Consider the following 72,089-nt stretch of genomic DNA (forward strand, 5'->3'; position numbering starts at 1 on the left):
CTGCGCGGTCTGGACATTTAAAAGGCTTTCGCCCTGAGTGATGTGAGCCCTCCGAGGTAGGCACTGAGACCCTTCACTCCTTATCTGAACAACGCGACCTCTTCTCTTCCACAGCGAACATAACCCGATGGCTATCCTCTTTGACAGCCATTGAGCTTATGAGGTCAGCAGGACGACAATGCCCTTTGGGGTCAAAGGCCACTAAGCTCCCCGCTTGTCAGTTTCAATCGCATCTGCTCTTTCATTTGAAGTAGCGAATGCTCGGATTTTCGCAGCGCTTTGAACCTGTCTTGTATAACTCCCCAAGGGAACATGCCTCGAAGACCTGCACTCCCAACATTTATATAGTCTTGACCTGCTCTGACTGTATCTAGAAAAGCTCTCCAGACTGGATCTTACTGTTATGTTTTTCAAATGAATGTAAACTGCGTGTTCTGCCGGCACATCACTCGACAATTGTATGGCCGGCTTTCATTGTTGGGGTAATCAGGATGTGAGTTACACAATCACTAAACGTACTTTCACTTGACGTTAATTAAATCTAGGCTGCCTTTTCGTGTATTTAAAATATCCTATTTAATTTGTGTCTGTGGCAGTGATGTTTTATTTCAAATTGCCCATACCCGAGCATCATACCAATTTAGCGAACTCTTGGACTGATTTACAAAGTATTTTACAATCCCTCCCTCCCTTCTTTCACTCTCTCTCTCATTCTCACTCTGTCTCGGTATGTGCCTCTTTCTCATTCTATGGAGGTGGCCGCCACATTGTCAGTTTGCACATTCGCTAGAGCCACCCCAGCCGTTGCTGACCTCTATCCAGCCAGAGGATAAACACAGATATCTTGCGGAGACACGGAGCGGATGGGGTGACGGGGAATTGTGTTTTTATGCAACTCGGCTGTTACAAAAGTTCATTGTTTGTGGTAGAACTGTCAACTGACCTTTTAAAATTGGACAATGTTAATTTCTAATGATCATTCTAGTACATATTGTAATCATAATATAAACTATTTAATTGTCTTACTGAACAAAGCACATTATCAAACCTAGAGTAAACATATACATAGTTTTCTGATAGGTTATCATTGCAAGGTGCATATTTTGGCATGCTGTTCTTGTACTCTTTGAGTAAGGCAAAGGTGACAAATGCCACCAGTGGGGGTTCCTGACTGCTTTGCATAACATCGAAGAACATGTTGGGAACATAAGATTCATCACAGATCTTTATATTCAACAAATATGTTTTAGATATGGATTACATGCTTGACTCTCCAAGTACGTAATGCGCACCAGGCTTAGTGCTCATTTCATTATGCACAACATTAAAGCGTTTGAAACCATACAGTATATAGTCTCATTTGAACATGTCTGTAAAATCTGAACTTAATTTGGGGTCTGAGGGAGCTGGGAGCAGGACAGATGGCCCAATTGAGGGGCTGATTCATGGAATTATTTGCGCCGAAAAACAGAGTTTTGTGCGCCATTTGGCCCGCAAATCCCTGTTTAACAAATAGGGATTTGCCGCAGAATGGCTCACAAATTGCTGTTTTTCGGTGCAAAAATTCCATGAATCAGCCCAAGTATCTGAATTTAAGAAGAGTAAGGGCTGAGAGGGGAAGCTGTGCAGAATTATGAATAAAGGCTAGTTATATGTGTAACATGGATTGTTTATGTAAGATTTTAATTTAAAACTATGCACACACTAAAAAACAAAAAAAATAAAAACAATAAAGGAAAGTTATTGCATGCAACCTCGTTTATTAAAAAAAAATTCATGTTTTATATTTCACAAGAAGGAAAGAAATTCATATGTCGAGACACACACAATGATCCTTTAGCTTAGATTGTGCCAAAGAGTAATGTCACAACCAATGCATAAGTCATCTGGACGAATACTAAGGACAGAAAGACGGTGATCTGTTCATGTTAAAGAAAGCATCAACTGAAATCACGCTCATTGCAAGGATTTCCTGATGCTTCTATGCACTGACCTCATTTTGAAAAACGTTAGCCATAGTGGAACTATCATCAGATACCCATTGATCCCTGATGGCATTACGCAAATTGACATCTCATGACCTTTGATCACAATTACCTCACAAAAGGTACATCACACACTATTGGGCCAAGTCATTGCAGATCTGTTACCGTGTGTGACACATTGACTTCTGCCTTGCAGGAGTACAAGGATGAGTGGAGGCTACAACTCTCACACCTCTACAAACCAAGAGCCAACACACTCATGAAGGTAAAACAGGCACAGTCAAGAGATATACCTTCTTCACCTTTTGTGGTAACGTGGGCTGAGGGAAGGCTATGCTCTTACGATGGGTGTGAATGTGGTTCAGAAGCAACCCAAACAGTGAAGTATGACAGTCAAAAATAAAGGAATGTTCAATCAAGGTTCTATACAAATATATACACTTTAATTAAACACACCATGTACAATAATAACTAATTAGAAAAACACTACTCAACCCCTGATGAAAGAACACAGAATGAGCAAAGGTAGTAGATGTACCACTCTGGATAATGAATCAGAAGTGAAAGACAAGCAAAAGCAACAATGTTCTTGAAAAGAGATAGGTACGTTTGAGCCAGAAGGGTTCAAAGTGACCTAACCAGTCTCTAGGGCCCAAAAGATGCACCAAGGGGGCAGTTAGCAGTCAGAAGTACCTTCTTTGCAGTTCTTGGTGGTTCTGCAGCACAAAACCAGACTTCCTGGCGCTGTGCGAACATCTGGAGAGAGCAAATGGCAGGTTCAAATGTGTTGAACAGTTCTTGAAACACACTCCAAGCAGTTCAATGGTGAAAAACACTAGGATCCCTGCTATCTTAGCTCTCAGGGTGCTGAAAGTCTCAGTCCAGGGGTTCAGGGACAGGATGAGTAATTTACTCGTGCTCCCAGACACAGGGGAGGCTGGCACACAACTGCAGGGGTCCTTCAACACAGTGAGGCCCTGGTTACTGCTATGGCTGACAGAGAGACAGGCTCTGTTCCAGTAGATTTCACCCACAATGGTCTCTGGGTATGGTCCCTGGGTATGGTCCCTGGGTATGGTTGGGGGACACAGGCAGTCTCTGCCTTGGAACACCTGCTTTCACCTCACAACTGGAAGACTTTAAAAAGGACTGCTTTCTCAGTAGGGTCCAGTGAAATCTTCTCAAGTGTTGATCCAAAAATGAATCAAAGAAGTGGTGCAAGAACCCTTCTTTTATAGGCAAAGGTTCCCAGGTGATTGGACTTATGGTGTCACGCCCAAAGTGCTTTGCTCCAGAGGAAGTGGTGGGGACAGGAACGAGAAAGAGAGGCAGAGAGAATCAAGATGGCTGAACCCTCCCAAAACGGTACTTAATAGGATCAAATTCCTTTAGGAACATAGCCCTCTGGTGTGAGTCCTGGCTCTCTGTGAATTGGTGTGCCTCTTGGATTTTATTTTCAGGCTAGCGTCCTGTGGAGTGGCTGTTCTCGGGGAAAGGGTGTTACCTGCCCTTACGAAAGAACAAAGAGAAGCAATCCCCCCCAAGGCTAACGCCCTGTCAGTGGACAGTACTGGGCCTTGTCTGAGAGGAATGCACATACTCTTCCACAACTGAACTGGGCTCACAGGGCTAACACATGCAGTTTTTGGAACAGGGGTGCATATTCTAAAGGCAGCCCCTACAGTGTAGAGAGTTGGATGTCACTGTAGCTTGTGCCCTCTGAACCTGCTCTATGCCACTGGTAGAGCAGGTGCTGCTAATCAGGATTCTGATGTAGCAGGGCACAAGTACATACTATGATTTTGTCATGGAGCTTAAGACAGGGGAATCTGATTAGCAGATTTCCCTTTCAGAGATGGAATTATCTGCATAATGTTATTACTTAATACAAATCAAAAAAGTCAGGGCTTTCACACTTTTGCCAGGTCGCAATTAATCACACACCCTGCCGCCCCCAATTCATAACGGCTTGGACTCACCCTTCTCAGGGCCTGGCTCATCCTCAAGGCAAGAAATAACTGAATGCCGTCTGCACTAGCATATTGAGGTCCAGACCCAAGCAGCATGTTCATTTTAACTCTCAGTAGAGAGGTGTCCCAATGCCCAAACTCTGGATTCTTCTCAACCATGGTACAGTTTTCCCTTTAGCCAATCAGCCACATGTGAAGACAGGTACACCTGAGTCCACCCCAATTCCAGTTTTACAGGTGCCTGTCTGGATTTTATTTCCCTGACCATAGTCTGAGAGTTCCTGAATTGTGGGCCTGCTTAAACTAGCTTTCCAAGGTTGGAAAGTGTTTTGGCAAGCAGAAGCCTGATGAGGTTTCTTTTGTGCCTGTGTGAAAACAAGGAAATAATATGAGGCAGGGTAACCAAAAAGGAAACACACCAAACACAGGTTACAAAGGAACATACAAAGTACTTTATTTTATGCTGAATCCAGTTACAAAAGAACAGAACAAAATTCAGATAGCTATCGACCCTCAGTACAACACAGCGAACTCCGGCGTGGTTCGGTGTGCTCAGTGAGTGCAAATATTCATTGAAACAGTCAGGCTTTTATACATTTCTCCAGCCAGTTGTCCAGCCTTTCTGCAGGTTAACCATTCCATAAATAAATTACTGCTCTAGGGTCCCTTGCCAGGTCAAATCTAGTTCATCTTAGGTTTATACATTAACAAGAAGAAATGGTAATAATGTATGCTCTAGGCCTAACATTACAATGCGGGACTTAATTTATACAATATAGTTAAGCAGGTGTTCTCATTCAATTATAGATCAGTTTCGGTGATACAGGTAATCCATTGCGCACAGGTCAGCAGAAGGACAAGGTCTCAGCTCATGACCCTAACAAGTGGCCTGCAGGCAAGTTATACATTAGCTGTACAGAGGTCATGACAATCGAGTTCTGTTCTGAATAACATAGGCTACCATTTTAGCTCACATGGTGACTTTATAGAGCACGAAAACCTAAAATGGTGGCTTGACCCAAAATGACAGTTTACATGGTTTCTAAGGTCAGGACCTTGCAATGCGAGTTTTTTCACATGTAGTTTATAAGCAGCTTATTAGCAGCTTGGCGTAGGCCAAGATACATATATTCATAGCAATAGGAGGCACGATATAATTTCTAGTTTGACACCTGCACATCCAAAGAGATGACATGGGTCTGGGGGGCCTGTCAGTTATGACATCTTGGGGGATCCCACCAGAGAGAAGTTAATTTTACTCTCATTAACCACCCAACCACAGGTAGTGGATTTAAAGGAGTCTGGTGTGGCTCTCCTGTCTTGGCAGTACTTATGCAGGACTGGACTAAGGGCACAGTTCCCATCTCCGAATCCACACAGGAATTATAATTAGTTAATAACCACTGAACAGGTTAAAATGCTGTGTTCTTTCGAGAGGGGCACCTGCTACCTTTTTTGTATTTTTGGAAGGGACTTGGGGTTGGTCACCCTAAGTTACCTGGGGGCAACCAGACGTGGACTCCCTGCTCACTGTGCTCAGAGAGGCACAGCTTCACCTCACTGATGAGGCCCAACAAGGCTGAAACACGTGTATGGGGTTGCTGTTGGTACTCTTGTTTAGAGAGGAATTGCCATAGCATTTGTGTGCTGGACTGCCCATGTGGGCGGGACAAAGACTGATATGCAAATGGATATTTCCCATCTGTGAAAGGTACAGTGAGCAAAAAGCAGATGGCTGCAAACTCTCAAAGTGGTTAATAACCACTGAACAGGTGTCATGATGCCTACTCCCGGGGACCCAGACCACGTCCAGCAACCCCGGAAGCAGGCATCAAGTTATACTAAGCAAGCCCAACAACCCCTGCTAGGGGCTATTTGGGTCCAGTCCTGGCGCCTATGGCGCCAGGCTCATATGGAGAGTCAGTCCTGGCGCCATAGGCCATAGGCGCCAAGCTCATAGATTAAAACTTACCTGATGCAGACCATGCTGCAAACTTACCTGATGCAGACCATGCTGCAAGAGCTCCAAGCCAAAAGAGGCTTGGAAGGGACTACTTTACTTAGGGACTATTTTTTACTCGGGTGGGGCTGGAGAGGAATACTTACCTGGGACTACTTTGGTGGCTATTTAAACCACAGCCGAAGAGCCGCATACGCTTCGCGTTATTCTGCATCCAGCAGCGTAACGCTCACCGTGCCTGCAAGTCTGCATCCAGCCTTCTGCCACGCCCGCCTCGAGTTTGGAGCTCCTAGAAAAAGGGAGAAAGAAGGAGAAAAGGTTAGAACAAGAGCAATACCTTTAATCCTTACCTGAATTCCCGATCCATCGCGCCTTCGAGCTGGAAGAAAGAAGTTATTTTATGCGCGTCGCCTCGCCTGCTGCATTGAACTCACGGCCTTCGCAGCATCTTCACATTCCACCGCATCCTCCTGCATGTTCCCGCCGCACTCCGGCACCTAAGGAGAAGACAAGAACAGCAAGGTGAGCCAAGGGAATACACAGAGGAATATTAGTTACCCCCCCATAGACTTACCTGATTTTACCACCGGGGGTACCATTCCTCTTCACGGGTCGGCGCAGCTTCCACTGCATCTTCGCCGAACCCCAGCCCCTAAGGGGAAACAAAAGGACAGCAAGGTGAAACAAAGGGACTAACAAGGGGAACCCTCCTCACCACAATAGACATACCTGATTTTACCGCCGGAGGTATTATTCCCCAAGACTTCATACTTTCTCTCAGCGCCTGAATAAGGGAGAAAGCAATAGGTTACACATTGACATTATTTTATCGAACTGTGTTGGAAAATACAAATCCTTACCAGAATACTACCGGTTGCCACGAGGAACTCTTCATTAGGGTGAAGCTGCAACCTGCAAGGAATCGGACAAGAGTGAAAGTCATGCATTTGAACTCTTACGAACGTTATACTTATGGCGTCTTGCCGGGAATCGCGGAGTCAATATTGTTCTGGAACTCACCAATTCCTTCGATCCAGTGATGCAACTGGTTATCAATGTGCCCCTGCGCTCAATGAAGGATGGATAGCTCATCTTTTCAAACCATCAGGTGAGACTATAAGAGGGGACATCAAAGGCGATCTGTGGGGAGAACAGCAGGGGTGACAGATTTACGCTCAACTCCACGGGTGGATAATTCCCTTTCTCCATTTGCAGAAGAATATTCCTACGGGCCAAGCAAACGAAGCTAGGTGGAACAGTCCAGTCCGTCATCTGGGCCCTACGCGTCACATTGGTGGAAACTGCAGCTGTCCAGTTCCGATCGACGCCTCTGTGGGAGCCAGGTGAGCGTAACAACAGGTTATCATGCCATGTTCTTTCGAGAGAGGGGCGCCTACTACCTTTTTTGTATTAGTGGATTTAAAGGAGTCAGGTGTGGCCCTCCTGTCTTGGCGGTACTTATGCAGGACTGGACTGAGGGCACAGTTCCCGTCTCTCAATCCACACAGGAATTATAGAAATGATCTGACAGGTTGTCAGATGTCCTAGCCACATCTCAGTGCCCAGCAGGTTTGTCAGGAACCACGTTTGGTAGGAAGCCCCTGGGCATAAAGGCAACTTCTGGCGTGAACTGCCCCAAAATTCTTGGGATCCTCGTCTGTGAACTGGCCAGGGAATCCACCTTACATAGTTTCCTGGTTTTAGAATAGGTTAGGGCCTTCGCTCTGTACATGTTCCAATTTTAGGAGTGGTTCCGGACCTCTGCCCTGCATCTGCTCCCCTGTCTGCCTCCACAGACTCGCTAAAGTGGGACAGTCCCTCTGTTCCTGGCAAAAGTCAACCTGACCTGGGCCTCCAGCTGAAGACAATTCCTCTGGCTCTGGCAGGCCTACAGGTCTGAAACGTTCCTGTCCGCCATTCCAGGTATCCCCTCTATGCCCATAGGCAACCCTGAGATCCCTGAATCTGGTGCTAACTCCGTACTCACCTCACTGACCGCTGAGTTCTCTCTCACAAGAGTAGGAGCCTCAGGGGACTTCAGGCCTGGACTAGAAGGTACCATTCAGTCCAGTCTTGCACACTCTCCACCTGAGGAGGCCCCAGAGCCTTGGCCCTGAAGTGCTTCCTCCTGTGCTGCTCCTTGAACTCAAGCTCTATGTACTGTCGAAACTATGTCTGAGTCAGAGAGGTCATTTCATAACAAACACCCTACTGGAATGGGTTTCTTGACTGCATTACAATGCAGGAGGTGTTTTGACTACAACTAAACTCCACTATTGTTGCGGGACAGTAAGTCAAACCACCAACCCCTCTTACCAGTTGTTTTGGTCCTGGAATGTACTGCTCTTCCTTCATCCCTTGTTGCCTGACAGCAGTGATACTTGCAGCAGTATCACACAAAGCGGGAGACTTTTCCTCCTTTATGGACACACTCATGGGTGTACTTTTAGGGGGGCAGGGGTGTTTGTCCCCCCCCCCAACTTTCATGGCACACCATTTTGTCCCCATTCATTTGGCTGGGGCACCTTTTCATCAGATGTCATGTCCCCCCCAACATTTTCAGCAAAGCTACTCCACTGGACACACTGTTCAGAAATACCTGAGTATTGGCAGGAACTTGAGCCCCTCAAATGACCCGGTCCCACTCAGAATGAGGGAATTTTCCGCCATTCCTTGGTGTAGTAGGACATCATCTGCCAAAATGGCCACATTAACGATGGCCTCCTTTTCTATGAGTCCAACAGTTACCATTGCTTGCTTAGGTCTACACTTGCAAGCTGGATCTCCCTTTCTATGTGTCATATCCCCACACAGAAAACCTGTGGGTGTTGAGGGTGCAGGCACCTCAGTGCTAGAGTGGCCCTCGCTCTTCTTTTCTTTGGGGACGGACAGAGCTTGTCACTGGGATTTCCCTTCATGTTTTGAGGGGCCATTCCTATAGGAAGGGTCAGAACCTCTGTCCTTTCCCTTCTTGTGTTTGTTATCATTTCCTTTGTCATCTGACTTGGATGAATTAGGGCCATTTTCTGGACTTGAGTACTCACATACATGCCAGCAGCCTTCACAAGCTCCCTAGGGTCTTTCATATTCTTGTCCACTAAATGCTGGTGTTACTCCGTCTCCCATTTTTCAAGGATACTCTCACATGCAATCAAATTGAACATGCCCTGGAATGTGTCAACTTTGTTACCTGTAACCCATCCGTTCAGATATTTTAGAGATTGATGTGCAAACTCCTCATAAGTTTGTCCTCCTTTCACGACAAGCTCTCTAAAGCTCCCGAGGTACTGCTCGGGTGTCTAGTATAACTTCCTGAGGATGGCAGCCTTCAATTTGTCTTATAAATGGATGTCTCCTCAGGAGCCAACTAAAAATTATTAGTACTAGCCGTCTGTAGACGGCTCATACGGACTGCACCCCACAACTCCACTTCCTGCATGCAGATGCGAGCTGCATTCCCTCAAACCAATCAACAATGTCCTTCCCCATCTCATAAGGAGGGACTAAGTCCTTGGGGATGTGATTCATAGTGTCCCTTGGGTGTCACCACTGGAGGTACTCCCTTCCCCATTGGAAGACCTCCTTTATTCCCTTTACTGCTCTATCTCCATCTTGCGCAGGAGCACACTGTTCTGCTGCGTCTGCTCTTTGAGTGCCACAGCAGCTCTATGCTTTTTCTCCTCTAGAACAGCAGCAGCCTCTGTTTCTGTCTCTTCAGAGCAGCAGCATCCCTCTGCTTCCGGACCTCTAAGGCCCACTTTTTCCTCAAGGAGACGAGTTCCCTATATGTTAGATCTGCTCCAGGTTGGTTACCTTACAGATGTTTGGGATCTGGCTGAGGCATGGGACATGTGGGATCTCTGGGACCTCTGGGAGACTATGCCACCTGCTCTTTGGGGGGAATGGTGGGGATGGAATCACTGTAACCCTCCACATTCACTTCTTCGCCCTCCACAAAAATGGGAACTTGAGCTGGAGGCTCAGCACTGCTGCTAGCCTCTTGGGAAACTCCCAGACCCCTAGCTTCCTTAATTTTGCCATGAAGTGTGCGACAGGGAATCTGAATAGCAGATTTCCCTTTCAAAGATGGAATTACCTGCATCATTTTATTACTTATAAAAATAAAAAAGCCAGGGGTTTTACACCACTTGTCATATGGCAATTCACACTGTAAAATACCTACTTGCTTGTATGCAAGCATTGCAGTATGTGTAAGGCAGGCGGGCAGGGGTAAAGGCAGGCAGGCAGGGGGAGAGGTACTTGGAAACACCAATAGTAGGGAAGGTCTCCCAAAAATCAGTGATCATGGGGATGTCTTTGTCCCAGGTTGGTGTCCCTTGTGGGAAGAATTGTGGAATAAGTGTCCCAACTGAGAGAGAGGACCCCCTTCCCCACATGCACAGACACACATAGTAAGACACAGTGGGTGCTTCCAGCGGCAGTCTGGAAGTTTGGAGCAGGAGCAAACAAAAACAGTGGTTGAAGTGTAAATAGAAAAGTAGTGGAACTACATTCCCCTTGCTGCACCACATGCTGCCCGCTCCCACCCACCACCCCGTACTCACCTGACCCATTCAAACCCCATACATTGATTCATCCTTTCCTCCACTCCACATGGCTGTGCTTTACAAAAATACTATCAAGACTGATGAAAACACAATGAAAAAAATGCATTAAATGGCCCTCATTAGTTTGTCATTGGCCCCCTCAGCACGCAGCGATAAGCAGTCGTCCCGCTTCCAAACACCCTCTATTCGCACCTCCTTTGTATATACCCAGGAATATAGCCCCCCCCCCCCACCGCCCACTGCGTCTGCAGCAATCCATTCTTTTTTGCAGAAGACACATAGGGCCTCATTCCGAGTCCGGCGCTAATGGAAAAACGATGGCGGTAAAGTAATTCCGCCATCCTTTTCCGCCGTGGACTATTCCGACCCTTCACACCGTAATTACCGCCGCCGTAAAGTACGACGGCGTTAATAGCGGACCAGTGTCGCGCGCCCGAGACACCACGTCGGAAATAACGCCAAGGCGTAAACCAGTGCTGATCCCAAGTAAAGCGGACACGGTAAAAACGGCCTCCACAAGGGCGCAAAGTACCTTAACGCCATGGCGTAATTACCGGCATCGCAGAGAAGGTGTTAACAACCCTGAACAGTGCCAGAAAGAGGAACAGGTGCACCCAATCAGCACAGGTGGAGTCCATAGAGTCAGGCACAGCACAAAAGGAGCACACCCACACACCACACCCCCTCCCACACCAAGATGATACCAATTCTCGCAGCATTCATGGAGCTGGAGGCCCTGCTTGCAAGGCAGCAACGACGACAACATCAACAACAGCAACCACAGCAACCACAGCCCCCACCACAGAGGATACACAGGAGGAGAAGGAGGCAGAGACAGGCCCAGCATGCCCTACCGGTGCAGCCACCATTACCACACCGTCAGCCCCCAATTCCACGCATCAGACCCACCCCCTTCAACCTCACATCAGAGCAGATACACACCCTGTACCGGCTTGACCGGGACACGATAACCACCATAGTGGCCCTGATACATAACGACATAGTGAGCCTAATAGAAATCAGCACTGCCATCCCCCCTCTACTAAAGGTAGTGTCCGTGCTCCACTTCCTTGCCACAGGGACCTACCAGCATACAGTGGGGCACATGCATGGCATTTCACAGCCCATATTTTCCCGGATACTCAACCAAGTGCTCGATGCCCTCCTCAAGCACAGAAGGGACTACATATGCCTCCCCCGGACTCCCCAGGAGACATATGATACCAAAGCTGCCTTCCATGCACTTGCAGGCATGCCAAATTGTATAGGTGCCATCGACTGCACCCAGGTAGAATTGGTGGTTCCCCATGCCATGGAGGTGCCGTATCGCAACCGCAAGCAATATCACTCCATCAACGTCCAGATGGTGTGTAATGCCAGTAAAGCCATCACACAATGCAATGCTCGATACCCCGGATCAACTCATGACTCCTTGGTCCTGCGCAACTCTACACTACCACGCTACATGGAGCGACATGCTGAACGACGTACCTGGCTGCTTGGTGAGTAACCGGAATGGGCCATGGCAGTCCATTGGGGCTGTGAGTAGGCTGTCAGCATACTCCACCCGGGTGGTAAAGGGGGGGGTAGAGAGATGCATAAGGGTGGGACAGTCAACGCCATTGTACGATGTAATGGGGTGACTGTATCCTGGGACATGTGTGCATGGCCAGTGAACACCTGCTGCAATGTCAGATTAGCCCAATTCTCCACCATGATTGCACGAACACTTACCTTCATTCCACTCTCATGCAGGTGATGCTGGCTACCCATTGAAGCCGTGGCTCATGACCCCGGTCCGCAACCCACAAAACAGGCACCAGGAGGACTACAATAGATCTCATACCCGTACACGGGTGGTGATAGAGCAGACCTTCGGCCTTTTGAAGGCACGATTTCGTTGCCTCAGCCGGTCAGGTGGGGCCCTCATCTACAGCCACGAGAAGGTGGCCAAGATCACCATGGCATGTGCAATGCTGCACAACATGTGCATCCATCGGAACGTGCCACTGCCCCCTGACGTGGGTCTGCTACCACCAGAGGAGGAGGAGGAGGAGGAGGAGGAAGGAATGGCAGGACAGCATCACGGGGCCGATGCACAGGAGGGACGTCACGTGCGACAAGCATTGATTGACCAATATTTCTGAGTCACAAGTCAGCTGAGGGGGTGAGGATGACAGGACATTGGGCACTGGGTGTGGGGATACATGTACTACATGCACTGTGAGACATTAAAAGACACATGCACAATGATCAATGTCCACTCTGTTTTCCAGGATACACCAAACTGTGTATTGTATAATCATGTGAAAACATGTACAAATAATCCTCCACCCTCACCCCCCTCCCCCCCAACTCCCACGCACACCCTCACCCCCCTCCCCCCCAACTCCCACGCACACCCTCACCCCCCTCCCCCCCAACTCCCACGCACACCCTCACCCCCCTCACCCTCCCCCCACAACAGCCCCACAATGGTCCCATCAATACTACATAGGCCACATGTGTGTGGCTTCATAGTCAATGGGCACGCCCCGAGCATGAGGAATCATTTTCGCATTGTGCGTTGTGACCTGCGGACCGGGCTGGTCTGCGTGGAGGAGCACTGGGAGGGTGGTTCCTCCTGCTGGGGCTGAGGTCTGGGGGTTGCTGCCTCCAGGGCATCAGCAATCCTGCCGAGCACCTCACAGAGCCGGTTTGTGGATGTAGTGATGACCTCGCCCAGAGCCTGCAGGTCATTGTGATGCACCAACCCTGATTCCCGGTTGTCCCGGAGAAACTCCTCAATCATGGCCGTGAGGTTCTGGGAGTGCACAGCTTCTGCGGCCGATGTGGGGGATGTGGTTGGCAGGCTCGGTATTGGGCCTGCAGGCCTCTCAGGTGTTTCGGCAGGGGAAGTGGGCTGATGTGAGACAGGTGTTACCCCTTCGCCTGTGAGACCTGGGCCATCACTCGACCCGGAGTCGCTGTGTGCAACCTGGCTGTATGATGGTGACTCAGGGCTGTAGACGTTGGTCTCCTCCACGTTGACCACGGAATAGGATGTGGGGCTGTCTGGCACACTAAGGAGGCACATGGCAGCATTCTCCCCTGACATGCTGGATTCCTCAGGGTGCAGCGTGGGGCATGTTTCCGGCGGAACTGCAGCCATGTCCAGGTGCTCGGGTGGGGGTTGTGTACCCTCCATGGGGGTTGCTGGAGCAGGTGGTGTAGTATGGGCCTTATGTCTGCCAGCAGGTATGCGCTGTACCCTGCCCCTGTCCCGGGAGGTACTTGGCCGGGAGCCTTCCTGCTCCTCACTTTCATGACCGCTACCTGTGGGGGCAAGAGAGAGACAGCATGATCAATGATCTGGGGGTCATCATGACTTCAAGCCTATGGTAACACATTGGGAGAGCAGCGTCTTGGTGATATTTTGGTCGGTGAGTGAACTTGGCTTGGATGGTAAAAGCATACTGTTGGCGGGGTCAATCATGTTGGCGGAGTACTGTGGTGAGTGACATTGACCAGCTTTCTGTGTGGCATGGCCAATATGGGTGTCGGCCTTGCACCTGACATCATCCTGGGTCCCACTTGTTACGACATGGTTGCAGGGGGGGGGGCTACGAAGCAAACATGATGTGACTCTTTGGCCGGCCCTTTGCGGTGAATTACATTAGGGATGCATGTACTGTTTGGACTCATGACACTCACCTGCATCAGCGGATGAGGGATCACCGCAATCCATTTCGCCCACACCTTCGATGGCTTCTGTGCCCATCATCTCCGCACATGTTTCCTCCCAGGGCATCATTTTAATGGGTGAGCCTGGGCCTCCTCCTGTCTCCAGGGCCTGCTGACGGTTTGCTGACATGATGGCCCGCACCCTGAGACGGAGGTCATCCCAGCGTTTGCGGCAATGCGTTGTGCTGCGGGGGGTGTTCCCAACGGCGCTCACCCTCTGTGCGACCAACTCCCATATCTCCTTCTTTCTGAGGATGGTGGGCCTACGCATGTCGCTGCAGAATACGATATCTGCATGTTCATGCAGAGTGTCGACCAGGACCTGTAACTCATCCTGGGTGAATTTTTCTTTTCGGATGCGCGCAGCGCCCTTTTTCAGAACTTTAGGCATGATGATCTTCTCTGTTGTATTTTTGGTCGATCTGAGTCCTGTATGGAGTCCTGTATGTCCTGTATGGAGAGGATTGCAATGGATTGTGATTTTAAATATGGCCGCCGTGATGCTTCCCGTTCCTGTGCGATGACGTTATTTCCGTTTCCGGTATTTAACGGTGACCGTAATTTACGGTTAGCGTAAATTACGGTCTCCGCTAATTACACATTCCATCGAAGGCGATGGTGTTAATTACGTCTAGGTTAATGGCGGTAAGGGGTTTGCCGGGACCTTTTGCGCTATGCCGCAAGGGAGTTTACCGCCATGGCGGAATACTCGTGCACGCGAAGTCGGAATATGGTGGAAATAGCGCCTTCCGACCACATCGTACATGGTATTTACGCCATGGCGGTAATTACTGTTACTTACCACCGGACTCGGAATGAGGCCCATACAGTTCACTGCTGAGTGAAGCTTTGTGGTGGCTTGGCAATGAGTGTTAAGCCCCAAGAAGCCTATGCAAATAAACGAAAACAGTCTAGCACTTGCGAGATAGCGCAACAAGGTGAGTGTTACCATCAGGTTCCTGGTTTGAATCCCCTGTAGTTGAGAAGTAAAAAATAAATCAAGCAGTAATTAGAACAAATGTGCCCTGCCATCCTCGAACAGTGCTCCTGGGTTACATAAAGTAAGGGAAGGGTGGTGGATTTCCCCGAAAATTAAGGGAGCATTGTACCCTTTAGATCCCGCCCACTCTGACCTCTGAACAAAAAAAGGGGGCAGCGAGACTGGTAGTTTCAGAGAGTATGTGGCGGGGTGAAGGCTGAATATTTCCAGAACAGCAGCTGCAGCACAGACAGACACCCAAGTTAATATGCTATGCATTTCGATGACCCTGAAAAAAAAACACAGCCTTTGACCCTGGCAGATGAAACAAAACTGTAAAATAGGTTCATAATTAATGATTAACTTCAAAATCCTGCAAAAGCGTGTATAGGGTAGCATAGGAGTCCTAAATGAGAGCATAGGGGCACATTGAGATCTAAATGAAATGCATACCATGAGTTTCCACGGAATTCCTTTCCATGAGTTCGACGCTTGGTTCCGCAGGGTAGGAGTGGTGCATAGAAGTGCCCTACGTGCTCCATTCGATGCTAGACATAAATGCTACAGTTCAGTCGTAAGCTAAGTGCCTTGGTGCATGGCAGGTGGAAGGGCAACCCTAGGAATCTAACCTCTGGCCATGGTGGCTCAATCCTTTGTAATGTCAAGGTTAGAGGAACGGAAAGCCGGTGTTTAGTGGGGTCCTAGTTCTGCCTATATCTGCATTACTGCAATATTGGCATATTAATGTCACTTACCGTTCTTTTGGAGGGAAAGAGTTTTATGTTATTTAAGTGCTTGATATATTTTGTTGTGATATAACTAAGTTGATATTCTTCAACCCCACACAACAAAAAACAATGATATAACTATATATTCTGTTTTTTCTTTCTACAGTAATTATATAGGAAATGTGGCATATGCAACTAGCAGTCGACCTTCATATCCAGATCATGCCTGACCTAATCATTTTCAAAGCAGCACATTCTTTTCTTCTCTTATGAAATTGACTCCATAGACACATATAGTCTAAGCAGCCATTATCTACAGTCCAAAACATATTTTCGAAAGTGGGCGTGGCTCGCCTCACTTGGGCCTACCATGGCTCGAACTGGCAGGCTGTTAAAGGCCATGTCTGCCCCCCACAGCAGGCATGAAAGCCATATTAGCACCCATGGTGGGGTGAGCAATCAATCAGGGTTCCTCGGAATGAGGGCTGAATCTGCCGATACAAGCCCGCGTTCTGAGCCACCTGCTGGCTGCTTCCCCTGCCCCGTACCACCATCATCTGCCAACTCTCCCATACCTAAATATGCCCCTGTCCCTCCCACCCCTAGCCTCACGTACCTGCTTCCTTTTGGCTACTATCTTCTGCTCCGAGAAGCTTGGGGTGTTGACAAATGGGATCATCATTTCCTCCCCCCATGCTGACCTGATCACTTTCCAGGCGTTTGTTGAGGGAGGAGCCTGTTATTTTCGTTTGAGCAAGTGCAGGGAAGGCATTTTTTGTAGAATAGGGGGATGGATCAAGGTTAAGAAGGAGAGTGGTTCGGGTAGAATTAAAATAAGAAGTGGGCTCTCGATTAGAGAATTAAAATTTATGTTTTAGCTTGAGGGGACACAATTGCAGATAAGGACGCAGAAACACACACAATCGGTGTTGTTTGAGCTCATAAGCATCACAATCACACACATGAATGTAATTTTCTTTTAGTACGAGAGAGGAGCAATTACACACATTGACACATGATAGATTTTTGCTTTTCATGTTGCAATCAAATAACACTCACTGAGCTGTCATTTTCTTTATTACATTATCTAACACACAATCATGCCAGGAGCACTCCAACCATCAAGTGGTAGGTGCAGGTGGAGGGGTATATCTTTTGGGCGTTTTTATCTCAAGCAAGGGCTGTAACTATTTGAGATGTCAGACTTGTGTGTGGTACTGTGTGGCCACATTGGCCATTCAGACGGTGTAGATATTCACATTTCACAAGACCGTCCTCCACATGTGACTTGTATGTGGTATGAGACTCATTACACAACATGCAGAGGTGTCACACCCAAGTCAGGTAGGAGAGCAGAAGCTTCAGGCAGGGGAGGACCATCCAACTCCAACGGGTGCACAAGAGGAGATCAAGTACATGTTATCAAGTCATGCGTAGGGAGGAGAAACAACACAGGATATAGAGGAGAGTGCCATTAACAATTCCCCATCTTCAGGGTCCGGTGAATAACAGCACAATCATGGCCACGTCAGAGATGATGCCATCTTCCCCAGAGCAAGGCTGTGAGATAACGTAGTCGAGGAGACCATGAATAATGTGGACAATGTCCCCAACTAAGAGCACGCAGTAAAATGACACAACAATAAAAGCTGGCCAAATACTTGTCAACCGCCTCTGTGTGCAGCCTTTTGGAAAAACACCATTAAATACCTCACAACAATAGTGCAAGCCTTCACGATGTGCTTGTAACATCCCCACCATACCAGTCTATGTACAGTACACTGAGAGGACCAGCACCACGTACTCCACCTGCACTGCAGTCACCAGCCACAATACCGGCAGTATCCCATGCCATTACCACAGAGCCTCCTGTTGCCCCAATAGCAAGCCCGATAACTACCCTAATGTTGCAACTCACAGTGGTCCCAGGCATTTGAATGAGATTTAATTATTTATTTTTTCATTTATAAAGCAGACAGCAGCCCAAAGGCATCGCAGCGTTGTTACAGTGATCAGTTACATGCAATTTATGCAGGTAGAGTCGGTATAGATGTTATGCATTCTACTGGTGCCTGAGATGCCGAATGTTCCAGACCTGGTCTAGTTAAAGAGCCAGGTTTTTAGGACTTTGAAGAATGACCAGTAGGATTGTTCGGCTTTCAGGGTGGGTGGCAAGGAGTTCCAATGTTTGGCTGCAATGTAATGAAAGCTTGCGCCTCTGGCTTTAGCCAGCCTAACTTTAGGTTGTATGAGACGATGGGCATCGGGGGTTCGTGTGGGTCTGGAGGAGCAGGCTCTCGTGATCTTTTGGGATAGATATGGGAGCGCTGAATTGGAGAGGCATTTATGGGTAATGGCCATGGTTTTGATTAAGATGCGCTATTTGATGGGCAACCAATGGGATGCTCTCCTGGCTGTGAAAATATGTTCTCTTTTAGGGATGTTGAGGGTGGCTCATAGCGCATTATTTTGAATGAATTGTAGCTTCAGAATGTTTTTTGCAGAGTTCATGGCAAAGAGGACATTGCAATAATCCAGCCTCAAGCCTATGACAGCCGTGGCGATGGTGAGGCAACTATCAGTGGATAAGAAGGGTTTGGCTGCGTTCCGTAATTTGGTTGCGTAAACTGCCTATGATGCTATGGAGTTGACCTGGCAAGACAGTGAGAGAGTGGCATCTAGGTAAACCCCAAGGTTCGTGACTGAGGAAGAGACGAGGATCCGGTTGCTATCTATGTCAAAGGCTGAGTATTGGTCATTACGTTCGGGGTCCAGTGATTTTTTTTTTAAGAGGGGATGTATGCGAGCTTCCTTGAGGCTGGAAGGTACCACTCCTGAGGTGAAGGAGGCGTTCATGAAGTCGGTGATGAACAAAAGTAGGACTTCCAAGCAGTCTTTGATGAGTGAGGTGGGCAGATGTCCCCTTTGCATTTTGAGGGTTCGGGTTTTTCATGATAGAGAGTACTTCTAGTTCTGTGATGTCTTCGAAATAGAACTGAGGGATCTTTGGGGGCTGAGGGATTACCATAGGGGCTGTGGCTGTAGTCAGGAAGGGTGTGAGCGACTCATTTTGAATGCAGGTGATTTTTTATTTAGGGCGTCAATCACCATTTAGGGGATGTGCTCTGAGCTTACGGTGCCCAGATTTAGTGCACACAGCAGCCATTGCTACATCAAACAAGTATTGGCAATGCAAACAATTTTCTCTTTTGCACTTACTAGGCACTGCCAGAGTGGTATTAACTGCCCATCAATGGAAGCAGATGCAAAATGGAGCAAGTGCCTGGACATAAAATAGCAGAGCCTGTCAATTGCCCAATACTTATACACAACTTAAAACGGTTGACTTTGCCAATGCTTGTTTTTAACAGGATTTAAGTGAAGGACACACATAGTGCTTATAAATCAAGTTGCTGAAGGCAGACTTGTTAAGACAGTAGTGTGTTTATAGCTCTAGTTAAGTCATTAACTCCCAGAAGACTGAATTGAAAAAACCACTGGCAGGCACTTCAAGCACTAAGTTTGATGGTAAGGCTTGGTAAAGCTAGCACAAAGAGATCCTGAGAGGATGCAATTTTGGCAGGGAGGGGCAGGAAGTGGGTGGGGGTGGCAATAGGGATTAGCATGGCCATGGGCAATCAATGGGTGGGTAAATAACCAAGCAACACACCAAGCTGCTCTGCACCTTCTGAATTACAAAGCATAGTAGGTTCGACCCCTACCCACTCCCCCTTCTGCTCTTAAACATTATAATGTAATGCTTAATGTATTTTCCTCTCTCCTACCTGCCCTGTGGGCGCTTTGAAAGAGTATGTTCTTATTGTATAGGCACCTAACAAGCAAACAATAAATAAATAAATAAGCTTTGTGTCCCTCCTCATATGCCAGGTCTCTCTAGTTGTACTCTAATGCAATAGTTTTGGCTTATAGTTAGTGCCACCTAAAAGCCAAAATTAAAAAGGAATCTTCTTTCCTGTGGGCTTATCTCTCTCACTGGCTTCCTCTTCTCTCTCACTTGTCCTCTTCTCCCACCCCCCTTTGCTCCCCTTTTGCTCAATCACAAGTTTCCCACCTTTCACATTCATAGACCATGTTTTTCTCTCTATTGCACTTAGGGACGGTGCCTGCCAACTCCTGTCTTGGAAGGATTTAAGCTCTCCCACTTTGAGGAGTTTGCAGGTAGAAGGCAACACCCTTCCTTGATTAGCAGTCCGTGCCTCCGATGGTGAATGGGCATCAACAGCTTGTCAAATGTATCACCTGTGATCTTTAACATGGCAACATCAGAAACCATGCAGAGGAAGAGGACGAGCTCCTGCCCAATATACCCCTATGCTAAGTCAAAGGCTTAATTGCTGGGCTCATCTTTTAAACAACACCTGCCTCCCCTGTCCCCCCAGCCCGCACACACTCACACACATTCAATGATTAGCATCACTTTGTGAAAGTAAATAGCATCTGAATTGGCGTCAAAGATGCAGCTGATGAGGCAAAGGAAGACCTAGTAGCTGTACAGCCTCTTGGGCTCAGAGAGGCTTCTTCAGACCAATGGGTCAATGGCCCTGTAGCATCTTCTTCCATTGTTGCTTTGTGTTAATGAGGACATCGTCCTCTGTCCATGGGGACCGCGTAGGCTCGGCATGGGGTAGGTAGGGCTAATATTAAAAGAGTTGACACGTAACCCCTGCGGCTTCTTGTCTTCATTGTTACGCATGTCCTTTGTTTCATTATTCTGAATCACCATAACACTGGTGGCGAGGATTGAACAAGCACGTGCTGAGCATAGAAACACGCGTGCCCTGCTCCATCCTCCCAAGGTGCACAACACCCCGGCTGGAGCCCCCCTGCTGAAATCCCACCTCAGTGCGAACTATGCCAGTGGCCCGGAAGACTCATCCACGCCGACAATAAAGAAAGTGAGTGATTAACACCTCACACCTGAAATAAACCACCCGGACCGCAATTGCGGCATGAATCCCTACAACGAGAGATCACCTCTGTGAACACTCACACGCACGTGGCAAGGGACTGCCTGCATCCACCTGGAACAGCCTCAGTGGCACAGGCTACACATGCCTCAAAGCCCCACACTCAGTGTACACAGTGGTGAAAACACTGCAACATGTCAGGGGACGAGGCAGTTTGTAGCTCCTCCTCACAAGCCTCCCCACCACATATATCCCAGCCCTGTGAAAGGGCAGAACGGGGAAATGAATCACTCCAGCTACAGGTGGTTCCCCACTTCGATAACACTGATACCTGCAGCCCAGCACCACAGTGGAACCGATGGCTTCAGGAACTGCAAATATACATTGATGCAACAGGTGTGAGGGAAGAGCGCCGCCTCAGGGGAATTCTGCTGCATTCATTAGGACCAGTAGTCTGCGACATCGTCCTTGAAATGCCACAAAGCTACACCACTACGTTTCAGGGTATTATTGACGCCCTCAACAACTACTTCGCCCCACTGCGAAACGTAGACTATGAACGCCACATTTTTCAGACATCCATGCAAGAAAAAGGTGAAAACCTCAACATCTTTGTCATGAGACTCAGGAAAAGGGTAAAACATTACTCTATGGAGGAAGCTCTAAAATCGCAAACAATTGCTGGGTGCGAGTCAGCAAAATTTTGGAAAAAGCTACTGCAGAGGACCAGATCACTAGAGGAAATAATACAATTAGCCAGACCAGACATGGCTCTCTCGATGTATACTGAATCTCTAGGAAACATAAAAATTACGCAGATGTCATCCACTGTGCCACTATGTCAGATCCGAGCATCAGAACAAGAAAACAGAAAAGAGCAAAAGAAATGCTACAGATGTGGCTACAATTTTCCTCATGTAGGGCTCTACCCAGCAATCGGTCACACGAGCGACAAGTGTGGCCGTGAACACCATTTCCAGTCCATCTGTAAAAAGGTAGAGACTACCAGAGGCCTACGAACTACAGTGGGAAAAGCAGGAGATGAGACAGCTCCCGCTCCAGACAGTTGACATCGCCGACAAGCAGAAGTCAATGGTCTCTCCGAAAGAAGGAGAGAGTCCCCGCGCAGTTCCCAAGAAACAAGGGACAGGAGGGATGAACCTCGAAGAAGACACTGACCTGAAACCAAGGAGGAAAAAAGATCTGCAAGACACAAAGTGAGATACATTGAAGCTTCACCAAGACAACGAAATGATTGAACTCATCGTCGTCTAGCGGTGACCACAAACAAGGCTATGTGCATGCCCTTGGTAACAAAACAGCAACAGAATATAGCCCGACATCATTATTGCAACTAAATGGCATCCCCAGAGAATTTCTGATCGACACTGGGTCGACCGTAAATGTGATCAATGAAGCAACATACCAAGGCCTTAGATGCAAAAAGATGCTACAGCCAGCTGATATTGACATTTACCCATATGGAGCAAACACGCCACTCAAATGCAAAGGCATGTTTAAAGCCACTTGCACGTACAAGGACAAAATAGCAAACATTTTGCTATACGTAATAGAGGGAGAGGGACCAGGTGGCAGCATCCTCAGCTTTAAGTCTGCCATACAGATGGTCTAGTACATATCATTTACCAAATCATGACAGCATGTACCATGAACCCAAAAGATGTGATGCAAAAGCTTTTCCCAGCCTTATTCAAAGGACTTGGCCAGATCAAAGGGAAACAAGTCAAACTACATATCAATCGAGACATCAAGCCGGTGGCACAACATTACAGTGGATTACAGCTGAACATTCAGAAGCAAGTAGAGGCAAAATACCAGTCCTCCTGGATCAAAATATCATAGAGCATGCAACCGGATCCACGCCTTGGGTGTCTCCCATTGTCCCAGTCCCAAAGAAAGAAAACGGGAAAAGCATCCGCATCTGCGTGGACATGAAGGCCCCTAACACAGCCATTGAAAGAGAGAGACATACATCACTGAGAATGACCGATATGATGCACCTGCTCCATGGAGCCAAAGTCTTCTCGAAGCTAGATCTTAATAAGGGCTATCACCAGCTCGAGCTACATCCCGACTCCCGATACATAACCACGTTCTCCACGCATGTGGAATTATTTTGCTACAACCGACTCAGATTTGGGGTGTCCTCGGCTGTGGAAATTTTCCAGAATGAGATGCACCAGGTAATCAAACACGTCCCACAGTGTCTCAATTATAGTGATGACATTCTAGTATTTGGCGTTACCAAAGAATCTCATGACGATGCATTGAGGCGCATGTGCATGGCGCTGGAAGAAGCTAACTTAACCCTGAACGTTGATACATGCAAACTCAATAAGACAATGCTAAAATTGATGAAGGTAGCCTTTACTGCCCACCGAAACATCTTTGGACACGCAATCTAGTTGCGGCCCACCTCAAAACACCAGGAATACATCTACCAACGTTGACCTAGGACTGGTCTCTACACACCCGCAGTACTCATAAGTTGATCTTTGAGTCCACCAGGACACTAATTCCTCTCTTCTTCTTTTGATCTGGCTCAGTATTAGAAGTAGCTTACCTTTAAGCTACAAGACTAGGAACCTCTCTTATATACCAGTTTTCCAGAGGCTGGACTCCAGTGGGTGGTCAATTCACTTGTCTCTGTACACCACACGTGACTATGGCAGACTTAGACTTTCTTATGTATCATATTTATAGAACAGAGGGTGCTGTTCTAGACTTGTGGTTTGTGTGTATTTGAAATTAACCTTGTTTATAAATACTTTTCTTTGTTACGTTCTGGGTATTGTCTGTGACACTTCATTTGTTCTCATCAATGCCTGTATGAACTTATATGTATGTTCACTGTTTGTTGTTAAAAACCTGTAAATTCAATATGTACACCATTCCTTGGTGAATACCTCAAAATTGAAATTGTTTAACATCTAAACATATTTCTTACATTCTACATTAAATAATGGCTACTAAGTCAATACAGTAGTCAGTCAGAGTTTTTTTTGCTTACTCGCTCCATATTGGTGCCTTTTTTTTCCCCAAATGGGTCAGCCAAGGATATAGATTCATTGATATATCCAGAGCATCTCCTGGTTTCAACATTTATTGCTCTTGGAGGCAAATTTTATATGAGCCTCATCTCTAACTAAGTAATCACACGAAAATTAGAAGTGTGCTAAATAACCAATGTGGGTAGGTCAGCTCTCCCCTTGTCTACTCTATTTTATGAAGAGACATGGTATGCAAAGGACACTTCAATAAGCACTACAAAACGGGAAGTATGAAGGTGACGATGGAAAAGACAGAACAAGATGGAGGAGGCACCCCGATAACTGGGGCTTGTTCCTCCTCCTCCCTCCTCCCTGGGTAAGGGAGAGGGTTATGCCCATCGCACCTAAAGCGCTGGGACAGCCAGTAGAAGGGCAATAAAAGAAAGGGGCGGGCCAAGCCCCATATAAGCGGCGGGTGCTGGCTGCACAAACTACAGTTTGCAGCAGAAGGACACCTGCCGAAGACAAGAAGGATTTTTCGTTTGTGTGGTGAAGATTTTCAGGATGCTCCTGATTAGGTTCCGGTTGGAGAAAAGGAAAGGGCTTGTTCGAGTGAAGGAAGGTTCCTGCTGAGGCGAGGTTGCAGAGTATGCTGTGCTCTCAGAAAGGGCTTCATGCCACCTGAGTTTGGGTCCCCCTTTTTGGTGAGGTGCTTTGTGAAAGCATGGGTAAGTAGATTGCGGTTTGGGGAGCAGGGCGCCTTGCACGCAGGGCAAAGGGTGCATCTGCGTGGTTTTCTGTTGTTCCCGATACAGGGACAGACCATGGATGCCGGTTTAGAGTGCTGGATGGTTGCAGGTTTTTTGCAGTTGTTTAATTCATAGCTATGGTTGCCGCGTGTGTTGGGGAAGGTTAGTAAGGAAGTTGCCCTACGTGCTGTTGCACAAGTGACCCATGTGAAGTTTCTCTTAAAGAGAAGACACAAAAGGCCAACAAGTTGAGCCTTGCGCGAGTGTAACAAGCCTGGGCCATTGCATCAGAGTGTGCCAAGGGGAGGAGTGGAAAAACGCATGGAAAGGCAGATGGTTTGTTTGTGGTTCTCCAGAGGGCAGGCACGACTCAGCAGGACCTATTTAAACAGTTGTGCTCAGCATGTCCTGGCAGAAGCAGCAGCAAGTTCAAAAGTTAAAATGGAGAGCGGGTCTGACGTCGTCTGTTGTGCCCTGCATGGTTGTTGTACCACTGGCTCTGTGTCCGGTGTAATGAGCCTTGGTGTTCTCTCGTTTATCGGTGTTCTCTCTTCTATTGCATGGCGGAGCTGGTGTTAGCACAGCCACCAGTGGCTCGAGTAATGTGTTGAAAGAGAAAGTATATCATGCCTCCTATTGTAATAAATATATTAATGTTGGCCTACAGCAATCTGCTCGAAAGTCGCTTGCGAAAGAAATCTGTGTTGCAAGGTCCTGACCTTAAATCCATGTACGCGCCATTTTAGGTCAAACCGCCATTTTAGAATTTGTTGTGTAAAAGTCACCCTGTGAGTTAAAATGGTGGACGATGTCATTCCAGAATACAACATGGCCGTCTTGACCTCTGTACATAGCTAATGTGTAACTTTCCTGCAGGCCACTTGTTGAGGTCGTGAACTGAGACCTTGTCCTTCATTGACCTATGTGTAGAAGGATTACTCGTGCAATGAAACTAATCCACGAGCATAGGTTGAGACAATGTATTCAAATACTGACCGAAGAACATCTGTTTAACTACATTGTATTTAATGTTTAAGAAGGCCTGCATGGAAAAACCTTAGAATACACAGTTATTGCATAGGCTTGTTGATACATGTATTAAAGGCAAACCAGTTATATGCGGTTGTTTGAGACTTGGCACGAACCCTAGATCGGTGATGTATTAAAAGGAATATTAGCCCGAAGTGGGGCTGGACATCGCGCCCACCAAATGGATAAAAAGCGAATGCATTCTAATGTTGTACTGAGGGCCGATAGCTATCTGATTTTGCTCTGTTTTTGTAACTGGATTCAGTATAAAATAAAGTACTTTGTATGTTCCTTTGTAACCCGTGTTCGGTGTATTTCCTTTTGGGGTACTCAGCCTCGATATTCTGATTCTGTTTTCACAGTTGGCGCCCGAATAGGGACCCTCAAGATTGATGCCGGATTGTTGAAGGTTGACGCACGCTATCGCACCGGGATCGGATGGTGTGACATAAGGGGCCCCCTGAACGAGACATGACACCTCAGCAGCGCTGCACAACCCGTTCCTTGGACGATAAGCGTGTGGTCCGAGACGGCATCTTGACGGGGGTCCACTTATCGAGGCGGGCAGATTTGTCGAAATCACCATACACGAGGTAAGATTAGTTAGGTAAGATTCTTTGAAATCCGATCGGACCTCCTTAGGTTTGGTCAGGTGAGTCATGACCCGATTCTTAATTTAACCCTGACAATTTGAATTTTGGCGCATATTATCTGCAGACACAATTATTGACCAGGTAACACCAAGAATTTCAGATATGCCTGGGAAATTGTCTACCTGCTTTAGGGCATTATTCCACAGTGATAGACAATCTTTGGAATTTAGCCATCCCGCACCACAGGAGGGGTCGCAGGCATGTACTATGTACTGTAAGCATGGCATTGGAAGTATAGTATTTAATGATATTTGGCACAGACAAACCAGACATACCTCCGAACTTTAGTGGCCAATCAATGGTAGTTTTGAGATCCCTCGTATTGAATATTTGGAGTCAGTCTTGTTAAAGAAAAAGGCTAAACCTGCAGCATTTGATGTTTTGCAGAATTGGAAAAAAGAAGCGTTGCAACAACTTAAAAGTAGAGAGAAACATGCACGTCGTCATAAAACGAACACTGAAAAAGCGTTGTTATATGATCAAGACAAACAGTCTGAGGCAACTAAAAATATGGATAGGGCTTTCTCACTCAGAATTCAGAAAATCTATCCTTCTAAATATCTTCATATTTCTGATGAGTTTATTGACAAAATATTCAATGAACGAAGGCCTAGTGCCTCTGCGCCACCTCCGTATGTTCCTCTTCCCGCTGCTGTACCTCTTCCTGCTGTTATTCCTGCTCTTCCTGCTCAACATGCTGTTCCTATTCCTCCGGTTGTTGTCCCTCCACCTGCTCTTCCGCCTCTTTTTATCGCACCAGTTATAGTACCTCCATTGAATTTGCCTGCTCCCTCTCTTCCAAGTGGTCCTGAGCCGCTTGTAATCGATCGAGGTACAGGAACAAAGGTTGCCACTCGCAATACTGTACCGCTGGAGAAGAAACGTGAGTTAATTGCATGGGCTAAGCATTGTATGGAGAAGGATGATCAAGCTAGCGTTTTTGCCACACTTTGTAATACGGATAATTTTCCTGAGAAAAATGTTTTTATTGAAGGTTTAGAGATTCAGTTATGTATATTGTGGGGAAGATTAAATAATGCAGATGTTCCGCAAGGGTTAAGGGATCTAAATACTCTAGCGCTTTCTAGAGACACTGTGGAGAAGGTAAATGAGCATGTCGAGAGGTTATTTGGGTATAGAAAGGAGATAGAAAAGTTACAGAATGAGGATGATGGAGAGGAATATATGTATGTACAGAAACGGTTCCTTCCGTGTCATAAACCGATATCGGAGGAAATGCGAATTTATGAGAAAGACGCGATTAGATGGATTTCAGACATATCGATAACTCCAGTTTAGGTATATGACACATACAGTAGATATATGCTAGTAATGCAGAGTAAAGTGATACAGGTAATGGTAGAGTACCTGCAGGATGAGTGTGTAAAAAGGAAGATTAGTTGTCCCACAGAGTTATTGAGCATTTATAAGAGAGCTTTTTCACTTGACACTTCTTCGACTGCTTTAGCGCTCGACTTGGCTCTGTTGCTTATTAAGCGTTCGGAGTCACCTATTTCTCAGTTGCCTATGAGAGAGGTTCCTCCGACATTTGTCCCGAAGGTTGAGGTTGCGGCCGATGTTGCACGGAATATAGTCGCTGTGAACATTCCCGCACATTATGTATCGCAGTTCGTTCACGTCCCGTTTTCAAGACAGGAAGTGAATACTATTAGGTAATCTATTCCTGATATTAGGAAAAATCCGACAGGGTTCTATAAAGAGATAGAATCCGTTTTGCAGTCTTCAGTGTTCACCTTAGGTGACATTGATTTGTTGTTTCCTGTACTCCTGCCCGTAGATTTATGGAAACAAGTTAGAACTATTGACGATGTACCCGGGTTGGGAGATACATGGGTGAATATAACTAGACTCGATGCGGAAAGACCAGCTGGCGAAAGACCGCCTCAGGTGATATTAACTCTGCCTGATAGAATCGTTGCTAAATTAAAAACCATAATTCCCGAAAAGAGAATTATTTGGGACAAGCTTACGGCCTGTGTCCAAGAAAAGTCTGAAGGTGCTATCGAGTTCTTTAATCGGTTCGAACAGGTATTTTCGGATTTCAGTGGACAAGACTTAGGCACAGAGTCTGGGAAAAGATTATTTGTGGACAAATTTGTACGTGGATTGCTGCCTGACATCCAGTCACAAATGATGTCTTCTGAGAGCGCTTGGCAGGCGAAATCACAATCAGAAGTACTGCACATGGCTCAGTACTATGAGAACTGTGTCAATAATGAAAAAGATAGGATTGAAAAACGGAAAGGCGATTTAAAAACTAAAGTGCTATTGCAGCAAATTGTTAGGGGCCCCAGAGGGGGTAGTTTTCAGGTTAGAGGTCAGTATGTCCCGCAGGGGAATGTGCCCTTGGGTCCTGTGAACATTAACCAGTGCGCTTATTGTCGTCGAGAGGGTCATTGGTGAGCACAATGCCCCGTCCTTCAACAAAGGTCGAATAATACATTTGGTAATATGGGTAGGCGATCCAGAGGTCGCCTGGGCGTAGGGGGCCCTGGTAGAGGTCAGTTTACACAGGACCCTCAGCAACCTTTTTCGCAGGACAATCAGACTCCGAGTGTGGACACCAGGAACATATTTGATCATCCTTCCGCTGCATATTTATCTGAAGAGCTTCCTTTTGATGATATTCTGTTTCGTTAGGATTGCCCGAAGCAGGGTTTCGAACCTACACCTATTCCCGTCAATCAGAAAGGTCCCTACGTTGAAATGGTGGTGGGAAATAGGAAACATCAGTTTTTGATAGACACTGGAGCACAGAAGTGTTCCATTGATCATTCACGGGTTCCAAACATTCCACTGTCAGGCAAACCAATGTTTCTGTAGGGCTTTCTGGTACACCAGTCGTGTGTCCAGTTTCTATGCCGGTATGTATTTCTTTGGGACCCTTTACGGACCAGTGTCCATTACTGTGGACTTCGGATTGCGGAGAGAACTTGCTGGGGTTGAAGCTGTTAAAAGAATAAAATGCAGTGATTTATTGTTCTACTGAGGGAGTGCGCTTGACGATTTTACCACAGCAATTTTCTGCCTTGCAATTCTTGACTAGACCGTTGCCTCCAGAATTCAATGATGTACCAGAGAGCTTGTGGGCTGTCGACGGCAATGATGTCGGTGTTTTACAGATTGAGCCTGTCAAAATAGTTTTGAAACATGGAATTGAGCTGCCACGCATTCCCCAGTATAAGATTTCGGTTGAGGGCGAGCAAGCTTTGAAATTTATTGTTTCCGAATTTGTGCATCGCAGGGTGATTGCAGAAATTTCAGGAAGTTTGTGCAATAGTCCGATTTTACCCATGTACAAGAAAGGCGATAATGTAATTCCATTCCGTTTCATAATTGATTTACGTGCCATTAATAAAGATGTGACACCACAATTTCCAATTGTGCCTGATGTAACGACAATCCTAACCATGATTCCAGCTACAGCTACTAACTTTAGTGTTGTGGACTTAAAGAATGCGTTCTTTAGTATTCCTATCACAAGGATAGTAGATTGTTGTTCGCGTTCACCTTAGGGGGACGCTCGTTTACATTTACTCGTGCACCTCAAGGGTACACAGAGAGTACTAGCATTTATAGTAGGGCTTTGAAAGAACACTTGATACCCTTGAATTGCCCTCTACCTGTACTTTGCTTCAGTACGTTGATGATTTGTTTCTAGCTGCTGACTCTGAGAGTGCCTGTAAGGAGGGCACTGTGTTATTACTTATTCATCTAGCCAAGCATGGTCACAAAGCTTCGCTTAAAAAATGTCAATATTGTTGTTAGGAGGTCGCCTATTTAGGCTAGCTCCTGTCAAAGGAGGGAAGAAGATTGACACCTGAAAGAATAAAACACATTTCTGGCATGTCTGTCCCAAATACACAGAAGGAAGTTAGGGCCTTGATAGGTATGGCTTCTTACTGTAGGTTGTGGATCCCGAATGTTTCACTAGTGATCAAACCGATGTTGGCTTTGACGAAGAAAGGCATTTCTTCGCCATTGCCATGGAACGCGGTACACCAGCAGTCGTTTGACTTGCTTAAGAATGCATTATGCTCTGCACCAGTTTTGGGCACACCAAACTATGAAAAGGCCTTTGTGTTGTTTGTGCATGAATGTGATGGATGTGCTTTGGCTGTATTAACGCAGGAACATGGAGGCAAGAATAGGCCGTGCGGTTACTTTTCTTCCGGCCTTGATCCTGTAGCATGCGCTTTGCCAAGATGTTTGCGCGCTGTCGCTGCTGCTGCCGTGTCTGTAAAACAGAGTGAGGGAATGGTCCTAGGCCATGATCTAACCCTGATGGTGCCTCACTCTGAAGATGTTCTACTGAACCGAATTCAAACGCAACACCTCACTTCTGCACAGTTGACAAGATATGAATAGATCTTGTTTGCACCTCACATTCAAATTAAGAGGTGTTGTGTCTTTAATCCGGCTGAACTCCTACCTTTTCCGCAAGATGCTACTTGCAGCAATGAAGTACCACATGATTGTTTGTATACGACCGAACAAGAGACAAAGGGTAGAATTGATTTGAAAGATACTCCCTTGGACAATCCGCAAGGAGAGCTGTTTTGTGACGGCTCCTGCTTTAAACTTCCGGATGGTACATCCACAGCTGCTTATGCAATCACTACATAGAGCACGGTTGTGGAAACTAAGAGAATCACGCATAATTCTGCGCAGGCCGCAGAGATTATAGCATTGATCCCGAGCTTGTAAACTTTCCGAAGGGCTTGTAGTAAATATATATACTGATAGTCAGTATGCCTTTGGGGTGGTTCACAACTTTGGGAGACTTTGGTCAGAGAGAGGGTTCCTAACTTCGCATGGCACCAAAATTCAACAGGGCTCCCTAATAGTACAACTACTCTCAGCGCTTGCGCTCACTATTCAGTTAGCAGTTACGAAATGTGCAGCACATCGAAAGTTTGTAGATGATATTGGAAAAGGGAATGCTTTCGCTGATCAGTTAGCTAGACAAACTGCCACTGATCTCTTTACGGAGATGTATGTTTCAAGGGAGACTGTAGATGCCTATGCAATGGATGAGGGTTTTGGGTCTGTACGGGACATCCAAGCTGATGCCACAATGGAAGAGTATAAGAGGTGGGCTGAAGGCTTGGGGAAACTTGATGACGATGGGTGCTTGGTGGATATGGTCGAAGGGAAATATCTGCTACCTGATGCCTATGTCATGATGATGGTTGTTATGGCACACGGCCCTACACATGATTGTGCCCAGCAAGTTAAGAAAATGTTAGAAAAAGTTTGGGCAAATGACAAGTTTTCGAAAATTGTCCAGCGCTATGTGCAGAACTGTATGATTTACCTACAACACAAGGTGGGGAAGGGACATCAACTCCAAAGGGAAGTTTTGGGCCAACCTTCTGTCCCCTTCGAAGTTATTCACTTTGATTTCATTGAAATGGAATGATGCAACAACCTAAAGTATGTCCTCGTGGTCATTTGTGCCTTTAGTAAATGGGTTGAGGCTTTCCCTGTTAAAGATGCTACAGTCATGACCACTGCGAAAACCATGTTAAAAGAATACTTCCCGCGGTTCGGTTTGCCGAGAGTCATCTGGTCGGACAATGGTCCACATTTTGTCGCCGCTGTAATTCTACAGATATGTACAGCATTACGAATTGACAAACGGTTCCATTCGGCCAGACATGCTCAGAGCGCCGGACTACTAGAAAGACACAACGGTATCATCAAGAACAAGCTCGCTAAGACGTGTGCCGGCACCAAACTAAAATGGCCGGACGCCTTACCGATCGTGTTACTAGCCATGCGTACAACCCCTCAAACTAAGACTGGGCTCTGTCCATTTGAGGTGGTAATGGGGAGACCTGCCAATATCTGGAACCTTCCAAAATGTCGAACTTTAAAGAATGTTGAAAATGTACTACTTTCAGATTATTGTAGCCAATTGACTAAAAACCTGTATTTGATTTATCACCAGGTACGAGAAGCTTTACCTGTGCGATACGAGGGCCCGGGCCACGGCATACGGCCTGGGAGTTGGGTGCTCGTCGAATCATTTGAGCGCACCTCCTGCCTCGCGCCTCGCTGGCGTGGCCCATTCCAAGTCCTGTTGGTCACCCAGACAGCGGTGCGCGTCGCTGGGTGAAAGAACTGGATCCACGCGTCGCACATCAAGAAACTTCCTCACCTTGTGCCACACGCTACAGAAGAAACAGAACCCCTCGTTGACACTGCAACCAATGATCCCAAAGCAGTAAGCAGCACTGAGAGTGTGTCGGAGAATCTCTCTGAGCCCGTGATGCTTGGGGAAGCTGCCATTTTGTCCCCGCACTCTCCACAAATTTCGCACCAGGAAACGGCTGTTTCGAATTCAGCCCCTTCACTTGCCTCCGACACGTTGCTTACAGCAGGAAGTGATGACATATTGTTTCCGGATCAATCAGTACCAGGAAAAGTACAATATAACCTACGACCACGAGGATAGACTTACGGCACGGATTTGCTGTGCATCTGATAGACTTATGCAGTGCTTAATTTGTGCCGGTGGTTGGCGGTGTTGGCCACCGGAAGTCTTTTTTGGGGCCCGGAACATGGCTGGGGCTGGGGCACGCACGTGTAATTAGTTTGTTTGTTCAGCTTTCCAAACTGTAAGATCGTAAATTATTCCGAGTCGGCTCTGCTTGCAGTTGCAGGCCATGGCTGGTTGCGGGGCTGGGCCTGGCTGGGAGACACAAACAGCCAATAGAAAACAACATTCTGTGTTACTATGCAGTATTGCTACATTCTGTATAGTAACACAGAATGTACAGTTTTCATTGGCTGTAATGACAGGATGACGTGTGGGGGTGGGTCACGTGGGTCGGGTCTGTTGTTGCCGAGGCAGGCCACCTTCACTTCACGAGGCACACACTTGATTTGTTAAGGTGTGGCTTGTGAGGAAGGAAAGCCTGCCCCTGCACGTGTTGTGTGTGGTCCCGTGCGCAGCCTACTTGCAAGTTGCAGGCGCAGCTTAAGTTCTAAGGCAGCAGGCCTGGCTGGCCTAGTGTGTTGTTCAACTTGGTAAGTAACTAGCCTCCCCGCCCCCCAACTTTGACTGCGGTGCTGCCTTGGGCCAGTGTCTGTGAGACTGTGACCCAGGCGCGCTGTGGCAACTCTGGTGTGTGCAGGCTGCCCGCCTCGCCTGCTCCGTTTGTCATGTGCCCTGCCCGCGGCCGCTGCAGGCTCAGGATTTGACCCGAATTGGCAGGCAGGCCGCGAGCGAGGCAATGAGAGCGGAGCGGCTGTGGCAGAGTTAGCCTGCAGTGCGCACTGTGTGTATCTCATTTACGGCTGCTGCTCCAATGACACTTTCCAAACAAATCTGCGAGCACTGTTACCCACCGATTCCCGCTGTGCTATTCTGTCCTCTCCCCTCTCGGAGCCCGTACAGAACTCGGAAACGGGACGTCGGTTTTGCAGAGACGGAACAGGCACCTTCACAGCGGGTGCTGCTCGCCCAGGACCGACGACAAGCTGCACTCGCCCCTTTCTCGTGTCCACCAAACCCCTCGCCTTTATCTCATATATTTATTCGCCTGTTTTTTTGTTTAACCTTTGAGGGGTCCCTCCAGACCCCACATTGATTAGAATCATTTTGCAGCCAGAAAAGGTAAAGATATGGTTCAAAACGTCAAAACTCTCGGAGCTTCGCGTTCAATTAAGATCCGAATAGATAACTATGGATGCATCATGATCTAGTGGAATTCCATTGTAACCTCCCTGTTGAAATTCCCAGATCGATAACACGTTTGCCCTAACCTTCTCTCCCATTGTCTTTCCTCACCCTCTCACACTTTCTCACCCTATATATTCTGCCCTTTCTCTCTGCGCCCTCTCTTTTCTTACCATATAATATTGGGCTCTCTATTTGTCCATTTCTCCATCTTCTCTGTGGTTTCTCTCCCTCGCGTTTCAATCTTTGCAACTACCACCCTAATCGCCACCCCTTCTTCACTTATTCATTCCTCCTTCCATCGCTTTTGTTATATGCTATCCCTCTGTGCCGCCCTTCTCCCCTCTTCTTTTCTTTATCATTCCTTCACCATCTCCTCTGCCATGTTTATACACCGTTTATTCACAGGTTTTGAGTGCATCCAACTTTTCCCCTCGTCAATTATATTTGCTCTCTCACCATCCCTCCAGGTACCTCTACAGCTTAATTTCTGTAAAAACAATGTGCTCTCTCCCTCCAGCTGTATCACTTTTGCCCACCTCCTTGGGTTTCACTGAATCAGTGTCTCGACAATATCTCAGTATCGCTCACCTCGATACCTTTTCCAAACTTGCTCTGCAACACCCTGTTCCGCTACAAAACATTGAGTGCTTGAGTCTAATGTGTTCAATTGAAGTTAATTAAGACTACACCTCCCAGAATGCAATGGCCTGTTAAAGGAAATACAAGAACAGTAACAATGGTATCCACATAACATGGGCACATCCAGTCACCCTAACACCCACTGGCATCGTCCTCACTCTGTAGTGCTTTGTTCTGTGCATGATATCTCTTTCCGCCTCACCATACGGCATTAGCTGTCTTTTTTGTGCCTTGTCTAGTTGCATTATTCAGCCTTCCTCTTTCTACCTCTTCCATCCCGTTAACCCCCCTTGATTCTTTTGCATGCCTCTTTCTTACTTTCACGGTCTTTTCTGCCTCCACTTCCCCGTTTCACACCATACTCCCACGCATTGCTAATATCTGGTTATTTTAAGACAGACATCTTTTTTAAGCTGCGCCATGAACACTTGGTGAGCGAGGAGCACTCGCATTTAGCAGAGCAGGCTTTTCAGGATAATTATTGATCTCAATAGGCACATCAGCCCACCGAGCGCTCTCGCTAGCATACACACTTAAACCCTGATTCGTGGAACTGTGCAAAGTGTATTATTGCAGGGCAAAGCCATTTTGGCAGTACACAAAGAACGTTGCACTAGCGTTGCACTGCAAAAATACCCATTTGCTCAGTTCCATAAATCGGGGTTGTAATGTCCGCGCTGCATACCTACGACGCACAGTGCTAGGGCACCGGGCATCTCAATTAGCAGGGCTCCGCATTTTAGCCAAAACACATTGACAAAGATTATAATGGAAAAGAAGTGCAGACGTGTGCTACTCAAAACAAATGACATGACTTATTACATGCACACCAAGTGAAGTGGACTTTAACAAGAGCAATCACTGCTGCCACCATCTCATTCTACCCAGGTGTGTTGTGCATCAACTCTGGCACAAGCATGTCACCATTTCTCATGCACTCACTCCCCTGTAGAGATAAACATTGTTGTAGTAGTACCCGGGGAAGAGCATTTTAAAGTTTTCTGGCAAACCACTGCAAATTCCCCCCAGTAGTAGGCACAGCACGCATGGCTCAGTCATCATGACGTTTCATCGACTGTATGGATTTCAAAACTTTTCTTGTCAAAGTACGAAACACACAGTGACCAATTTCATTTTTACATGATCGATGTAGTGTTTTATTTTTTCTTGTCACATTATTAAAGTGTTTCAATTATTGCCGCTTCAAGGGCCATTCGCTCTCCACACAGCAGGCAGCAGCGACCTGTTCAATGTTATTCACCAAAAACGGCAGGAGACCACATTTGTGTGGAAGTAAAGGCAAGCAACACCAGCACTGCTTGGAAGCACCACCGGCGTTTGGAGCCGAAATGTTTCCTTACGCTTTCCACTTGTAAGTGGCTGCTTGTGCAGAGACGTGCCGTCAGTGCATATTTCCCCATCCCACCTGTTCCGCAATTCTCACCTTGTACTGACCCACACGACATGGATGCTAAGAGGGTGGCCTGTGCCTGCCCCCAGTGACCTTCATTTGTTCCACCCTCACTCCCCATGTCCCTCGTCGTGATTTTCGTTTGTTCCCCCCTCTCTCCCCTTGCCCCCAGTGACTTTCATTTGTTCCCCCCTCACTCCCCATGTTCCTCGTGATTTTCGTTTGTTACCCCCTCCCTCCCCATGCCCCCAGTGACTTTCGTTTGTTGCCCCCTCCGTCCCCATGCCCCCCGTGACTTTTGTTTGTTCCCTCCTCCCTCCCCTTGCCCCCAGTGACTTTCGCTTGTTGTCCCCTCCCGCCCCATGCCCCTAGTGATTTTTTTTGTTCCCCCCTCGCTCCCCATGCCCCCGTGATTTTCATTTGTTCCCCTCTGCCTCCTCATGCCCCCTGTGACTGTCATTTGTTCCCTCCCCATGCAACCCGTGATTTTCATTTGTTCCCCTCTGCCTCCTCATGCCCCCCGTGACTGTCGTTTGATCCCTCCCCATGCCCCACCGTGACATTTCGTGCTTCAGTGCAACTGGAGTGCTGGGGGCAATCCAGGTCACCCACATTGTTCTTCAAGCTACATGTGCGGCGAAAATCTATTACCAGGGTGCCGCCATTACCACGTGGTCCTCTTGCATTGTTAGCGATTGTTTGGTATTTTACCATTGCATAGTTTTGGCACAGGTGTATGTGCGTGAGTTTAAGTGAGTTTATGACAACTTATTTTATTGTGTATTAAAAGTGCTGAAAATAAAGTGGGCAAATAGATATTTTGTCTTTCGCATCTTATAGTTTACCATTCAGGATGTGGAAAATAAAGGTACACTGATATTATTTTGGCCCAACATGCTGCTATAAGGATTTACATGTTGTCATGATACTTTACTATGCAATTTATGTATTTTGCAAGTAAACTCTATAGGACAGTATTATTGTGGGTCTTGTTGACACCCAAAACTTAAATATTTGTTCCATGTAAAGCGTGGAAGAACGTGGCTGTTATGTTCCCAAATTGCAGAGTGGGTTAAAATCCCTGCTTCACTGTTCAGCATAAGTGTGTGTGATCCCGGGCAAATAATGTAATCTCACCCTTACTTCAACTGCAAAAATTGGAGTGCCTATATTATAAGTGATTACGTTTCCACCCTTAAGTTACAATAGGACAGTTTTAATAAGTGTAGGGACACATTGATGTACCTTGGTCCTCCTCTGCTACTGGCTCCAATACTGTCACATAGAATTGCATTATTGCTGCACTGGCCCTCCCCCAGTCTTGGAGTCGTAACACTTGATTTGACAGGTAGACATAGTCTCACCAGCCAGTCATTGCACCAGAGATCCTAGTGTAGCGGACTAACTGTGGTAGAACCAACATTATATTTTGCTTGCAGCCACTGAAGTTGCTTGGCCCATCCAGTGTACTGCCCCAGACTCTGAAATGTCCTGTTAAACTATGATATTGATATGTCTGCGGGTGCTGTGATGAAGGTCAGTAAAATATTAACGCCCTGTCATCTTAAATTCACTCTGCTATAGAAACTGGACCCTGTTAGTAAAATGTCTCGTTTGCAATACCTACATTTGGCCCAATCTGTCCTATGAGGCTTTCTTTTTCCTACCCTCATGATTTGCTGCATACAGTTCAGGGGCCTTTTATGTGAACCCAAATATCCCAATTCTGCCTCCAGCAGTTGAATGTTGCTTCTATTAGGTCTTCTGATAAACTGTCTCGTCTTTTAGAATCTTTGATTTCCTTTAAAATGGCTCCAATAGGCAATAAGGATGTCATGCCTCCTTCTTACACTGTTAACCATAGCCCCGATTCAGTTTCTTTTTGCATACAGAGGAATGCAACTCAGCCAATGGGAAATTTTCTAGGTTGTGCCAACGTTGCAAATTTGACTGGGGAGAACAGACCTTTGTATGTAGGCGAACCTGTCTACTTTATCTGCGGTAATGTAGCATTCCCATGGTTGCCCAGGGATTGGCAGGGAACCTGTTATTTAGGGATCCTGCTACCTGGGGTGTTTATAGCTAGTACAAAAGAAGTTTTGAAGGCTCGTCCACGGCGGGATGAGAATGGCGACACGCCAGCACAAGTCTTGGGAGATATAGCTAAATCAGTTGTGCCATTTTGGGGGAAGATAGCGAATTCAGAAGATATCAGAAAACTAGCGAGAGTACTGGAGAGAACCATCAACCGGACCACGGACATACTCTATAATATGACGTTAGAACAAAAGGCGATAAGATTAGTGGCACTCCAAAACCGAATGGCATTAGATATCATTCTAGCTGAGCGTGTGGAGTGTGCAAATTAGTGGGGTCCGCTTGCTGTGTTTTCGTACCAGATTCCTCCCCAACTATCTTCAAGGCAATACCGAATCTGCACATCCTTAGTTCCGAAGTGCATGTTCCCGAGGGAAACTGGGATCTGAGTGCTTGGTTCTGGACTTCTTGCGATCTTGGGGTTGGAAGGTACTTTCGGTCTTACTAATTATTTTGGGAATCCTGTTGTTTCTTTGTTGCTGTATTCAGTGTCTACCTGGTATGTGTTCGATGCTAGGGGGATATTGCGCACAAGCGATAGGTTCGATAGGACATAAAGTGTATGCCCCAGATAAGACTTCCAAAGAATATTTATTGAAGGATATTTTAGCAAAGGACCTAATGGCAATAGATATTTCCGATAGTGATTCAGGGTGCATAGACGATGATGCATGGAGTTATTTGGAAGGAGATCCAAAGTCGTTTTTAGCACTTGGCATAGGCCAAAAGGAGGGTTTGTCAAAAGAGAAAGTATATCGTGCCTCCTATTGTAATAAATATATTAATATTGGCCTACGCCAAGCTGCTCGAAAGTCGCTTGCGAAAGAAATCCGTGTTGCAAGGTCCTGACCTTAAATCCATGTACGCCGCCATTTTAGGTCAAACCGCCATTTTAGGATTTGTTGTGTAAAAGTCACCCTGTGAGATAAAATGGTGGACGATGTCATTCCAGAATCCAACATGGCCGTCTTGACCTCTGTACATAGCTAATGTGTAACTTGCCTGCAGGCCACTTGTTGAGGTCTTGAACTGAGACCTTGTCCTTCATTGACCTATGTGTAGAAGGATTACTCGTGTAATTAATCTAATCCACGAGCATATGTTGAGACAATGTATTCAAATACTGACCAAAGAACATCTGTTTAACTACATTGCATTTAATGTTTAAGAAGGCCTGCATGGAAAAACCTTAGAATACACAGTTATTGCATAGGCTTGTTGATACATGTGTTAAAAGCAAACCAGTTATATGCGGTTGTTTGAGACTTGGCACGAACCCTAGATCGGTGATGTATTAAAAGGAATATTAACCCGAAGTGGGGCTGGACATCGCGCCCACCAAATGTATAAAAAGTGAATGCATTCTAATGTACAGCGTCTCCCACTGAACACACTGAACCACGCTGGAGTTCGTTGTGTTGTACTGAGGGCCGATAGCTATCTGATTTTGCTCTGTTTTTGTAACTGGATTCAGTATAATATAAAGAACTTTGTATGTTCCTTTGTAAACCGTGTTCTGTGTATTTCCTTTTGGGGTACTCAGCCTCGATATTTTGATTCTGTTTTCACAAATGAGGCTCTACTTCTGGAATGCGGGAGACTGAGTTCAAATGCAATGTCCGGTATTACGGGCGATATGTTTATGAGCACGGCGTTGGCCACCAGTGCTCACAAGGAGGGCGACATACAGCCACATCTGGGTTTCTGTTCTCAGCCGAGCGAGGTGCTTTGTGAAAACGTATGATGGTAGACTGCTGTGCGAAGGTTGAGTTAACTCTGTTACTTATAATTTTAAATGTATGGAGGGATTAATTTATCCGAAACATGGGTTATAAAAAGTGCAGGCTGTGGCTCTGCGCCTTGTTTTCTGGTGACCATTTAAAGTAACGGCGGGTCAGGGTACATCTTTGAATGCCTTTCATTGCCATCGCTGTTTTCGATGCAACTAAGGTTGGGGCCTAGATGTAAGCCGACCATGTCATGTTCGCTGGTTCACCATGCTGCAAGGAAGGCTTGAAGGGGCAGTAAGGTGGTTAAAAATGGGCATTTACTTAGATGGGAAAGAATTGAGCAACGAGGTTATGAATTATGTTGCGAGTTCAGCGTTGGGTTTTTATTGCAATTTGATGGCCAGGGTCAGCATATTCAAGGCCGGAGGCTATTGCTTAGAGAGTTATTATTTGCGAAAGTGCGCAGTGGGGTTGCGGTACATCAGTGCCTGTGGTTCAGAATTGGAGTTACTTACCATTGTTACAAAAGGGAGGGGCACAGGGAACCGTACTGCATCAGCGGTTGGGGATAAATAGGGGCAGTATGCTGACAACCCTTATTTACCAATGTAAGAGGGAAGGTTTGCACGGGTAGTAAAAGGGGAAACAATTGGTGTAGTTATTTGTGATGGCAAAGACAGGGGCGATGGTAAATATGATTGGGTCCTGGTTACAGTCAGCAGTGGCAGGGGTTTAGCAGGAGTTAATAATTCCCCTTTGGCAGCGGTTAACAGGGCTTGGGAAGACGTTGGGTAAGATATATTGATTTGTATGGTTTGTTGCTCCGTTTTTTACCATGTGTTCATGGTGAAGGTATTGATGAAAGGGGCAGGAGATGGTGGTTTGGTTTGAAAGTATGACCGCCCGGGATTGGCATGAGCTGCAGGCTCGCTAGGATGGTCCTTAATACACAATGTGCGCGCAACTCCACCTGAGAGGCCATGGAGGGGAATGGGTAGCGTAAGCCTTGGGTCGGGTCAGACATGTCCCTTTTGTGTTATTAAGAACACTTCGGGGTTCCCCTTGTTAACAGTGGTTTTTTACAGCTTATTTGGAACCCTGAGGGGCGTGCACGTTCTCTCTGGATTAGAGGGGCCCAGGGTGAGTAAAAGGAGCGGGCGGGTTTGGTGAAATAGGTTCAGGTTAGTAGATGGACCCAGGGGACTACACACTATTCAGGGCTGGACAGGATAAGCCCGGGGGAAGAAGAATGAACTGCCGGTTTGGGGGGATAGGTACAAGTGAGTAGATGTACCCAGGGGTACTGTAAACGAAAAGTAGATGTACCCAGGGGTACTGTAAACGATTAATGACTGCAGGCTATGGTGCAGCTTTCGTTGCTAGCAGTAGTTTCAAATGATGGGTGTAGAGTAGAGTTCAGGTTTGGCGCCGCAGCGGGGCGTGAAGTAGGCATGGACTGGTGATGGGCCGCTGGTAGCTCAAGCTTGCATTAGGGCACGGGGTTCATCGAATGACTGGGCTAGGTAGGGGGGGCGTGCCTGCATATGGGCACGTACGGTCCTCAGCTTCCCTCATCGCAAAATCTCAGAGTGAGGCCAAGGGAGTCTTTATGTTTCGGCCCAGTTTAACCCTTGGGAAGGCAGGAGTCACAAATGTTGTGCGGGACTCCCCCTGGGGCGCGAGTGACACTGGCGGGGTACACTACAAACTCTGCTCCCATATACCCCACTCGGGTTTGGACAAACAGGACAATAATGCTCTGAATATTTTAACATTGGGGAGGAAGGTGGACCCCCTATGGCCTATGGCTCTGCCGCGGAGGCATGGCACGCCAGAGGTGGCGTGAGAATGGAGGTACATTAGGTACGCTTCTCAGCCGCCGGTATGCGGGCAGGGGGTTAGCGGGACACTTCTCTCTCATCTACCGTTCTTAATCGCCTAATTCACGAGAGTGCAAGTGTAGGGCACACCCATGTTACCAGGGGCACTTGGTTTTAGGGCGCACTTCCCTGATAATTAGAGGCCCTTTTCTATAGGGGGATGGAGTGCACCCAGGCGGTGAAGAAGAGGTGATAAGTTCCCATTCTACCCGGGAGGAGGGCTCAGCGGCAAAATTTTCTCTTGGAGAGCAAGATGACACGAAGCAGCTCAGGTTCGAGCACCGGTTCCGCCCGGAGAAACTTCTGGGTATTAAGCATGTTATAAATAACACATCATAGCATATACCAAGGGTATTCATTTAGTGGGGGCAGTGTGTCAGCTTTCAGGGACCTCCCCGCCATGCCCTCATCTCCTCCCGCTCCCCCCCCACAAACGGGGAGGTAATATGGGTTCATAGGTTGAGGGATTCCCTTGCAGGAGACCATATCTGTGCAGGCAACTCGTGGTCATGGTAAGGGGTATATCTGATCTGGGCAGGAGGTGAAGGCTTATGAGGTGCCCTGGTCAGTTACTGATCCGCCGAGGTGGATGCACAAAACGGTATACCCCACGAGGCGAGTTGGTCAGGTTTGGGATATGGTGGGGTACCATATATCTGCAAGGTCTGGTATTTATAATGGCAATGAAGCGTGTGAGAGGGCCCGGGTTACCCATTGAGCTGCAGAGGCGAACAGAAAAGATATGAATGCACAGCTTAACTTATTAGTGATTGTGCACTGGGGTAAATCGATTACAAATCGGGGACCTCTCAAATAACACCCTAGGGGCACCTGGCGTAATAACATAGCACATGGGTATAGATAATAGACAGGATAAGTTTAGAGCTTGATTGGGACTAGGTTTGGAGCAGCTTAACAAGAAAGGAAGTAAAGACGGAGCTGGAGGGGCGCTGAAGCACGCAATCCTCTGGGAAAGGTTGACTCATTCGAAAGACAGATGTCATTTTAGTGGGGAATAACTCAGCGGACTAGTGATGGGGCACTGCGGGTAAATTGGTTAAGCTAGTTTCGTTAAGTGGAGAGCAAAGGAGCATGAGCAGAAATTAAGTCATCAGGCGGATGACACAGAGTTTATCGAGAGTGCTAAAGTTATGATGGGGGTCATGTGTCAAGCATTGCCAAAGCTGCAAGGTACATTGGGGGAAAGGCATCATTCTCTAAAATAAGGTGTTAGGCAATGCATTGGGGTCATTGTTAGCATTGGATCTGGGGTTCTGTGGGGGAACAGGCCGTCAAGGCCAACTCATCCGTTCAATCCTTCGGGGTAGCACGAATAGCACGGGCTGGGGGACGTCTGGTAGTAGTAGTCTGAGTTGTGGTAAGACGCTACTATGGCTGGGAAGCTTTGGCCTACGTAATGTATAGACGAGAGGAAATGGGTCTGTTTTGAAGGTAAAAGGTTGTCCCAGCAGCTGTCGGTCGTGAATGGCACTCCCCGAGGCTGTTAATACTCCCACAAGGGCAGGCAATCCACAGAGGATCAGGGTAGGGGAGATTGGGCCTACATGACAAGTACAAATGGAATTGGTGAGCCCCTCCCTTGGAAAGTCGGGCAGCGAAGGAGGCTTTTACTAAAGGAGAAAAGGTCAGCTTCTCCCGTCGGAAATGGCACAAGACCGTGGATTCTTGGGGGGGTGAGTTTGAGCCTGATTAAAATGGGAGAGGACTGAGGCAAAGGGGAAGTAAGGCAAAGGCAGTGTCTGAAAGTCTAACTAAGGAAGAAAAGCTCTACTTCACCCGTCAAGAAGGGCGCTCCCCCAGTATGGTAACTCCTGCGAGGGCAGGCAGAGCAAGGATAGGTTGGTTGGGGAGCTTTAGCCTGATAAAATATGGAGGGAGCTTACTGCGGGTGAAGTATGACGAACGGGTCGACCGGACAGCCGGGTTAAAAGCAGGAGCCGGTGGATGAGCCATTGTAAAGCCAGAAGGGTCTTCACTCTTTCGGACCAGCGCCTCTTTGGAGCCTAAGCGGCAGGGGCATCTGGTGGTAGCAACGAGGGCTCAGCTTTCCCCCAACAAGCGGCGCTCTCTCAGCCCAAGAACACCACCGGCAGTGGCAGGTGGGTCTAAGAAAGTAAGGGCTGTGGGAGTTGTGCATAGTATGGACTTTGAACAAAACAAAAAAACCAAAAAAAAGGTGGGAAGCAGGTTTTGGGCGCAAAGTGCACTAGGCTCCTAGAACTAAGAAAGAGGAAAGGGGGAGTTGCAGTGGGCAGTAACCCACCTTCAGCGTGGCAGTGATGTGGCACCCAGTGACAAGAGACAGACTTCGAATGAGCCATTGCACAGCCGGAAGGGTCTTCACTCTTCTCCGACCAGCGCCTCTTGGGAGCCTAAGAGGCGGGGGCGCCTGGTGGTAGCAATAAGGGCTCAGCTTCCCCCGAACAAGCAGCGCTCTCTCAGCCGAAGAACACCGGCAGTGGCAGGTGGGTCTAAGAAATTAAGGGCTGTGGGAGTTGTGCATAGTATGGACTTTGAAAAAAAAAAGGGGGGGGAAGCAGGTTTTGGGCACAAAGTGCACTAGGCTCCTGGAACTTAGAAAGAGGAAAGGGGGGAGTCGCGGTGGGCGGTAACCCACCTTCAGCATGGTGGTGATGTGGAGACTAGTGACGAGAGACAGACTCCGAATGAGCCATTGCACAGCCGGAAGGGTCTTCACTCTTCTCGGACCAGTGCCTCCTGGGAGCCTAAGTGGCAGGGGCGCCTGGTGGTAGCAATGAGGGCTCAGCTTCCCCCAAACAAATGGCGCTCTCCCAGACCAGGGACACCTGCAGGGGCAGGCTGGTCTCAGGCAGGAAGGGTTGGGAGAGTTGGGCCTACTGTGGACTTTGTTGGGAAAAGGGGGAAGCAGGTTTTGGACACAGAGCAGTCGCTGCATGTTTGGAACTATTTTCACATAGGTTTGCTGTGTTTTCTATCTTAATCTCCATGCTGAATCTGTTGGTAGTCTTCACAACCATACCATCAGTCTGGCTTCAGAGCTGCCAGAAGCACAGAAACTGCTCTCCTGAACATCCGTGAGGACCTGCTCTCGAACCTTGACTCAAACACTCCATGTGTTCTCATTTTGCTTGATTTCTCTTCTGCCTTTGATACTGTCAACCATGCCATCCTGCTCAACCGTCTCCGTGATAACCTGGGTATCACTGGTCAGGCTCTGGCGTGGCTGACCTCTTTCCTCTCCAATCGACCCTCCCAGATCCAACTGGGATCCTTCCTCTCTGACATCTTTTTCTCTACCTGTGGTGTCCCCCAGGGATCTAACCTCTCTCCCTGGCTTTGCAACCAGTACCTGGCACTTCTTGCCCACCGTATCGCCGCTCTCTGCCCTAACTTTCAGTGGTATGCGGATGACACCCAGCTCATTTTCAGGCTACCCTCGGCCTCCTCCTCTCCTTCCCTCATCTCTGACTGCCTTTCTGCTATCCAGGAATGGTATGCCGCCAATGACCTCTGCCTTAATGCTAGTAAGACTGAGATTCTACTCATCGGCACACCTACTCCCTCCTTCCCTGCAGCTCTCTGGCCGGCCTCTCTTGGCCCTCTTCCTGCTCCCACCTGCATTGCAAAAAACTGCAGGGTCATCTTCGACTCCACACTCTCTTTCTCTCCTCAATATCTGACGTCACTAAGAAGTCACACTACCAGCTAGACCTCCTCAGAGGTATCCTTCCTTTCCTCTCCTTCCCCCAGAAGCTCACTGTCTCTAGAGCCTTGGTTCTCTCAAAGCTGGACTACTGTAACAGCCTCTATCTAAATCTTCCTGCCTCAATTCTCCGCCCTTTGCAACTCATCCAGAACCAGGACTGCGACACTTGTCCTTGGCCTCAAGCCCAGGGATCGTATCACTCCAGAACTGAAATCGCTACACTGGCTCCCAGTGGCTGCGAGGATTAAGTTCAAAACCCCCTGCATTGTCCACAAGGCATTCTGGGGCCTTCGGCCAAAATACCTTCAACTCTCTCTTCCTAAATATCTTCCTTCTCGAGCTCTTCGCTCATCCGCCTCCAACTCCCTCAGGGTCAGCCGCTTCTCTAAGCAATGAGTTGAGGGTAGATTTCTCTCGGCGGCATGGGCCTCCCTCTGGAACAGCCTTCCTGCCTCCCTGAAACTTGAGGAGAACCATCTCCGGTTCCGGAAGCACCTCAAAACCTTCCTCTTTGCCTCTGCTTTCTCTTCCCCTCTCCCCTGCTAATATTACTGAAACTGCACTGAATCTGCAACTGGGCAATTCATTGATCTCGGTCCTTGGATCTCCCCTGCACTGCCTCCCTGTTAACCCCTGCACTGTGGCACTGTCTCTGTCCCTACAGCCCCACTTCCCAGCACTTGTCTGCACTTACCTTGCACTTGCCACCAGCTGGCCCTTATTATTTATCTTGTTATTCTACTAACCCTGTACTTCACTTCCCCTCTCCCTCTTGCACTTTTCCCTTCCCCTCTACTCTTGCACTTGCGCGATCTGAATGACACCTGGCCTAGTAGGATCGTTGTCTGTCTCCCCTTGCCCCCCCCTCCGCCTCGTTGCGCCTTGAAACACTTGTGTATAGGCGCATTATAAATGCCATATCATATCATATCATATCACATGTGTGAAAATAAATCTGTGGCCTTTATGCCAAAAAGAAGACATGTCTCATTCTGCACCTTACTGATGGGGAGAAGAAAGGGGCTGAGAGGAATGAGCAAGAGTAATGTATATTGCTATAATGGACAAATGCCCAGGTTATAACATCCAACACTTGTGTGGGATTCCTGTGTGTAAAGGACTACATCACGTTCTGTAGCGTTTTCTTTTGATTGACAGGTTTGGCGTACTCGTTATTCCCAGTGCCTCGGGCACATTTATCTCAACCACAGAAACGTACCCTGCCCTGTGTCTTTCTACAATGAAGGCGCTTATTCTTCCCGCGCTTACAGTAACTTTAATGTGCGCGGACCTGGGCGATGAATGGGGCCTTTGTTTCTGCTTGGGAAACTTGACGTTTCTAAAAGCCTCTTGTGCGCTCGTGCCACACACCAGGAGTGACCTGGCGGCTCGGTGCTGCAAGATATAATTCCTTTGACATATTTTTTTATTGGCCGCTCCTGTCCAGAGCCAGGAGAATAAAGGCACGCTTTGAAGCCATTGCGGTGATGGTCGTTAACCTCGGGGATCTCGGAAGAAGCCTGCAGTCTTTTGTTATCACGCCATGCTAAGAAAGGTCAGGAGCTCACTCATTGTGACTGAGCTTGGAGTAGCTGCACCCTGCCGCCTCCTCCACACGCCACTAGCTGCGCCCCAAGCTCCCACTCGCCACCAAACACATCTCAGCACAACATTGGGTTTACAAAAACCACTGATGCGGGCCTGACTAAGTGTGCTGGATGCCTACTCATTGCATGTGATGTACTCCCAACCAGGGACCAGGTATGTGAGGAATCATTAGTGGGGAGATCAACTCAAGGCCTGCAATTGCATACCAGGGGGCCCTGTGACAAAGAAAGCTTAATATCCTTCCTTAAATGGTCATTTAGGTTTTCAGCTTCCCTGCACCTTTCTTTGTTTTGCCCTCCAGAGGCCAATACAAGCGTCCTGGCTACCTTTCTTTGGTTTGCTGTCCAGAGGCCAATACAAGCGTCCTGTGAAAATCTACAGCCACTTATCCCCTCCTGTCCTTGCTTTATCTAGGGTTTTGCTACAAAATGAAGCCCCAGGGTGGTGCACATATTCTATAAAGAGGCATCAGTGTTCACAAACTGAAGGCTGTGCCGCTTTAAACGTGCACTTGGCGGCCAAAGACTGACCTCTCCAAAAGGCTTTCAATAATCAGACCTGTTTCTCCATGATTTGAGCTCATTGCTTTGAGACAGTAGATATGGGTGGAGATTAATGTAGTTAAAGGCGGGGGTTCATGTTATGGATTCTCACAAATAAAACCTGCCAAATCACTCCTTAGAATGAGCGTTAGAAACCATATTCCCCATTATAATGTTTGTACCACACAGCTGACGCCCCAACCTAAGTTCTCTCCCTAGATTGCGCAGAATTCATTCTTCCCATTCCAAGGCCCTGATTCACAGAACGTTTTCCTATGGGGTTGCACCATTATAAAACACTTCCATGAATCAGGCCCCATATGTTGATTGTGTGACCAGATATGTGGTCCTGGGATACACAACTGCACCAACTGAAAGCTTGGGCCCCATCAAAATATTAACAATTTTTCAACTGCCCTTTTGCATTTTTAATCTTTAAACTACACCAGAACAGTGCTTGCTGTTAACATATGCGCGTAGGTTGCTACGGCTGTAAGGGGGCCCCAGCGCCATATTGACATGGGCCCCTCTAGACCTCCTGCCAGTCCTCCATCAGCTTCACGCTTTTCTTTTCCGGTTTCTGCAGGGGATCTGTTTTGGAGCAGTGCCCCACATGGGATAAAAGGCCTCAATCCGTGGCGTTTGTGGAGCAACGCCCCTTTAAGGGACAGTGACACCTGCCCTTTAAAGGAAAGGACATTGCAATGTAAAAAGGGGCGGGGTCGGTCAGTATGTGTCCTGGGAAAGGGATGAGTGATCTGGTCTACCCACTGCTCTGGTCATTGTGTGCCGCCGGACCACTGCATGTGTGTGACTAATGAACATCCCATCATCTGATAAATAATCTCTGTGGGTCGCATTATGGTAAATCCTCCAAGTACTGCTGCGTTTCCTTTGGTTTAGCAGCCCCACATAGTGCCTCGGTATGTTTGCGCTGAAGGCACATAGCAAAGTGAGATCTTTGGATCACCATTCCAGTTATGTCCTCTATGGTCTTTTTAGGAGAACTACATGGCCCAAGTAACAGTGATCATATGTAACTTCCCTCTGGCCCAACATAGTGTATTTATGGACTGGAAAGCCACCCAAGGATTTTGCTTCCATTTTTGTTGGATTAATATACTTAGTCCCCAATTCTACTGTATGCAACTGCTACCACATCCTCAATGTTGCTGCCAAGCCCTTTGGTGTAACACTGACTCCCATCTGTTATCTCAGTGCTTCAATGGTAGCATATCACCAGAGAGAGAAAAAAGACTTCATGGCTTGCTCTCCATGTTGACTCCTTTGATGGATTACCATAATTCCCATATACAGTGTTGCACTCCAAATAGAGAGGTGTTTTTTTTTCCTCGTACACGGTTAGGCTGGATTTAATCCTTCTCGAGCCTTGTGCTCTGATACATTGAGAGAGGCCATTCCCAGTAGTTTGGACACACTTTTTCCCCCAAAAGCGTCAAACTCCTTTTCCAGTTTAAGTTTTGATCTGAAATGATACTCCAGTGTCTAGATTCTTGTACTTGGTCAACGTTTACTACAGAAAAAAAACAATAATAACATGGGTTCCTGGGCGCTCTCAGAGAAGACCACCACTTTAGTCTTTTTTTACGTTGAATTACAATAAATGTACCATACAATAGTCTTCAGATAGAGAATGCTGGACTCCAATAGGCGTCGGATTGATCAAGAGTAATCCTACTGTTCGCAGACATAAGCGCTTGGATGGATGAACTGGCTAGTTTGGGTGGAAGGGACCTCGCTGCTTTCAGGTATAATGAGAATAGTTTAGGGGGCTTCAAGTATGTCCTGTTTCAAGCTATTCTCTGTGTAGTTTATCCTTGTTAGCTAGCCCAAGGAGCCCTGTTGCACTCTAACACATGTGTTAGAATGCATTCCTATTAATATATACAATTTTCTTCTTGGATGCCCCACTTTTTAGTTTGGGCTATTAGGTGGTATTTTTTGCCACCCATAAGCCAAAACTGTTGCATTAAAATTACAGATAGGGAGAAATGGCGTATGAGGAGGTACATATAGCTTGTAGGTGTTTGGTTATTTGCCCATCCATTCACTGCCCATGGCCATGTTAATCCCAATGTCCATTCCAACCCAGTTCCAGGCCTCCCAACCGAAAACATACCTCATGGGAACTCGTTGAGCTTGCTTTAATAAAACCTTGCCATCAAACTTTGCGCAGGAAGTGCCTGTCAGTGTTTTTTAAGAAGCAGTATTCTGAGAGTTAATGACTTGGAGCTGTAAACATGCTACTGGTGTAATATAAATGTCTTCTCAGTTCTGCGTTCAGCCACTCGATTTAAAAGCACTGTGCGTGTCCTTAACTGAAATCCTGTTAAAAACAAGCATTGGCAAAGCCAAGCATTTTGTCTTGTGTATAGGTATTAAGGATTTGCCAGGCACAGCCTTACATGCCCAGGTACACCCCATTTTGCCTCTGCCACCTTCAACTGCACTTCTGACACACTATTTGATGAGGGGCATCTGTTACAATAACCTAGTACGTGAGATTTTGAATGAAGGGAAGGTATGTAATGAAGCATACAATCATGTACTACCAGGTGTTTTGTCCGAATTTTTGGCAGATGGTCTAAGTGACACCATTAATCCAAGATGGCTGCTGTTACAGATTTATATTTCGTTTTTGAGCTGTAACTGCTTTTAGGGTGATTCTGTGAAACACGGACATAGTAGTTGTTTTTGTTAAACATGATCAAACAATAGAAAAGTTAATATAAGGAATGTTTTAATATCTTTTATTGTTTCAGAGATAAAGGGGGTCATTATGAGTTGGGCGGTAAGGGATTACCGGCACCGGTAAGGAGATAAGTGCCGGTAATCCCTTACTGCCCAATTCTGAGGTCCCTTTGCGGGAACCGTAAGGAACGTGTGGTCTGACCACACGTCCCTTACGGGTCCCGCTAAGGGACCAGGGCACTAATAACGGGCTTGCTAGTCGCAAGCCCGTTATTAGCACCCTCCCCATTCCCATTGAGTCCTATAGGGGCTCAAATGGGAATGGGGAATGGTTTGTTCAATGGGGACTTACCGGTCCCTCCTGGGTCAGAATGCATTGGTAAATCCCCATTGAACAAGACAGGTGCCGGAACCAGTATTGGAGCAGCCATGGCGCATAGCGCCATGGCTACTTCCAATCTCGGAATGAGGCCCAAAACCTTGTACATTATTGCTACTTCATTGTAAACCTTCGACTGTATGCTTACTAAATTAAAAAGATTGAAATAATGTGCAACTTTCTCGTTAAAATATCCTATTAATTTAAAACTACAATAGATATTTACATTTGAAGAGAGAAATTAAATTTTACAGGTCATCTTCTGAGTCCCAGAGTTCATTTTCTTCATCTACAAAATCATTGTTATCACAGAGCTGTTCATCCCCACCATGCTTATACAGTTCTGTGCACCTTAGTGACTGAGCTTGACATTTGCAATAAACAGCTCACTGTCCGTCGACGCGCACATCGTACCAGCTCAATGATTGATTGTGGTGCACATGGAAGAGTACACACAGCAGGAGAATATTGATTATCTGCCTTCTCCCATTGGAATTGTGATGGCTATGTGAGATTTGTGTGTTGCTGATCGGCGCATCACCTCTCCATCACCTGGTAATATGTCCTTGAGATGTATGGTATTAGAGAGGGTCTTGTTTGCAGCAGATTTTCCCTTTGAATCTCTTCTTTTGTAAACATCCACCAACGCAGTTGACCAATGTCCGAAATCTTTATTCCTGGTGAATACACCTGACAAATGAACCGCTCTAGCAATCGTTCATCTTCCTTCTTAAATTCTTCTACACATCCAAGTCTTCCGAAGGCTTCAAGGATTACTTTTTATGAAGTCTTGAAAACTTTCCAGAAAGATAGTTTCCCTTTCTTCATAAGGCATCCGGTATCATCACACCCTGAAAAATCATGAAGGCCTAGTAATGCCTGCACTTGTGTAGGCCCTAAGCAGGAGCACACATGTTTGAGATCTATAAATCTTCTATTAGTTCCAACTCCTGTTACAAACATGCTGTCCGATGGGAAAAACAATGGCCACCACAGTGAAAGGACAAAAACATTGGTATCAGGTGAACAAATGTTAAGGGTATTAGCTTTCAATGTCTCCAACAACATTTCCATCTGATGACTTGGCTTCATTTCTCCAACTGGTTACCAGGCTTCTTTTTATCCTTTATTTGAGAAGTAAGCTGTTGACTAATTTTTAGTTTTAGAATACAATAGGAGGGTTCTCATGCAAAACATTTCAATATTTGTAGAATCTGTGATTTTTTACTCATCACGTGTTGCTTTTCCTTTCCTTTTCCTTCGCATGGAGTTCTTGAGTGAATCTTCCAGATAGGAATCAAATACTAAATGAGTTTCATCATACTTGAGCAGAAAATTGTCTATTTTCTTGTTGCAATCGTTTGCAAGGTCATAGCATGTCTTTACTGCTTCCAATTCTGCCATTCCATCAAGGACATCTGCTGAATATGTTTGCTCTGGTACAGATAATCTGTCCTCAGTACCAAATGAAGAGACCTCTGTCATGTTGTTAAGAACCTTTGTATGTTGTTCCTGTTCCAGAAGCTTCATCAGCTTGCTTTTGCTTGCAGCTACAATGATTGCGCATCTAAGTTGAACATTGAAAGAGGTGCTGCAGAGAATTTGTAATTACTTTAGTGTTCCTGTAGATCAATGTCAGTTAGACTTTTGAAGCAATCAGCAAATCTGTGAACAAAGAACAATCTGCCTTCAACCGCACTATGTTGTCTAATACTTTGTCTTAACAACTTTGCGTGCACTTTTACACAGCTGAAGTTACTCTTCCTTCATTGGTGCCCACATGCTCAGGTCTGTCACAGGGTATGGTGAGGCCTGCGGCATAAAATGTGGTGAGGCCCCCTTATGATTATTTGCACTGGGCCAGCGGCAGCACCTCTGCGAACAGGAGACACAAGAAATATACCCTTGAGTTTTTGTGTGGAGGAGCAGAAATATGGTGTATTCCTACAACTGTGAATCAACTACACCAAAGTTAGGTTTCTCTACTGAAGAAAGGTTTATGTCAGCCTAACATTTATATCAAATGCATAAAAATATATAGAATGGCATGCCAGTGTGTGGTGCGAGGTGCCAGCATTAACGAGCACCCTGCCTCTGTGTGCGCATTACAACACACATCATACATAGTGACATGTATAATGGAGGCTGATGAGGTAGCCCAAACCAAACAAGGGGTGCTTGAGAGGGGTTCTCTCTCCCAAGAAAATGTTTGAAACATTGGGTTAAAATGGTAGTTTACATCGCAATCTTTAAAAAATTGGTTAGAAAGCCATACAGTTTGCAATTGTTTTGTATGGTAGCGCATGGAAAAAGCCAATAGTTGCAAGTCACAAACCATGCACAGGAACATTTACAAATACATTTCATGCCACCTTTGCCCACAATATATGCCAGTATAAAAATGTTTTCATGCTGGCTGTTCCCATTTATGTCCATGCAGGCTGTACCGATAATGCCAATATTTCCATTTAAGGACGCCTAGCCACTAAAAATGCCATGCCACAGAAAGTATATCCAGGCTGGCTGCGGACCATCAGTGTTACTACTGGCTAGACGGGCCTACAATTACTGTGGTCCCGATTAGCCATGTAGTAACACTTATGTTTGCTCTACACTTGATGCATGGTCCTGTGCATCAAGGTAAAGCAAAACAAGCATTGGCAATGGCACCATTTTCGGCTTTCGTGTAGGCATGGTAAAGGCACTGCTGTATTGGAATTAACTGGCCGTTGATGGCAGCAGGTGCAAAATGGTTTGAGCAACTGAGCATCTAATGGTAGTTCCTGGCAAATGCATAATACTTATGCACACCCTAAAACTGTTGGCTTTACCATGATTGTTTTAACAGGATTTCAGTGAAGGACATGCACAGTGCTTATAAAAATTGAGTGGCTAAGGGCAGTCCTGGTTAAGACATTTATATTACACCAGTGGCAGGTTTACAGCTCTAATTAAGTCATTAACTCGCAGAAGACTGCTTTGAAAAACCACTGGCAGGCACTTGGAGCACAACGTTTGATAGTAAGGCTTGATAGAGCTTTCTCAGAGAGAACACAGGAGGCTGTTTTGCACAAGGGGGTGCTGGCCATAGATAGTCAATGGGGGGCAGAGAGGGGATATCCAGACAACACCTATATGTGTTGTGTCCCTCCTCATATGTCATTTTACCCATTTGTACTCTAATGCAATAGTTTCAAGTTATTTTAGTTATTTATTTAATTGCTTATGGTTTCGAGAAACCTTTGCAATAACAATCAAAATCACAAATACAAAAACTCAGTTAAAAAATGTTCTAATTAGAATCTCAATAAAAATCATGCAATAGAATTAACAATTCATTTCAGTTAATTAAGTGAAACCAATTCAGTTAGTGTGGAGTACAGCAGTGGTGAATCTTTGAATCGAAATGTCTAATGAGGTCTCATTATTGTTAAGAATTCTTGCCCAAAACACTTGGGTATTTAAAAAACGAACAGCATACACATATCGACTAAAAAGATTGGCCCTCATCACAAGTTGGGTGGTAACACCGGCGCTATTAGCGCCAGCGTTAATAGCCCTACTGCCAAACTCCCGGCGCTAATAGCGCCGGATCACGGGTTTGGCGTCACAGGTATTGCCCATTCCCCACTGAGCCCATTCGGGAATTCCCCATTGGGCTCAATGGGGAATTTTCATGCTTTTAACGCCGGCGAATTTCCCGCTGGCAGTAAGAGCGTGAAATTTCAGCGGATTTCCCCCCAGCTCACAGCTGGGGGAAAACCTGCCAAACCCGTGATTTGGCGGACCCTTAAATGCGGCGGTAATAGCGCTACCGCCGCATTTAAAGGTTACCTTAAATCGGGCCAAATCGCAAATTGCGGCAAAATTCGCGAGTGCGTGAATCCTGATTACGGCAAAAGTATAAGGAGTAGCAAGTCTAAGCTTGTTGAAAAGCTGGGATTCTAAGCTTTCAGAGGAAAGTTAAACCAAGTTCCTAGCCCTAACGGTTCCAGAGATACGGACGATTAAATAAAGGTAGTTTTTCGGATTTAAAGTAAACTCAAAATGACAGGTGACAGCTTTGCAGCTGCAGAATTGACAAATGACAGTGGTGCAGCTTTACAAATGACAGGTGACAGGAGGCAGTTCTGGTTAGATTAAAATAGTTTGGATTAGATTATTTTAACTAAGAGATTGGTTCTGCACAGTTCTGCTAGGTACTCACAATATATTTTTGAAATAGGCCTCGCCACGGATCTGGTCAGGTTTTGGACTGGACTCCGGTTCTGGTCTCGGCACTTTACAGTGGTCTGGGTCAGCTCTCTGATTCTGCTCACAGCGGTCTGGGTCACTCTGGATCTCTGGCCTCTGGTTCTGGATACTGCTCTGCTTTCTCTGGGTACAGCACTGCTTCTGGATCTTTCTGGCGGAGGGTTTCAGGCCAGAATCAACAGCTGAGCCCGGCTGTGAATAGTCTGCAAATGATTTTTGGGCCTGCTGACAAATACTTTTGCTTGCAGTGGGCCTTCTTGGTTCAAAGTTCTGTAGTCTCTGTTTAGCTTGGAAGTCTAAGTGTAGGATCTCTGGATGTGAAGTCGCCGGTCAGCATGCTCCACAGAAAATGGAAATGAATCTCTCTACCTGTCCCAGCAGTCTCTTTTTATGTGTTTTGAAAGTGGGTGTGTGCCTGGGCCTAGCTAAGCCTGCCCCTTTCTACTTGTCATTGGCCCAAATGTGAGTCAGAGTGATGCTGTAGGTTTTATGGGTCAGAGGATCCTCCCCTGGTCAGTTTGCCCACAAATCTATATTTGATTCAAATACATATTGCACAGATACACAGTTGTTTAAAATTACATGCACCCATCACATATCACATGAGGTATACTCTGTTCAAACTCTGCTCTTCCTGGGGGCTTGCATTCAGAAATGGCAACATTTTGCACTTTTTAACTGGTTTTGCAATATCGGACATTTACCCAAATTTACACACATGTGCGCAAGGAGTGTGGACATTAATTGATGAAGTGTCAGATTTTTAACATGCAGACATTTGGAGTGAAACCCTATTTTCCGCTAGCAACCCCCCAGATCATACCACCAGGTCCTAAAACCTCTTAAAATGTGGGCAGAAAAATCACAAGAATTATGGTATCATTTAGATAATTTTGACAAGTCGGCACCATGAGTTATACATCTTTCTTAAAATCATATTCTGGCCAACAGGGGTGTGTCTTCCCAGGTCACATGGTGGAGAAACCAGTCTATCCACTTTCTTTAAGGTCAGCCTGTCCTCAGAGGGGCTGCCCCTCCCCGTTTCTGCCAAGAGGAAGCCACTTTTACGACGCCCCCAATATAACTTCTGCCTGAGTCAAGGAAGGGCTTTGTTCAAAAGGAAGCCATTTACGATCCCCCCAATAAACCATCTGCCTGGGCCCAGGACAGGCCTTTGTTCAACTCCCTGTAGCTGCCCCACCCCTAATCTAATCAGAGAGGTGACAACTCCTTTTGGCAAGGGGAAGAGTGGCTTAGCAGGTTTTAACTCCTGTGGGGGTAGATGTCAGGCAGAATTCAGTTTCATTAAGCCAGGTTTCAGCTAAATGTCACTTTTTGTCCCCCAGTTTAAGTCTATTACGATTTTTACATACACATTAAATAATTACTTCCTTCATGTCATTTCAGAGTATAGTTTCACATTGTATCCACCTCTTAGCAAGTCTTTCCTTGGTCTGGTTTTGTTTCATTTGTTCAGTTTTACACACAAGTCTGGTGGTTTTAAAACGCTGGCTTTCTTATAGTGGTGAGTACTGGTAATGCAACCATTTTTGGGATTTAAGAAAATGAATTCCCCACAGTTCTAGGTTGCTTTTGGCAATCAGCATTGCCATTCCCAATGGTTTCAGGCTACTGTGTGGGTAGCCCAATGGTGGTTTTAGGCAGTGCCCTCCTGTGCTCACAACATAGGCAAAAATGGGTGGCAGCCTATTCTTCATGCATTTCCCTGTGCATTTTCTGGGAAGTTCTGGCCATCATGATGTTTTCCATGCCAGTACTGCACAGTTTTCCTATTCTGGCGTACATGTGGGCTTTTTGGCCATCTTGGATTTTCTAAGCCCACAGCACCAAATTTTGCAGCATGATAGCCCAAACGTGGGTCAGGACACCCAACAAAGCCCCCCCACGCGACTGCACTTTGAATTTGAGTCGATGGGGAGTCGGGTGCACAGAATGTTTTGACCCACGCACTGGTATGTCCGCATAATCTTCTTCCAATTCTGCAAATGGCACAGTTCAGCATCTTTTCCTCCATCCAGTACTGATCGATCGGTTCTCCTCGCCGGTCCTGATGGGAATATTGGGCGGTACCCCGGGCCCCTTGGGTCTCTGCTCCCGGTCTCCGGATCGTCCTTCTTGGCCAGTCTCCAGGTTTTCTTTCTCCTAGGACGACAAAGGAAAAGCGGCAATACCTATTCATGGACATTTCTCCCCCACCATTGATATAGTGGGGTGGCATATATATTTTAGAACTCAACAGATATGAACATGCACATTTTTTTAAATTAAGCGACAGGAACACATAAACTTGAGAAACACAGATTTTGATAGGCTATATGTAGGATATTTTAGGGTTGGAATTGAATTACTCTGGAGCGGTACCCTCTGGGATTACAGAGGACTCCTCCAGTTGCTGCAAAGTGTGCCTGGGATGGCAACACTTCAACTGGTTTATGTGAACCCACTTGTCTTCCCTCTCTGCCAAACCGCCTTTGGGGATGCAGATCTTGTAGGCCACAGGGGAGATCTTGTCTATAATCTCAAAAGGTCCCTTCCATGTAGGCAAGAATTTTCGCTGTTTGGCCTGGTTCCTTTGGAAATTGTATAGATAGGCCCGATCACCCACCTTATATTCCTTTTGGGTAGTTTTCAGGTCATAGTGGGTCTTCATACTCTCGGCTGATCTTTCTAGATTCCGCTGAGCATAGGCAAAAGCATGTTGAAGGTGTTTCCTTAAATTCTCCACATACTCATGAGTTGTGGAGGCATTTATCAACGTTTGCTCTTGGGTTCTGTAGAGCAAATGCTGAGGAAGCACCATCTTGCGTCCAGTCATCAACTCAAATGGTGACATTTTGGTTGCAGATGAAGGGGTAGATCTGATGGCCATTAGGACCAGAGGTAATCGGATATCCCAACTTTGCCCAGAATCTGCCACAAACTTCTTTAATATGCTCACAATGGTTCGGTTGTATCTCTCCACTGCTCCAGAAGAAGCTGGCCTGTAAGCAATGTGTAGCTTCCTTTTAACCCCCAGTATCTCCCACATCTTTGTCATTACTTCACTGGTGAAGTGGCTACCTCTGTCTGACTCAATCCTTTGAGGTAGACCAAAATGGGAAAAGATGTGGTTAATCATCAGGGCAGCTGCTGTTTCTGCCTTGCAGTTTGGGGCTGAGAAACATTCCACCGACTTGGTAAACAAGCATGTCACCGTCAACATGTACTTATTTCCCCTAGCAGAGCGAATCACGGGCCTACAAAGTCAATTTGCAAATCTGACCATGGGAGTGTCATTCCCCTCTTTTGGAGAGGTGCCCGGTGTGTGAGGGATGTTGGCTGAAATTGTGCACACACAAGACAACCCTTCAAATATTGGTTGAGATCCTGGCCCATGTGTGGCCATTATGCAACCTCTCTTAAGATTTCCAGTGTTGTGTGAAACCCCCTATGACCGGCGGTGGCCGCATCATGGGCGTGACTTAACATCAGGCTTCGGAATGAGGTAGGAACCACCCACTGATCGTGGCCAGCTTTGGATTTCCTTACCAGCAAACCGTCTTGGATTCGGAACATTTCTGGACATATCATCAACACTCTTAGGTCCTCTTTCCCAATGTAATCTGTATCCGTCAGGGGAAAGTTCTCAGGGCCCTCAAGGTGTTGGTAAAACTTACCAATAATTGGATCCCCCTTCTGAGCTGTAATTAAATCAGCATCAGGGGTCTCCTTACTCCATTGTGCAGTTGGAAGATCATTGTGAGCATTTGTCTGGGACCTAGTGATATCGGTGACCTGGATTTCCCCCAACAGGGACCGTATTTCGATTAGATCCCCTTGGATGGCCCCGGTTTTGGCCAGCTGATCAGCTAAGTCATTTCCAGTTTTGTCTGGTCCCTCTACTTTGGAATGACCCTTGATCTTATTCCAGTAGATGGTCATCCCATTCGATGTGACCAGATCATCAATGTTTTGGATTAACTTCCCATGTTTCAAGGGTTTGTTATTAGCACATAACATGCCTCTGGTTTTCCAATTAACCAGGTGCTCCACGAACCCGTTCCGTACATAATCTGAATCAGTTATTATGACCAGTTCGTGGAGTTGATGTTGGACAGCAGTGAGGATGACCTGATGCACAGCCATCAATTCTGCCACCTGACTACTTCGGGGACCAATTTTGTATCCAGCGGAGGGTTCTGGGAACTCCTTCACCCATGCATTCCCTACGCCAGCCACCAGTTCTTTCTCCCCGTCGTTGTCAACATGGTACGAGCATCCATCCACATAGACAGTGGGCATTCCCTCACACTTGTCTTCTTCAAAGACTTTATGTGGGAAATTAAGGTATGCCTCCATGTTGTCCTTGATTTTTAGACTTTCATCTTCGAGACAGTTTTCTCTGGCACAATCATGCAAGTCAGCCAGACCTTGCGCGAGAGGACCCTTCTTGTTTTGGCCATATCTGACCTCCACAGGAAAGCCTTGCATTGACAGAATCCAGGAAGTAATTCGGGAATTACTCACATTTCCGGCCCGGATTCTGTCACTTTGGAGATATTGCAGAGGCTGGTGTGGAGTCATCACGATGATGTGTTCCCCCTGGATAAACGGGCGGTAATTCTTCAATGCCCACACCGTTGCCAGGAGTGCCTTCTCACAATCGTTGAATTTTTCCTCCACATAGGATAAAGTTTTGCTCGCATAGGAGATTACTTTATTGACCTTGTCATGCTTTTGGTATAATACTGCCGTCAAGCACGTATTAGAGAACCCTGTATCCAGGAAGAACCCCTTGTTTCTGACAGGGTAAGCTAGGCAGGGCGCTTGTGAGAGGCTTCTTTTGAGTTGTCTTACTGCCTCGGCTTGTTCTGGACCCCATTCCCACTTGACCCCCCCCCTTCAGGAGATGAATCAGGGGTCTGGCGATCTCTGCATAGCCCTCAATGAACTTTCTGCTGTAATTAGTCATTCCAAGGAGGCTCCTTAGTTCCCGCAGAGTTGTGGGGTCTTTCAGTTTCTGAAGTGCTTCCACTTTCTTTTCCTGGGGACAGAGACCCTGAGGAGTAATCTCATGCCCCAAGAAATTAACACGGGTTCTACACCACTGTGCTTTCTGAAAGGAAAGTTTTGCTCCGGCGGCCCTCAACTGGGTCAGAACATAACGGATCTCTGCTATGTGTTCCTCCACAGACGAACCTTTGATGAGGACATCATCTACATAAGCCAGGTTACCCATGGCCTTATGTAGGAAAATGTTGAATTCATTGCCGGAGTTGAGCTATCCGAGGGGAGTCCGGGTCCATGTGTACTGCTGGCCCCCAAAGGTAAAAGCCAGTTTGTATTGGTCCTCCCTACTGACAGGCACGGTCCAGTATCCATTGGTCAGGTCTATTGCAGTGAATACCTGTGACCCCTGGATCTGGGCTAGCCCTTGGTCAATGTAGGGCAGAGGCCATCGGGAAGTATGGACCCGTTTGTTGAGCTCCCTGAGGTCGGCGCAGAGTCTCCACTGGCCGTTTGGCTTCAATATTCCCAGCACCGGGTTATTGAAGGTGCTGTGAACTGGACGGATTATTCCCCAGGACTCAAGGTTCTTAATTATTTCAGTAAGGGACTCCATGGATGCGAGAGGCAAACGATATTGCTTCACAAACACTGGAGTCATTCCAGGGTCCGTGGGAATTGTTGTTGTGTGGATGTCGGTGCGACCACAGTCATATGAGTCTACCGCAAAGAGATCTTGGAAATCCAAGAAAACTTGTTTCAACTTTTGCTTCTGTTCCAGAGTCACACAGGCATCAGCTAGGTTGACACTCTCTTCCACCATCTGCCTGAAGCCTGGAAAGACTTCTGGTTTGGCTATCTCCGCGGCCTCCTCCAGCTGGGTGGAGAAGTCCCTGGTCAGAGTGCTGATTTGGACTGGAGGCCTCAGGTGGGAAAGGCAACCCTCATGGACCTGGAAAATCACCCCATCCCTCCTGAAGTCACAAGTCACATCTTCCTTACCATAAGGGCAGGAAGTGTACACCAGGAAGTTCCCCCCATGCCGGGTAAAAATCCTGTCTGGTGTTGTATTGTCATCACTGTCACTGTCAAAACAGTCCTTGGGGATTGGTCCTAACAGTTCATTTCCTAAATCAATGGAAAAATGTCGGTCATGAACCACCATTCCAATAATGGTGCCTGCGGCTAGAGTAATACTCTTTAAGTCGCTGTTTTCCACCTCTATTAGAATGGTGTCATGTTCTATGTTGACTAATGGAGTTGGGTTTACCCCCAACCCTTGCTGTTGGAGAGAAGCGTTTAGATGTATGTAAGCATGAGGGTTTTTCAAATGTTGTCCTCTTTTAACTTTCACTTCCAGGGAGAATTGTCGGGTCCTTTCTGGGATGGTGACTTCCTCTTTAATCTGAATTTCAACTGCATAAGGTAGCAATTGAGCTGACCTAAATGCTTTTTCTGGATCATCAAAGCCCATGGGATTATCCGCTAATCGGGACCAAGCTTTGAAGTTTATTAGGTCCAAACTAATGGCAAAGCGATTGAGAATGTCACTGCCTAAGTAAAAGGCAGCAGTGACGTCTCGCACGACCCAACAATTATGGACTATGCTCTTGTTGCCAATGGAGATTTTGAGCATACACCTGCTTGGCAGGAGCTGTTTGGAATTAGGTGCTTCCAGGTCCCTTTCCCATTTGTCTATCAGTTTGAATGTGGGAATGGCTGGATCTTTTGGGAGTTGGCGGAACATGGCTTCGCTGATGAAGCTCTTACCGTTGTTCACGCACACACGAGCGAGAACAGAGTCCTTCCCATCATTTAACTGAACAGGGATGAACAACTGCTCTCCAATTTGCTGAATATCAGCCAGGCTCTGAGCTGATTTCACATCTTTCTGGACTATAGGAGTGAAAGTTTCTGATTGTGGATTAGTAAAGAATTTCAGGGTGTTTCCTTCCAGTGTGGAATACCACCTTAAACTGGAAGGAAGGTTGATTTTCAGAAATAGAGAGGACCCCCCATCACCAGTCTGTTGTCCTACTGCTATTACTGTCACGTCTGGAGTTTGGTTGTTCCGGAAGTGAAATTCTACTTGGTCAGATTTTTGTTCAACCATGTGGCAGGTGCCGTTTAAACTAACATGGTTGACACTCTGTTTTAATTTTATTGGTCGGCTAGTCTGGGTCCAGAGGACCTTGTTTACACAATCTATTAGGGGTGACAACCTTCTCAGGAGGTCATTCCCTAGTAAACAAGGGGTGCCCTCTGGAGTCACTACTATGACCGGGTGTTTCACCTTGTGTCGCCCAACTTTAATGTCCAAGTCTGCAGTCCCCTCAACGGGAATTTCCTTCCCGTCAAAGTTCTGCAGTTGTCCAGGAAGAGAGGTGAGAGGAATACGGTAATTCTCCCCCCTTCCGGCATTTAGTTCCTCAAAGGCCCTTTTGGACAGAAGGGTAGCTTGGGATCCAGTGTCCACCAGTGCCAAAATTGTACCCTGCCCCTGTAGTTGTACCGGGGCATAGTATCTTCCCTCCTTCTCCTCAAGGGGGCACAGATAATGCACATTTTTGGACAACTGGTGGGCTAACTTTCTGGTTTTGGACATGGCGAGAGAAGAGATTTGGGCAGAATTCTGTGGAGAGCCTTGGGAATCTGAAAGAAAAAGTTGGCAACTGGAGATCAGAGCCATTGTGGGTTCCCCTGGTTCCGGTTCTGGGCCGCCCCACCCTTTTTGGAGGCAGTCATCAGGATGGGTTTGAACCAGGGGATTTCGGTATTGTGGGTTCTGGTTTGAGATGATGGGCGGCGGTAGCTCAGTCTCCATATCTCCCCAGTCTGAATTGGCATCCCTTGGGACCCATTTCTCTTTGGGAGGAGTTCCCCCATCTCTGAAGGAGAAGATCCTTTTCCCAGGATCTTCTGAGGATCCCTCTCCCTCAAATTGGAAGACCTGTACTTCCTCCACAAAGTGGGTCTGTTTGGGTCCTTTGTTTCTCCTACCCCCCCTCTGCTCCTTGGGAGGCAGGCATTCAGGGGCAGGAGATTTTGTTTCCGGTTCCTGGTTTTCCAGGGGCTGTTTACAAGTTGGGAAGGAAGCTTCCTCCAAGGCTTTACACCCCCTTCCCCTTGTGCCTCCTCCCTGGGAACCGGTGGGTTATCAGGGTGCTGCCCCCGTCATTGTTCTGGAGCACCAGGTCCAGAGTTTGGGGCATTCTGTGGTGGCATGGTCATCTGAGGGTTCTGTTGAGCCCTCAGTATGTGACCCAGATCCCGTGCCATATTTTGGACCTGGCGCTCTAACTGGGAAACCCGCTCAGGCTGATACGGGGCTCTATTTTCTACCCTGGGCTGATCCCGGGTAGGGTAGCTATCCCTTCTCTGGTAGTACCCCTGGTTGGGAAGATTTTGGTACCCCTCCACCCTTGGCCTCCCCTCTCCCGGATTAGGTTGTCTGGGCTTAGGGAATTGGGGATATAAGGATGGATGATTTTGGGGCGGGAAATTGGGTGGATACCTGGGGAAAAAGTTCTGCCCAGGATTTGGAGAATTTCTTCCCTCCTGTGGGAAGTTGGGAGGGAAGTTCCCTGGGTTAGGTGCTTGGCCGGATCCCCCCCCTTGGGCTGGAGGAGTCCACACATAACCCAGGATTGGTCGGTTTCCCTTATAGCGGGGTCTTGCATAGTCAGGGGAGCGGGGGACCCCATTTGTGGGACTACCTCCTCGACTCCCTGTCTGTGACTGGCCCGAGGGCCTTCTGGGCTGTGAATTATTTGGTGCAGGCAGGTTTTTAGGCCCCCCCATCTCCAAATCTAAAACGGGGGCAACCTTTACCTCTGCCACCTTGGCAGCAGCAGGGATGCTGTTGGTTTTGGGGTTTTTCGGCGCGTTATTTTTATTTTCGATAGGCTTCTGCACCTCATAGATCCGGGTAGCCTGTTCAATGACCCAGTCTAAAGATCTTTTCTCATGAAAATCTCTCATGAGCTGGGTCATTATATATTTAGGGAGAGCATGGAAAAATGTATTGACAAACTCTTTGCTGTCTGTGCGCACCCTTCTGGTGGTCTGCGCAAAAGCACGCTTTAATTCTTGCACAAACTCTTGTGGGGCCTGATCCTCCCCACATTGCAAATTGTAGGCTGCTTTGCGAGCCTCTTGAGGATTTCTGTGAACAGAAAAATGTTTCAAGATGACCGCCTTATAGGTGGACCATCTTAAATGATTTTGGTCCTCCAGCCCCGCAAAGAAACTGGAGTATTCTGGGGAGAATCTCCATTTGACGTACTGGATGCAGCTACTGCTGTCCTTCAAATGGAAAGTCTCCATCATTTGCTCATAGAGCTCCAAGTGTTCCCAGACGGAATACTTGGCGTTCTTATGATAAGGCGTGATGACACTCCTTATTGCCTTTATTTGCTTCATTGGGTCCTTAAGAAAGGCCATTTTTGCCTTATTGGCCTTTTTGGTTCAGGTAACCCTGGTCCATTCATCCTCTGACTCAGAGGCACTGCTCCCAGAGGTTCCTGTCTGATCTTCCAGGATTTCCTGGATTCTGCGAGCCTGGGAATGGCTGGCAGAATGTGGGGACCTGGTCTCCTGTGTCCTGCGCTGTTCAGAGGAGTCTTCAGATTCCTCCTTGCTGCCAGGATTTGATGGGTACCCCCCCCCACTGACCTAACTGGGCAGAAGTTTTCAGGATGCCCTTAATGGGCCTACTCTCCTGGGGTTCCCCACTAAATTGCACTGTGCTTGGGTGCCCATACCCGGATGCCCGCCCCTCCATTCCTGGGAGGTACTGGCCTATGAGCCCCATACTTCTGGTTGGATAGTAATCTGCCATCCCTGTGGCCCGGTGCTCATGTGCGCGAGGGGACATGGGGGTGGCAGAGTCCAGGGACTGAGAGATATGAAGGCCTCTGGTACTAGGGCTCCTGAGGTTATGTTCAGGAGTCTCCCTCTCCCAGCGAACCTGGTCTCTATCCGCCCCTGCTCCCTGTTGCAATGCAAGAGCCTGCGCTTTCAGTTCCTCAGTTAAGGCCTTACTAGACTCTATCAGTCTCTCCTGCATCGCTACCTGTTGTTGGAGCCTGTCATTGTGCTGACAGAGAGCCTCATTTTCTCTCTGTGCCTCCTGATTGGTCCTGGAGTACTGGGCCAGTCTTTGTTGCAGGAGGGTTACCTCCTGAGTCCCTTCCCTACTGGCCTGCTCCTTTCTTGCCAAAGCCTCCTCCACCCTCCTGGTGTGCTCTAACAAGTTCTGGTTTTCTTTTTGGAGGTCACCCAGCCCCTGGAGGGCCAGGTGATTTTCTTCAATTTTATTTTTTAAGTGGCAGACTTCCTAGCCTAAAGTGTCTCTTTCCTGACTAAGAGCCTGCATCTGTGCCGCCAGGTCGTCCCTCTGTCGTTGAAAGGCACCAGCTTTCTGGCGCTCTTCATCAAACTCTGCCTGGGTATCCAGGTCTTTCAGAATTAGTTTGTTGCTCTCTGCCTTCACTCTATCTAGATTACTTTGCAGGGTGGCTACCTGCTCTGTGCATGCCCTGTTAAAGTCTAATTGTTGCTCCAGCTTTTTCTGGCTCTGCAGTAGGAAGTCCAAACCTTCTTGGTACTCCTTTTGCAAGGCCAGAAATCTGGTATCCTGGTCAGCCTTTTCCTGTTGCAGGATGTCCATATCCTCTTTCATTTTAATGATATACTGCCTACTATCATTTTCTAACTCCTGGCTCCTCTGCAGCCTCTGCTCAGAAGAGACCAGGTCAGATTGGACCTTCTCTAACGCCATCTGTCGCCTATTTGCCAGATCTTGGCTTTCAGTACATTTATCCTGCATGTCTCCCATATATAGGTACAGGTATGCCGCTATCCTGCCAATCTTATTGTGTTCATCTTTGGCTTTAGGAGCCATATATAGTTCACTCAGGGCCACATGTAATGGACCCTGATCTCTCCATATGTCTGACCCTGTTTCAGTGACCTGTTGCGCGATGGCCTGCAACCAGACCGTTTGGTCCTGGTGAGTCCACTCACCTCTCACAAATAGCTTATGTAAGAGGTGCTCCCTCGCTATTTTCATGTCTACCAAGGTCGTCATTCTAGAGATTGATCTCTGTCCTGACTTACAGAAATTAGTATTTTATTTCTGCAAAACAGACCTTTTCCTTAGAGTGTCCCTTTGAAGAGTGCTTTACAGCGTAAAACAGCGTGGTGATCCGACCGGATGTATGTATCCCGTCAGTTAGCACACTGTATTAAGCTGCACAAGTGATAGATCTAACCCAGACGTCCGGCTCGAGCCCCCAATTTGTAAGAGGATTCAATCCAGCACTACAGCCAAATCAATGCCTAGCCTGGGATACTGAATGAAAAACCCTTATTGATATATCTTTATGTCCAGGTTCAGATTCTGGATGACAACCCCTGTATAACACCCCTCTCTTAGAATCCCCCTGACCCCACTGAGCCAAGAAGTAGATCTGGTTTGCAAGTTTAAAAGGTTTATTTGAAAAACAATTAAACAGTATATATATATATCACACTTTTATAATGAATTAATAATTGAATATCACACTTAATCTGAGCAGTAATCAATAATGGATAGTCTGGCACTAGCACACTTCTTTATAATCAATAATGAGTGGGTATAGGATGGATAAGATAGCAACAATACTTTTATGGTTTCAAATAGATGCAATGTGGAATGAAAATGCAGTACAGAAAATAACTTGATAGGATTTCAGCAAAAGACAATGTAATCACTTTCTTGGACAATTCACCCCCCCCCCCTTTATGCAATGTAAGGAGATGAAGAGGAGAGCACTCAGTTCTTAGGAATGCAATCAAATAGAATTCAGTTCAATTCCCCCCCAGCAGCTTATACAACGGATAGGAGTTTTTAAACACAGGCAAAAGCAGCTATCTTTTTACAAGTAAAGAAATCGGGCCAAATCGCAAATCGTGGCAAAATTTGCGAGTGCGTGAACCATGATTACGGTTCTAAGCTTGCTGAGAAGCTGAGATTCTAAGCTTTCAGAGGAAAGTTAAACCAAGTTCCTAGCCCTAACGGTTCCAGAGATACGGACGATTAAATAAAGGTAGTTTTTCGGATTTAAAGTAAACTCAAAATGACAGGTGACAGCTTTGCAGCTGCAGAATTGACAAATGACAGTGGTGCAGCTTTACAAATGACAGGTGACAGGAGGCAGTTCTGGTTAGATTAAAATAGTTTGGATTAGATTATTTTAACTAAGAGATTGGTTCTGCACAGTTCTGCTAGGTACTCACAATATATTTTTGAAATAGGCCTCGCCACAGATCTGGTCAGGTTTTGGACTGGACTCCGGTTCTGGTCTCGGCACTTCACAGTGGTCTGGGTCAGCTCTCTGGTTCTGCTCACAGCGGTCTGGGTCACTCTGGATCTCTGGCCTCTGGTTCTGGATACTGCTCTGCTTTCTCTGGGTACAGCACTGCTTCTGGATCTTTCTGGCGGAGGGTTTCAGGCCAGAATCAACAGCTGAGCCCGGCTGTGAATAGTCTGCAAATTATTTTTGGGCCTGCTGACAAATACTTTTGCTTGCAGTGGGCCTTCTTGGTTCAAAGTTCTGTAGTCTCTGTTTAGCTTGGAAGTCTAAGTGTAGGATCTCTGGATGTGAAGTCGTCGGTCAGCATGCTCCGCAGCAAATGGAATTGAATCTCTCTACCTGTCCCAGCAGTCTCTTTTTATGTGTTTTGAAAGTGGGTGTGTGCCTGGGCCTAGCTAAGCCTGACCCTTTCTACTTGTCATTGGCCCAATTCTCCCCTCTCCCATGATTGGGGGAAGAAAATGTGAGTCAGAGTGATGCTGTAGGTTTTATGGGTCAGAAGATCCTCCCCTGGTCAGTTTGCCCACAAATCTATATTTGATTCAAATACATATTGCACAGATACACAGTTGTTTAAAATTACATGCACCCATCACATATGACATGAGGTATACCCTGTTCAAACTCTGCTCTTCCTGGGGGCTTGCATTCAGAAATGGCAACATTTTGCACTTTTTAACTGGTTTTGCAATATCGGACATTTACCCAAATGTACACACATGTGCGCAAGGAGTGTGGACATTAATTGATGAAGTGTCAGATTTTTAACATGCAGACATTTGGAGTGAAACCCTATTTTCCGCTAGCAACCCCCCAGATCATACCACCAGGTCCTAAAACCTCTTAAAATGTGGGCAGAAAAATCACAAGAATTATGGTATCATTTAGATAATTTTGACAAGTCGGCACCATGAGTTATACATCTTTCTTAAAATCATATTCTGGCCAACAGGGGTGTGTCTTCCCAGGTCACATGGTGGAGAAACCAGTCTATCCACTTTCTTTAAGGTCAGCCTGTCCTCAGAGGGGCTGCCCCTCCCCGTTTCTGCCAAGAGGAAGCCACTTTTACGACGCCCCCAATATAACTTCTGCCTGAGTCAAGGAAGGGCTTTGTTCAAAAGGAAGCCATTTATGATCCCCCCAATAAACCATCTGCCTGGGCCCAGGACAGGCCTTTGTTCAACTCCCTGCAGCTGCTCCACCCCTAATTTAATCAGAGAGGTGACAACTCCTTTTGGCAAGGGGAAGAGTGGCTTAGCAGGTTTTAACTCCTGTGGGGGTAGATGTCAGGCAGAATTCAGTTTCATTAAGCCAGGTTTCAGCTAAATGTCACTTTTTGTCCCCCAGTTTAAGTCTATTACGATTTTTACATACACATTAAATAATTACTTCCTTCAAGTCATTTCAGAGTATAGTTTTACATTGTATCCACCTCTTAGCAAGTCTTTCCTTGGTCTGGTTTTGTTTCATTTGTTCAGTTTTACACACAAGTCTGGTGGTTTTAAAACGCCGGCTTTCTTATAGTGGTGAGTACTGGTAATGCAACCATTTTTGGGATTTAAGAAAATGAATTCCCCACAGTTCTAGGTTGCTTTTGGCAATCAGCATTGCCATTCCCAATGGTTTCAGGCTACTGTCTGGGTAGCCCAATGGTAGTTTTAGGCAGTGCCCTCCTGTGCTCACAACATAGGCAAAAATGGGTGGCAGCCTATTCTTCATGCATTTCCCTGTGCATTTTCTGGGAAGTTCTGGCCATCATGATGTTTTCCATGCCAGTACTGCACAGTTTTCCTATTCTGGCGTACATGTGGGCTTTTTGGCCATCTTGGATTTTCTAAGCCCACAGCACCAAATGTTGCAGCATGATAGCTCAAACGTGGGTCAGGACACCCAACACTTAAATGGTAAAAGAGATGGTAATTCATAGCTGTGCCTCTATTCCTTATCCAGTCAAGCTCATAGATTAGCTTTTCACAATTAATCGAGGGAGCCATGTGGTCCCAGGCGTCCAAATTGTAGGTTGCCAAAATCTTCAGGGAATCCTGCACCCAGTCTCTCAAAACTTAAAGTATTTGAAAACAGAACACAGGTAATTCAAACACCAAACAGTTTTCCGGTGGTTACAACATTACTCTCATTAGTTGCAGCCTCTTCAAGTCTACGCGAGCTTGTAATAAAATCAGGCTCATCTCATGTCGGATTACTGCAATAGGAGTTCCCTTAGAGAGCATAAACAACCTCTTCCATAACAATGATTCCAGTCTATCCCATTGGTTGGTTAAAAGATCGGAATTGAATAGTTTTGACTAATAGGTGCCGCACCTAATCGCTAAAACTAAAAAGGATGTCATAGTCTACCACTTGGATGATTAATAATGAGGATGTATATGTCTGCATTCTGGAGAGTGGCTTGCTTGGCTTAAAAAAAAGCTGTGTATATAAAAGCACTGCCGATACGAAAAAAACAAGTGTCTTGGCCTTAAACTCAACAGCACATCGGAATCTAAACTTTAATTTTTAGTGTTCATGTGGGTTTTTTGGTCAGATTCATGCAGCGTATTAGCTAACAAGTAGAACTATGCGTTAATGTCACACATGAGCATATGCTGCGACAGGACACGTTCAAGTCGGGGGCTTAATTATTATGATGCCCTCGCAGTGTTTTCATTTCGTCAAAAATGACATGCTCACACACTTTGCTGCTGGTCGTATCAGATAATCACTTTTATTTGTTGTCAGAATAAACACAAACAGACTAGTCGGCAGAAGAAGGAAGACTTACAGCCAACAAACAATAACCATTCACAAAGTTCCCAGCTGGAAATGTTGCAAATGCCAGAACCTCCCACAACAGCTCTGATGAGGGCTTCAGACGTTTCTGTGCTTGTGGCAGCAGCAGAGGATAAGTGTCCTCGTTCTGCACCAGGGGATGGGAAAAAGTGTGGCCTCCGCAGTCTGCATCACAGGTGAGGATATCAGAAAAACAGCCTTCATTTGAAACCAATGTGAGTGACGGAGGGGGGCCCACATCGGCAGTTCAACCGCCGCATTGAACAGAAGAAAGGTTCATCAGAGTCCAGGCAACTGCTGCTGCAGGAAGTGCAGAGGAGCGCTGAGTTGGCAGAAGACAGGCGAGACGGAGAGCTACTGGGAGAAGGCAGGGCTGGAGGAGAGGGCACCACAAGGTCCCTCCCAAGCAAGAGACCCGGGGCAGTATGTCCGTCCTGCTCCCTCCTACCTGCCCCCTCTCTTGACGGCCCTGCACAGGCTACAACTGTCTGATTCAATCCGGTCTTCTTTAATGCTGTTGTACATTTGCCAAAACTTTTTCTGTCATTCTTGATGTGTCCTTCTGAATTTTTTCATTAAAAACAGCCTTTGTCAAGATTTCTTTTCCAACATAATTCACAGGATTAGTCAATGTCATGATCGAGTTGTAGATCCGTTGAACATCTTGCTTTTGGTGTGTTACTTTGGATGCTGATAGGTGGTGATGTTTTGACCATTCGTAATCTGTGATTGCTACAATTGGTTTTGCTTCTGTAGACATCCTTGACAGCTCAGGAGAGGCTAAATGGAATTGAGCTAGTGCCTGTTCCTTTTGAGTAATATTAACACCACCACCAAGTACTTTCATTGCCCTGTTTTGATGTTCAAGAACTTCATCTGAACATAAAGCACAAAAGGGTACTTTTGTCTTGCTTACTACCGAATTGCCTTTCTGAAATGCACTCCACAAGTCTGTGTGTTTGCTTTCAAGCTGTTTCATTTCTGCTAAGTACCATGCGATCATACTTAGTTTATCAAATCGAGGGCGAAAAAGTACTTAACAAACTCTTCAAGTGATACAAGTTGTAAACCCAAGTTTGCAGTTCGGACAGATCTGATAAAAGCATAGTGTCCACTATCTGAATGTACTGAGGAGCAACTCTCGGTTTTGGCTTTTCTTGAGACTAAATAATTATGGACTGATTTTGTTTCTTGGGATCTCATCCACTTGTAAACCTTTAAGTAACTTCTTAAGCGTGGGTTCCATCCTTTCCTTGATTTCAACATGCTCTTTTTATAATTCACTGATGATGCATGTGAAAAGGGGCAGCCTTAGTGATGTGTGTGCTTCAACTGCTTTCCTCAGGCACTTCTCTGATAGAATCTTTGACACAACAGTCACATCATTAATTACAGTTAAGATGGCCTCAATGCCTCTACCATCCAAAAAAGAACCAATAGCTCAAAACATCACCATTATTATATGTGGCTCACCTGGTCTAAGCATCCAGTTCTTTGACAAGTCTTTTTTAGCAATAGCTAATTTTAAAACAGGTTTGTAAAGGCCAAGATCCAATGTTACAACTTTATTTGATTTTGGGGTGACAACAGATATTATTTTCTCAAACGTCTGCATGAATTTGAGCTGTCCTGGCATGTTAGTCGGGCTGTAATCTATGAAGGGAAGTACACCGACTCTAGTTTCTTTAGTTGGAGGTTCACTTATAATGGAATTGTAAGCTGACCAAGTCGGAACTGTAGTGAGTGGTTTTGACTCTGTCTAACATTCTTCAGTCTTGGTTTCTTCAGTGAGATTTTAATCTCTATCCAGCAACTCTTCATCGAAGAATTCTTGAAAGTCACTCAACGGCAAGACTTCTGCCATTATCCAAAGTAGGTCCTCAAAACCTGTTGGAATCAATAACCTTATACCTCTCTGTATAATCAGTGATTTGACTGCTTAAAGGATTCTGTGGCCTACACCCCTTGGGAATGTTGCA

Source organism: Ambystoma mexicanum, chromosome 4p, assembly GCF_040938575.1.
Source record: "Ambystoma mexicanum isolate Mex_15411 chromosome 4p, UKY_AmexF1_1, whole genome shotgun sequence".
Classification (NCBI taxonomy): Eukaryota; Metazoa; Chordata; class Amphibia; order Caudata; family Ambystomatidae; genus Ambystoma; species Ambystoma mexicanum.